At 35.1% G+C, this 61,828-nt stretch overlaps 3 protein-coding genes, 1 non-coding gene and 1 pseudogene across 4 annotated transcripts; 3 read left to right on the top strand and 2 right to left on the bottom strand.

The window, feature by feature from the left end:
• Positions 1-1,331: 1,331 nt before the first annotated feature.
• On the top strand, positions 1,332-3,421 carry LOC127812801 (geraniol 8-hydroxylase-like). The gene is made up of 3 exons (XM_052353331.1): positions 1,332-1,818; positions 2,193-2,590; positions 2,807-3,421. The coding sequence occupies exons 1-3, from the start codon at positions 1,332-1,334 to the stop codon at positions 3,419-3,421; spliced, it is 1,500 nt and encodes a 499-aa protein (XP_052209291.1).
• Positions 3,422-15,920: 12,499 nt separating this feature from the next.
• LOC127813718 (geraniol 8-hydroxylase-like) lies at positions 15,921-18,415 on the top strand. The gene is made up of 2 exons (XM_052354839.1): positions 15,921-16,980; positions 17,749-18,415. The coding sequence occupies exons 1-2, from the start codon at positions 16,090-16,092 to the stop codon at positions 18,361-18,363; spliced, it is 1,506 nt and encodes a 501-aa protein (XP_052210799.1). The 5' UTR covers positions 15,921-16,089; the 3' UTR covers positions 18,364-18,415.
• Positions 18,416-29,424: 11,009 nt separating this feature from the next.
• LOC127813790 (small nucleolar RNA R71) lies at positions 29,425-29,531 on the bottom strand. Its single transcript, XR_008026196.1, has one exon. It is a non-coding gene; the product is annotated as a small nucleolar RNA R71 (small nucleolar RNA).
• Positions 29,532-37,802: 8,271 nt separating this feature from the next.
• Positions 37,803-41,758, bottom strand: LOC127813719 (geraniol 8-hydroxylase-like). Its single transcript, XM_052354840.1, has 2 exons — positions 40,833-41,758; positions 37,803-38,685 (listed from the first exon to the last, which is right to left on the bottom strand). The coding sequence occupies exons 1-2, from the start codon at positions 41,712-41,714 to the stop codon at positions 38,071-38,073; spliced, it is 1,497 nt and encodes a 498-aa protein (XP_052210800.1). The 5' UTR covers positions 41,715-41,758; the 3' UTR covers positions 37,803-38,070.
• Positions 41,759-55,348: 13,590 nt separating this feature from the next.
• On the top strand, positions 55,349-57,948 carry LOC127812800 (geraniol 8-hydroxylase-like; annotated as a pseudogene).
• Positions 57,949-61,828: the final 3,880 nt, after the last annotated feature.

The raw sequence follows: 61,828 nt of genomic DNA, 5'->3' as shown, positions 1-61,828 counted from the left end.
AGACGATTTTGCTCCTGTCCTGTTGTCTCTTCTCCCCTCCCATGGAAACCCCCCGCCCTTACTTCTCTCCTCTCTCTCCCATGGCCACTGCCTTAGCCTCGCCGTCGCCCTTGCCTCGCCTCACCGCTGCGTCTCCGTCGTCTCGCTATAGGGACAAGGGGTTTCCATGAAAGGGGAAGGGGTAATTTTGTCTTTTTGCCCTCTTTTTTTGTAAGTCTTTTTGTGACTCTCTGACTCTGTAATGGAGCTCCTCATAATATACATGGTGAGTTATCTATTCATTATTCTTCACATTTTTACTAAATTAATAGCAGTGGTTATGATAAATCAAAAAAGAGAATCCAACATATTAGGTTAAAGAAGTAAGATGATGCAAATAATTAAAATCTTTATAGAAAAATAAATCAGATAATATAGTTTTTCAATTAAAAGTTTAATTATTATAATCATATCATCCACATGCAATTGACAATTGTCAAAAATAATTTTCATTGTCATAATTTAATTTACAAGATAATGTCACTTCTGTTGAGAATCTAAGTTACCAACGTCCTCTTGCACTGGCATTGGGTCTGTTCCCAAAATGAACCTTATTGATTGGTTCATGTTCAAAGTTGATTCGATACTCAAAATGGCATATTATTAGTTAATGGTCGATTCACTACCCACCATATATTCGAAATTCATTTATTGGTCCAATAAAAAGGTGAAATCATTCACCCTGAGTGCCCCACACCCGGCCCAACAGAATGTGGGAGGAGATTAATCATAGTGATTCAGTCGGACGTAGTGACTAGATCCGGACTCACCGCGCACAAGGAGCTTCTTCTCACTTTGAAGAGAGGTACCCCTACACTGTCGCTTGCGAGACTCGATCCTTGGTCTTGGTCCAAAATTCACCACAAAAAGCACTTTGTGCCCCCTTCTTGACCAACTGGACTGCCCACGTGGGCATTCGAAATTCATTTATTGTTTAGGAGATGTGATGTCCTAAATAGTTACTATATCTTGTAAAAGTATTTTAATAAGTTGTTTAACCATTTTTTTAAAGGAAACCATTTTCAAGATTTAATTAAAGTTTTGAAAGATTACAACGTTTTAATATTTCACTGTTAAAATTAATTTATTTTGAACTAACTTAAATTTGTGACCCTTTTTATATACACTGTTTCCCACATGGGCAAATTGAAGGGGTGGGGGACCGGGGGTGGGACCCATACACCTAATCCACGCAGGCAAACCGAGTGCGATTTTGTTCACCCCCTTTAACGGGGGCCCGTTCTTTATTTATAAATATGATATAATTTTGAGAGAGCTGGCAGCGATCTGCAATGGATCTCTACGTTCTCCTCCTCTCCATCTTCCTATTCGGGTTCTTCTTCAGGCTATTACTCCGCCGCTCGCCGGCCAAGACGCTGCCGCCGGGCCCCGCTGGCTTGCCCATCATAGGCTCGCTCCACCTCCTCGGCGAGCGCCCGAACCAGTCCCTGGCCAAGCTGGCCAAAGTACACGGCCCGCTCTTCACTCTCCGGCTGGGTTCCATCACCACCGTGGTGGCTTCCTCCGCCGAAGTGGCCAAGGAAATCCTCCAGAAGCACGATCAGACCTTCTCGAACCGCCCCATGCCGGACACCGTCTCGTCGCAGCCCAACCCGGAATCCACCTTGGCCTGGTCTCCCGGGGACCACCGGTGGCGCAACCGCCGGCGAGTTTGCAACACGCAGATGTTTAACGGCCAGAAACTCGATCAGCTTCAGCACCTTCGCCACAAGAAGGCTCAGGAACTCGTCCACCTCATAAAAAAGCGTGCACTCTCAGGTCAAATTTGACGTAGTTCATAAAATATTTTTCTATAAAGATTAAAAACTTGACCCTTAACAGGTTCAAATAATCTGGATCTTAAGTAAACATCTATTAAATTAAGAATGATTTGAGTAAATTTCTACACAATATTACACTAAACGTAATGAAAGTGAATTTCTTGACAAAAAAACCTAACTAGTTCACATAATTATCTCGTTAATTAAATTAAAAAAGGTGGTCCATATTATGTATCTGTAAGTAAAAAATTAAAATATTCAAAAAATGGCTTATTTTGGAACACCAAATCTTCTAATACAATAAATATAATCTTCCTTAATAATTAAATGTTTAAAATACTAAAATCGTATACGTTTGGTTTTGGGAGGCAGGCAACGTGGTTGAAATTGGGCGAGTGGCCTTTGCCACCACTCTAAACTTGATCTCCAACACCGTCTTCTCCAAGGACATGGTGGACCCAGAATCCGAGTCAACTCATGAGTTCAAGAACCTTGTCTGGATTCTCATGGAGGGTGCCGGCAAGCCCAACTTCTCCGACTTCTTTCCGGCGCTTCGGCGGTTTGACTTGCAGGGCTTGAGGCGCCATGTCAAGCCTGCATATTCAAGGCTCCACGAGATATTCGACGAAATTATTGACCTGCGCTTGAAAGCCAAAGCCTCCGATGTAGCCAACAGTACTAGGACTGGCGACTTCTTAGATGTTCTTCTTGATCAATGTGAGCAAGATGGGTCTGATTTTAATCGTCAAACTATCAGGCCTTTGATTCTGGTATGTATATTCTTCCTCAATCCATTTATGTTCATAATCTAACAAAAAAATATAATAAATCTATATATATATTTACGTATAATTTTATACAAATTAAAAAATAAAAAATCTGTTCAAAATAATTCTTTACACGGATAAAATAGAAAATCATCTCTCCCCACTAAATTTTTTTCTTTACTATTGTTATGAATACTCAAAATATGTGATAAATTATAGGAATTATTCATCGCTGGAACTGATACATCTGCAATAACAACTGAGTGGGCAATGGCGGAGCTTCTTCACAATCCAGAAATTCTGAAGAAAGCGCGAAAAGAAATCATCGAAACAATCCCAAGCCATCAACTTGTGCAGGAATCAGACATTGATCGCCTTCCATATCTCCAAGCAATAGTGAATGAGACCTTGAGGCTCCACCCCGCCGGCCCTCTTCTCTTGCCTTACATTGCAACAGACGACGTCGAATTGCTGGGTTTCGTTGTGCCGAAGAACACTCAACTGTTGGTAAACGCATGGGCCATCGGAAGAGATCCTAAGCACTGGGACCAGCCCTTGTTGTTCTTACCGGAGAGGTTTCTGAACTCTGGGCTGGACTATAAAGGGCGGAACTTTGAGTACATTCCGTTTGGAGCTGGCCGGAGGATTTGCCCCGGAATGCCACTGGCCGTTCGGATGGTGCATTTGATGTTAGCTTCTGTTCTTCAAGCCTTCGACTGGAAGCTGCCTGAGGGAACGACGCCGGAGAATATGGATATGGAGGAGCAGTTCGGGATCACATTGAAGAAGGCTGTTCCTCTTCGTGCCATCCCTGTTCTTGAATCATTGGTTTAATTGGATTTGTGGACTATAATAGCTTTTAATTTTATGTATGCAATGGTTGCAATATCATCATTATTATTTAACAATAAAAACATCTGTATGCTGTAAAATTTGAATTTAAAATCCAAAGATAATTAGTGTTTCAAACTTAATAACCAACCAAGAGTTCATTAACACCATTTGAAATTTCGTGGAGAGTAATTGGGGTTACAACTTCGATAGTTGTCAAGATTTATTATTAGTCCTAAACAAAAAGAATCAAAAATTTAACAAATTTAGCGTTGCGACGTCTTGTATCTATCTTCTAACTTATATGAAATTTATCTAGGGTAATATTTGTTAATCAAGATATGGACTGAAAAAAGTAGGATATGGAAAATATTTTAGATAAAAGTATTTTTCATTGTATTTGTTAAATTTATTTAACAATCCAATGAAAAAAATGCCACGTGACTTTTTATTTGGAATTAAAATAAATTTATCTCTTCTCTCTTCCAGATAAATTTATCTGGCACCTTAAAGGTAAGAAAAAATGACTCATATATCCCTTAATTATACATTTTAAAAAATTTAACAAAGTCTAAAAGAAAATTTGAAATGTTTCACAATCTTGTCTTGATCATTCTTTATTCTGGTCCAGAAAATATTCTAATAATCTTGATATAATTTTATCTTGTTTATTTTAATAGATGCTACCTAAATAAAGTAGTAATGAAGTTGGGGTAAAATGTCCTAGATAAGTCTTCCAACCATAATTAGATAAGCATATTGCGTTAAATGCACCCCGTTCCAATTGATGAATTCATATGGGTTTGAACAAATAGGCATCTTAAGAACTCCACGATTCTTGAAAAGATTGAAATTGTATTCACCTTTAACATCACAACATGCTTTTTAGAGAGATGCATCGTCAAATCCTATTGTCGAAATTAAATAAATATAATTAGTTAAACATCTTATGAGTAATCTCTAATTCATAATAGGTGGTGATGAAGGGGATACTAACCAATATATGAGGTCTTCATGGAAAGCTATTCAAAAGATTTGTAGTAATCTCCGTATACAATAACAATATTAGAAAATTCATGTTTTAACTCTTGAATGGCTTCAATCTTCATTGTCATTGTTTTTTCTTTCTCACTTTGATCCTTTTTGACTTTAAATGACAAGTTTTTTTTCCTCTTTGATTCTTCCACTTCATCACACTTTATCATGATTTCATGGATCATCAAGGAGCCTAGCAACTCATCAAATGATAGTGTATTTAAATCCTTTGACAGTTTGACTCTTGAATTACCATCACCTTGGGATCCCATATCATTGGCAAGCTCCTAAGGATCTTTCTCACTCTTTCTCCATTTGAATACACTTTTCCAAGAGCTTCTAGACGGTGGTGATGTCGTTGAATCTTGTAAATATCTTCTTGATAGTCTCATTTTCCTTTATAGAGAAGAGCTCATAGTCATGGTTAAGAAAGTTGATCTTAGGCTCATTCACTCACTACATGAAAAACACTTTTTAGCGACATAATTATTTTGTCGTTAATTAGCGATACGTTAGTGACGGAATAGCCATCGCTAAATTTTTGCGATGGATTAGGGACTGTTTATTTTGTCGCTAAATAATTTTAATATTTTTAAAATTAGCAACGGATACACCCGTCACTAAATAATTTTTGTGATTTTAATTTTAAAATATAATTTTTAATTTGAAATTTTTATTAAATTTGTTAATTTAGAGACGGAATAATTGTGTCGCTAAAAGAAAATAAAATTAAAACTTAATTAAAAATAATTTAGCGATGAAATATTTTCGTCGCTAAATGGGAAAAAATTTAAATTAAAATTAAAATCTTTAGCGATGGAATAATTCTATCACTAAAAGAAAATAAAATTAAAATTTAATTTAAGATAATTTAGAAATGGAATAATTTCTTTACTAAATGGAAAAAAAATTAAATTTAAATTAAAATATTTTAGCGACGGAATAATTCCATCACTAAAAGAAAATAAAATTAAAACTTAATTTAAGATAATTTAGTGATGGAATAAATCCGTCGCTAAATGGAAAAAAGTTTAAATTAAAATTAAAATCTTTTAGCAACAGAATAATTCTGTCGCTAAAATAAAATAAAATAAAAATTTAATTTAAAATAATTTAGCTACAGAATAATTTCATTGCTAAATGGGAAAAAATTTAAATCCTTTAAATTAAAGTTTAATTTAAAATAATTTAGCGATGAAACAAATTCGTTGCTAAATGGGAAAAAATTTAAATCTTTTAGCTACCCGATTTGTTAAACTATGTTAAAGCAACTTGGCTCAACAAAATTATGTTGATTATGTTTTGTTAAACATCAAAATACACAATATGTTGATTAGAGCAACTTGGCTCAACAATAACAATCCTTGATATATTAGGATTAAGATTGGTGTACATAATCCTTATCCATTGTAGATTTTTTAAAGAAAATTCGAAGAAAACTAGTTGCGCTTTGGTTCTGGGAATACCCAGCGAGAAGGGTCTCTGGGAGTCTGCCTGATACACATCAAGGCTATTCGCCTATTCTATACCGGAAGTGGATGGATCATGACAAGTAATATAGTGATAAATAGAGTGTCGTACCCAGAAGCATTGACTAATGATTTCTACTTTAACCACACTTAACCTTAATAAGACACATACAACTAGATGCTATTAACAGTTGGTTTTATAATAACTATAACTAAATCACTAATGGAAAAATGCAAAAACAACTCTTTTGGTTTTGAAACTCAGAAGTCTAAGGCATTAGGGCTCATGAATCAACCATCGCTGTTGATATGGTTTAATCTTGCAGTACGATTGAGTTTGCTAATTCTTACACTGAGTTGAAAATCGATGATCCTATAACAATCAAAATCCTTTCTCGATGGTTAATCGATTCTATGCATATATATGAGATTAATTATCTCTAATCAACCAACGAATACATAAACATGCACTTACCCTCAATGATCATCTCCATACAATTTCACAAGGCATAATAGCATCTCTACCTATTATCGGATCTTATGTTGTTTATTACAATGTGCTAATTCGTATTAAATCTCTCGAAAATAATATGAATCACAAACACATTTTAATGGTGATCAAGTATCAAATAGAATAAGAGTATAATAAACAATCAACCCAAGAGACAAGATTACAGCAAAATCAAATACTTTGAATTAAACTGACAATGAACGAGGATTCATCATTCACCCTAGTTACAAAGCACTTAGCCCAACATGATTTCAATTAATGTTAGAATAATAAAAATCGGAAGTCATGATGATCTGGAATAGAAGAAGGAACAGAAAAATACAACCAAATAGTTGAGTTCTTCAAAGTCTCATTCTTTCTTCTTCGACTTTTTTTTTTCTCCATCCAAAAATGCCTCCCAAGTCCTCCAAGAATCAGTCTTTAAATAGTGCCTTTTAAGTATTCAAAGTCGTGCACCTTGAAGGAGTCCATCCCTATTTGATTTGGAAGGAAACAGGCTCGGAATGGCCTTTCCGCAAAGCTTTTAACCCTATCACAGAATGCATTTTGCGGTAGGATCGTGAGCTTCAGCAAGGATGTCTAATCATGGTCCTACCACAGAATGCATTATGCGTTAGGATTGTGTGCTCCAACTATATTCAAATGAGTTTATCACCTACATAACCACATATAGAACCAAATTAAGTACAAATCATGTCCATTAAATGAATAAATACTAAGTTTATAGGCTAAAATAAGTATATAAAAGACACTTATCAAAGGCTCAATAACTCGAACCATCTCCAAAATTGTTCGCCCAAAATCTGACCCTATGCAAAAACGGGCCCAAAGACTTTCTTGTCATGTTGTCGCCAGCCCAAGGCTTGTTGAAATGTCTCCTGCCATCAGCATGGAAGCCGTCAAATAGATGCTAGCTCGCCAGCACTAAAAAAAGAATTCAAAGAAGCAGTTGGCTTTAAAAGCCTATCATTAAAAGTTCTCACCTTTCCCATGCCACTAATAATAACTATCCTACATTTCCTAGAACACTAGACATTTAAAATTATTCAAGGTTCCAAGATGACTGTTGTAATTCCCATACACAATCAATGTAAGTCATGGGCTTTTCTCCTATATAAATAAGGTAAGACATGACTGATCATTAGGATTCTTGAACTTTTGGCTTGAATTTTGATAGCCTATCAACTTCAGTTCTTTCTTATCACTTGTTGTTCAAGTGGTGAAATTCCTAGCTCTTATCTAAGAGTGGTTACCTTGCATTATCACTTAATGGCGAGTTGTCCCGTTCTTGTCATTCCTTAATTAGTTAACTATCTTAGTCTTATTAATCAATTATTTTTTTTTCCTTTTAACTCAAATACTTTGCTTTGTTACTCAACTGCCCCAGTTCAAAGCTATTTGAATCACCTATAAACTTGCTCCATCTCTGTATGACAACCCCCCCGAAAGGTTCACCCTATCCTTGATTAAATTTCTATCAATTTGCGGTATCAGAGCTTGAGGTTGTGAATCACTGTCTAGCAATGGAAGGCAAAAGGATACTAAGAAATCTAATCGTGGAGTGGGCTCAAATTCAAGGCCTCAAACAAGGACTTGATGAACTCAAGGAGTAGATGGCACAACTTACATCTGTTATGTAATAGCAAGTGCCATGATTGTGAAGGAAAACACCACGAACACCTCATCCAGTTAGCTCAAGCTTTGAAGGAGAAATGGATTCAGCATATGACCTAGAATTAGAGGAAGAATGTGCACCACGGACCAAACTATGCCAGCATTATCCAAAGGATGATTACAGGGTGGACATTCTAGAATTTAGGGGAAGATCTTCCTAGACTAATTCCTTGAATGGCTACAATGAGTTGATAGGATTTTTTACTACAAAGACTACAAGGATGAAAAGAGATGTGACATTGCTATTTTAAGACTAAAGGAATAAACCAGTCTATGGTGGCAAAACATGATGGCCCAAAGACGACGAGAAGGAAAAAGTACTGTAAGGAGCTACAGTAAGATGAAAATGTTAATGATAAAAAGGTTTGTACTCGATAACTACAAAAATGAGTTATATATTCAGTTATAGGGACTATGACAACAAAACCTAACTATTGAAGATTATTCTAAAATGCAATTTGCACGAATGAAAGAATAGATCATGGCAAGAATATTTCTCACAAGATTAAACAAAGAAATTGCTCACATAGTGGAACTACAACATTACTACTCTTAGAAGATGTTGTCAAATTTGCTGTCAAGGTGGAGAAGTAGCTCAAGACCCCCAAAAGATACAACTTTAAAAGTAGCAACAAGTAAACTATTCCTAACATGAATAATTCCTCCAAGAATAGTGCTTCCAAGGATGAACCAGAATCAAAATTAAAGAAAGGAAAGGAACCCAAAGACACTCCCAAGACCCCAAAGAAATCCAGCAATGTCAAATGCTTTAAATGCCTTGGCCATGGGCACATAGCTGCAGAATGTCCTAACAACAAGGTGATGATTGTCTAAGAGTCCCTAGATAAAGATTCTGGATAAGAGAAAGAAATCTCATGTAATACCACAAGTGAAACCTGTGTTGAATACGTAGATGAGGGAGAAATGCTTATGATTAGAAGGATTCTAAATGTTCAGGTGTAAGTCCATGACGAACAAAGACACACAATCTTCCAAACTCGATGTATTGTGCAAAGGAAAGTGTGTGACCTTATCATCGAAAGTGGCAGCTGCATCAACATTGGTCTCAACCACACTTGTTGAAAAACTACAGCTATCCATTATTTCGTATGCCCATGTTTACAACCTCTAATGGCTAAGTAGGGATAACTGGGTAAAACTAACAAACCAAGTTCTTGTGCCCTTCTCTATTGGCCAGTCCTATCAAGTTGAAGTCTTATGCGATGTAGTTCCTACGAATGCTAGCCACATTTTCCTTAGGCGACCTTGGTGGTTTGATAGGAGAACTCTGCACGATAGGTGCACAAACACCTATTCCTTCTTAAAGGATGGAAAGAACATTGTTTTCGCTCCTCTTAGTCCTTCCCAAACTCACAAGGACCAACTTAGGCTAGAAAATATGGAAATCCTCAAAACTTGTCCAGAGAAAGTAGTTCAATAAACAACCTACCATAACAAAATCCTAGGATCGGTGTTAAACAAGGTGGGAAAGTTGTGTGAAGAAAGTTTTGCTATAGTTCTGAAGTTGCGATTAAACATCAGATTTATAATTGAGCAAATAATATTCGGTGAAAGAGATACTTTGGTGAGGTTAGTTTTGGTCTTGGTCCCTTTGTAGTTTCTTTGGTAGGTAAAGGTGGCATAAGCCAACAGGATCAAGGAAAATCACATGATTTCGGAAAATTAAACTCAAGCATAAAGGCTATTGCTCTAGATTTGATTTCACGAGTATAATGCATAAGGAAAAGGATGGCAAACTTTGATTGGTAGCATTTTGAAAACCCGAATTTAAGGCTAAATCCTTTCCAAACAAGAGAGGGTTTGATACATACCAAGGCCCAATAATCCGAACCATCTCCAAAATTGTCTGCCCAAAATCCGGCCCTAAGAAAAAACAGGCCTAAGGACTTTCTTGCCATGTTGTCCCCAGCCCAAGGCCCATTGGAATGTTTCCTGCCATCAACAAATAGGAGCCTTCCAATGGATGTTAGCTCATCAACATCAAAAGAAGAATTCAAAGAAGCAGTTGGTTTCTAGAAGCCTATCATTAAATGCTCTCAATTTCCTATGCCACTAATAATAACTATCTTACATTTCTCATAATTTCCCATAACACTAGACATTTAAAATTATTCAAGATTCCAAGATGACCGCTATAATTCCCATGCACAATCAATGTAAGTCATGGGCTTTCTTATATAAAGGAAGAAATGACTAGTCATTAGGATTATTTGTAACATCCCGCATTGAGCAATAAGAAGGACCGGAACAACTTACCCTGATGGGCTTACACGAACTTTCCAAGGGACCCATCCTTGGATTACCCCAAGTCAAGCATGCTTAACTTGGGAGTTCTTTGCCAACATTCAGCCGAAAATGTATCCAACTGGTGTTGTTTCCTTTATTACCTATCCTCGATATATACTATTCTCTTTTGAGCTCCCGGGGTATTACATTCTCCCCCCTTGAGCACATGATGTCTTCGTCATGCGACCTTACAACTGGTCCCATATCTTCTCCCCTTGGGAGCTGTCATCCTAGAAGCCTGCCAGAAACCACTCCTTGTACAGGCCCATGAGCCCCAGCGCCACTCCCCGCCCTAATCGGACCGCCTTCACCAAGGGTCAGTTCTGATACCACCTGTAACATTCCGCATCGAGCGATAAGAAGGATCGGAACAACTTACCCTGATGGGCCTACACAAACTTCCCAAGAGGGTCACCCATCCTTGGATTACCCTAGGTCAAGCACGCTTAAGTTGGGAGTTCTTTGCCAACATTCAGCCCAAAAGGTATCCAGCTGGTGTTGTTTCCTTTCTTACCTATCCTTGATATATACTATTCTCCTCTGGGCTCCCGGGGTATTACATTATTGAACTTTTGGCTTCAATTCTGATAGTCTATTGACTTCAATTCTTTCTTATCACTTTTTATTCAAGTGTGGCGAAATTCCTAACTTTTATCTAGTTGTAGTTGCCTTGCATTATCACTCAGTGGTAAGTTGTCCCGTTCTTGTCTTTCCTTAATTAGTCAACTATCTCGTTCTTGTTAATCGATTATTTTTTTCCTTTTTAACTTGAATACTTTGCTTTCTTACTTAATTGCCCTAGTTCCAAGCTACTCAAGTCACTATAAACCTATTCCATCCCTGTCGGACAACCCCCCATGATAGATTCACCCAATCCTTAATTGAATTTCTATCAGTAACTGGTTTTCTAAAGGATGGGGCTTGCAGAATTTGCCTAATAGGTTAGGAGACCTTTCTTTCGATAGGATCTCGCAAGCCTTTTTGTGGCTCTTTTCTCTACTTTTATCTGTTATTTTCTTAGATTTGTCTTTGATAGACTTTTTAATCTAAATTTATTACTCATGAGAAACAATTGTACTTACATTAGCCCCACACTACAGACAACACGCCTTTCCCTAACTTCTAACTTCAATCAAAATCTATTACTCACAAGAAACAATTGTACTTACATTAATTAGCCCCATACTACATACAATATGCCTCTCCCTAACTTCAATCAAAATCCATTACTCATAAGAAACAATTGTACTTAAATTAGCCCCATACTCTAGACAACACGTCTCTCCCTAACTTCTAACTTCAATCAAAATCTATTACTCATAAGAAACAATTGTACTTACATTAGCCCCACACTATATAGATAGTATGCCTTTCCCTAACTTCAATCAAAATCTATTACTTATAAGAAACAATTGTACTTACATTAGCCCAACACTAAATGTAATACCCCATGTTGGCATTAGGTTACCACGTAATTTAAGTAAGTTTGAAATACCAAAAATTGATTTGATGATAAAACAAGTGATCGGTTCAGCGACAGGGAGTGCCCTAAAACTTAGATACCTGAGGAAAAAGGTATGTTATTAACAAGCGTCTCGAGGTGAGATTTATGATGTTGAAAGAAATTAAATCAGAGACGATTTTTGGTATAGTTGTGAGTTGGCTTGAAAGATCGAATGATGGTAAGGGGCTTCCGAGAAATCCACTAAACCCTATAGAGGCTCTAATTTTGTGATTAGAACAACCCTTAAGTGGTTTCAGGATGAAACAAAAGGGTTTACGATCGAAACATGCATTTGGGGGCTAAGTGTAATTTTTAATTCTAGTTAAAAAGAGGGTGAAAATGATTTGTTTTTTCTAAATTTGACGGGCCAATTGAGAAGCATGAAACTTATGGGTTCATGTGGTAAAATATCAAAGTCTAATGACTTGAGGAAGAAGGTCAAAATGCAAAAAGAATTTGTAAGGGGGCAAAAACATAATTTTTGGAAATGTTGGAGTAGGTGGCCGTCGACTTGCCACCGCACATGGGCCGAATCCGACGATGGGATGGTCGTATTCTATCAGGGCATGGCCAAGCATGGGCCTAAGAGGTGTGTGGGTTAAGGTATGGCCGGTGATTAGCCATGGGATGGCTAGTTTTGCCTATAAATAGACGAGGGTTTCAGAAGATTTTGGAGCACCATATTGCTCGCATTTTGGTGTGTTTTTGAGAGATTTGATAGAGTGTTTTTTCTCTAGAGGTCTTGGGGATCATTTCTAAAAGTTTTGGAGGGTTTTCGAGATGTTTGAGGGTGATTTAGGGCATGGTCTGAAAATCATGAGGTCGTTGAAGCTAGATCTTTAAACGCCCAATCGAGGCATCTCCGGCCACTATTTTGAGCATTCAAGGGTGTATTCGTGATCGGAGTAAGGAGAAGGATTAAAAGGTGGAAGAAAAACCACTATTACAAGAATTTTGGTTATCGACCGACGAGAGGCTCGCCGGAGAAGAAGATGCACGTGCATCACAAACAGGGAACCCACGCGCAGTACACGCGCCAGCGCTTGAGGGTGCATGAGGTCCAGGTAATTTTTAGAATTTTTATATATTTTGAGAAAAATGAATTATGATTTATAATGGAGAAAAATTTGAGAAAAACTTTAAGGAGGTATTTATTTTGAAACTTTTAAGGGAAAAAATAGGGAGAAAATAAGGAGAAATTATGAGAAAAATTATGAAAAAATAAATGTTGATATTCTTTTGAATAAATATGATGTCTAGGGATCGTTGAAACTTGAGGTTGATCATTAGTAAGATTATTCGAGGACTAACATGAAAATCAAGGTTGGCATAAGAATTGAGGTGTTCTGAGATACGTTCAAGGTAAGAGTTCTTACCCCAAACTTAGTTTATTGTGAGTGTTTGCCTTATAAATCAGTTTATTGCGAGTAGTTCTATTTGAAACTTGATTTATTTTGGGTGGTTCGACCATATACTTGACTTGTTTATGCAAACGATTTGACCTATAATAAGTTGATTTTATGAGGGAGGTTCATCCCAAATTGTTTTATACATGTGCATTGAATTTTATGCGTTATAAATTCTTCCATAGAAATGTTGATTTTAAATGATGCATGGTATGTGATATTGGCATTGGTATGTTAGTGTGTTATCCATATGGGATATGGGTTGTCAACCTGTGATTTGGCACTTGAGTGATAGCACTCGGGATGCATGCTAAGGATTAATGCTATGTGACCTACTTGGGACGGGACTGAGACAGACATCACCTTATAGTACTCAAGTGGCAGGGCTAAGAGTGGACACCATCCCAGATATTGGCTCAAGTGGCGAGGTTGAGAGTGAACACCACCTCAGATTCCTTTGAGAAATAGCATTATTGTTGAGGTGAACGTTAATTCTAAAGATAGTGCTGATGTGATCCTCTTGTGGCCAGGGTGTGCTGAGATTCAAAATGCTTTTGAGTGGTAGCGTAATGCCTGACATGATAGAGGGGTGATACCTGGGTTCATGCGTTGAGATTGTCCCTCTTAAGTATGATTAATTGTGTTATACCAATGTGTTGATGTGGTTGTATTGCCTTTAGAGAGATTGTATTTTTTTCAGTTAAGGTTAAGCGCTGTGTGGGTTTCTCTTGGGCTGGGATGTGTTGGGATATGTTGGTTTGTTTCATGGACTTTGTGATGGATGCCCTAGTTCCCAGAATATTGATTTCTACCTAACTATTACAGGATAGAAGAGAGAAATCGAAAGTGTGAAGAACACTTTGGCAAATTCATTTTTCTGAATTGATCAAAAGTCCTCAAATGAAGGCAGATCAAAGCCTTTTATAATAGGCTGTACCTGACCCTTTGGATGCTCAGTACATGAATGTAGAATTGTAACTTAGTATCTATATGAATGTTAGCAATTATGTATCTAATAAAGAAAGACAAATCAAGTGAATTGAATTAGCTCTTGGTCTCCATTTGATGGGCTGGACGAATTTGGGCTGATGGGCCTGCTAGACTAGGTCTGTGATGAGCCTGGTCTGCTAGGCTTCATCCTGTTGGGTTGGGCTGGCCCTAAGTGGCTGCACTGTGGGCTAAACCTTCATGCTGATGATAGGCTGAGGCCTCAAGTGGCTCCTGTTGGTCTATTGTATGGTATGGTGGAGCCTCATTTTGGTTAGCCTGCTTCTTACTGTTATTGGGTTGCCGAGAACTTTTGCCTGTTGCGCCAACTCCCGGGCTGCTGTCCAAGCCGGGTGTGTCTCGAACCTCTAGGGCAGAGACTTGAGATCCTAACATTTTGTTCTTGAAATATTCAAATGTTTCAAGTGAAAGCAGCAGTGTCAAAGGAATGAGGTTTTCGAGATATAGTCGATGTTTCGTTGGAAATCTTTAGTATATATTTTGTCTATGATCGAGGTGTTAGTAATTGTTGTTGAGAGATGAGTCTCTATGTATTTTGTTTTGAAATGTTATATCAAACAATGGTATGAATTTTATGTTTTGAATAAAGAAATTTCGATTATATATCATTAATGTTTCGATCTTACTTTTACTGATGTGATGATATTACCTGTCTTAACTCATACCTTTAAGTTGACACACTGAGAATGTAGATTGAGATTGTTGAGATTTAATTTATGTTGAGTGTATATTAAAAAAAAATATCCCTAAAATCTTGAGTTAACACACATTTTGGAGGAACGGGCGTTACACTACACACAACATAACTCTCCCTAACTTCTATCTTCAATCAAAATCCATTACTTATAATAAACATTTGTATTTACATTAGCCCCACACTAAAGACAGCAGGCCTCTCCCTAACTTCTAACTTTTATCAAAATCTGTTACTCATAAGAAACAATTATACTTTCATTAGCCCCACACTACAAACAACATGCCTCTCCCTAACTTGAATCAAAATCCATTACTCACAAGAAATAATTGTACTTACATTAGCCCCACACTAAGCATGCCTCTCCCTAACTTCAATCAAATATCATGTGCTCTATCCAAACTAAGTACTCGTGTCTCAACGTCCACCTTTGGAAATATTATAATATTATTACTTACCAAAAAAAATAATAAATATCAATTTATGATGACCTGGTGGGTAGCAGTCCAACCATAAGTGGTATACATTCTTTGTTATAGTGATATATATGATCGTTTTATGGGGCAAGTGGGTTAATTGCGTTGTTGCGTAAATTTAGTCATGAACTATATATCTTTAGATTCGTAGATAATATTTGAATATATAAATTTAAAATATAATTATTACCCATATCATATTTAACTTCATTGATAAGATAATGAGTTAGATAAAATATAACAAGACAAGACACGTGATGTTTATGAGCTATAAATGAGGAATTTTTGAGTCTCGATCTCACGAACTTTCTTAGCGAAAAATAAAGAAAATAAAAATAAACAAGGGAAGATCGCTCCCCACCCAAACATTAGGTACTCATCCTTCTCACCTCCCAAACATTAGGGACTCATCCTTCTCACGGTGGACCTTCGCCAGCCTTTGCTTCCCTTCCCAAGCGGACATCCCGCGGATCCTCGATGCACCTTCCTTCTTTGAAATCCTGTATATATAGATAGCTATACGTAATTGAGCAGAGTAGTGTGGTCTCAACTCAGAGGACTCTCGTCCATCAAACTCGGAGAGAGAGATGGAACTGTACATTTTGCTCATCTGCATCTCAATTTCCTGGTTCTTCTTCTTCTTCTTCAACCCATTGCACCGCCGCTCCTCCGCCAAGAAGCTGCCGCCGGGTCCAGCTGGACTTCCCCTGATAGGCTCCCTCCACAGCCTGGGCCCCCGCCCAAACCAATCCCTCGCCGAACTCTCCAAAATCTACGGGCCCATCATGACCCTCAAACTCGGCTCCGTCACCACCGTCGTCGCGTCCTCCGCCGACGCCGCCAAAGCCATCCTCCAAACGCACGACCACAGCTTCTCCGGCCGCCCAGTCCCGGCCTCCGTTGCCACCCAGCCCAACCCCGACGCCACCATAGCCTGGGTCCCCCCCGACAACTCCTGGCGCACCCGCCGCCGCATCTGCGCCACCCGGATGTTGAACGCCCAGAAGCTCGACCAGCTCCAGCACCTCCGCCAACGGAAGGCCCAGGAACTCGTCTCCCACATAAAGCGCCACGCCGTTTCGGAGGCTCCAGTGGACATCGGGCGGGCGGCTTTTGCAACGACTCTGAACTTGATGTCCAACACCATTTTCTCGATCGACATGGTCGGCCCGGACTTCGATTCGGCACAGGAGTTCAAGGACCTTGTCTGGACCATCATGGAGAACGCCGGGAAGCCTAACTTGTCTGATTATTTTCCGGTGCTCCGGCGGCTTGACTTGCAGGGACTGAAACGGCGTATAAGACCTGCGTATAGGAGGCTTCATGAAATATTTGACGAAATTATTGAGAAGCGCTTGAGAGAGAGAGATTTTGATCCGGTGAACGGTAAAAAAGGAGACTTCTTGGACGCTCTTCTGGATCAATGTGAAGAAGATGGCTCGAATTTTAACTCCATCACAATCAAGCCCGTGATACTGGTAATTCTTTAGAACTAATATTATAAGTGATGGACAAAAAATATTTAGTACATCATTATTGTTCTAAGCTTTAATTTTTCTTGCTTGATGGCACATTCTTTAACATCCTATATGTCTCCCATCATGCTTCGTATTTTGTACATGTCAATGCATTCGTACCACATAGTTTGTCCTATGCAACAAAATCAGTCCATATATGTTCTCATAAAATATTATTTCTAATTTTACCAAATCTTAGTATCACATAATACGGTCTAGAACCATTTTTTATTTTATTTTAACATCCTCATCAATTTAGATGATTGGTCTAATATATGTAATTAGGTACTTTTTCTATATGATTATATCTTCTAATTTTATCATAAAATCATCTACATTTATATTTATTAAGGGTAAAATAAATGATTGTACCTTTAAACTCGAGCTAATTTAATTATTGTAATAATATTAGTTTTTTTTCTATATTAATATTAATTATTATAGTAGATAATTGTTTAGCATCAAAGTTTTAGCTCATTTTAACAATCCCAATTTTTTCTCTCATTAGAATAACTGCCTAGTGCCAAGAATCCCACAAAATATATTACCAATTTGACCCACCTCCTAAAAGTTATTTATTTGACATTTTTTAATTACAATGAGCAAAAGTATAATAAATTATTTGATATTTCATTTTTGTTAATTTTTTATTGAAAAGTATGTAAAGAGGCTTAATCAGCTATATTAAATCTTCTTCATGGCGATTTCAAGCAATTGATTAAATTGTAGGACTTGTTTATTGCTGGAACCGATACATCTGCGATAACAACGGAATGGGCAATGGCGGAGCTTCTTCGAAACCCAAATATTCTGGAAAGAGCAAGAAACGAGATCATCAGAACCATCGGAGCCGACCGGCAAATGCAAGAATCTGACATAGACCGTCTTCCATATCTCCGGGCTGTCGTGAAAGAGACGATGAGGCTCCACCCACCCAGCCCCCTTCTCTTGCCCCACAAAGCAAGAAGCGATGTTGAATTGCTGGGCTTCATCGTGTCGAAGAACACTCGGGTAGTGGTGAACGCGTGGGCCATTGGAAGAGATCCCAAGCACTGGGAGGACCCTTCCTCGTTTTCGCCGCAAAGGTTCTTAAACTCTAGTTTGGACTATAAAGGCCGGGACTTTGAGTATATTCCTTTTGGAGCTGGCCGGAGGATATGCCCTGGCATGCCGCTGGCCATTCGGATGGTCCATTTGATGTTGGCTTCGATTCTTCAGTCCTTCAACTGGAAGCTACCTCCGGGAACTATGCCGGAGAAGATGGATATGGAGGAGCGGTTTGGAGTTACATTGAAGAAAGCTGTTCCCCTCCTTGCCATTCCTGTGATGGAAACAAAACTTTGATTATTATATGTATAGAAAATTCTAATTTGAGTGTGTTTGATTGCATTATCTAAAATTTAATTCATTCTAGGTAATGATTGCCTAAAAAATAAAAATCACCTCATTCCCTTAGAAAATGAATTGTATGGAAAGAATTTTTAAATGCTTGTACTATACATATTTTTTCATAGAAAAATTAAGAGTGTTTGATTGTTTCTATAAAAAAATATGTATAATAATTACATATTTTTTATAGTAAATGTGTAGAATCAAACACACTGTTAAATAAATGTTCAAAAATGCTCTCTTTAATCATTATGCCGATGAGTTTTTTTTTACAGTTTTAGTATATAATTATTTATTATTATTAGATAGTAGAATATATTTAAAATACAAATGAAAAATAAAATTAAAATTAACACCAATTAAAATTTCACAAAGAGTATACGAGGCTACAACTTTAATAGTTCTCAACATCTATTAACAACAATAAAAATTTAATGCCCCCAGGGCTCAGCACAAGTGGCTCTGGTGCTCTCGCGGAGGTACCGCAAGTGTGGATGCTCTCAGGTTCGAAATCAAGGGAGATCGGGTCCTGATTTATCCCCCTCCCGTGGTGTGGGGCTGCCAGGGTAGGGGCGCCTGTTCTAAGCGTTACCATAACAATAAAAATTTAATGAATTGAGCATTGCCACGTCTTGTATCCATCATATTTTAACTATTTTAAAATTTATCTAAATAAAGTACCAATGAGGTTGGGGTAAGGTCTGAGCCTTTAAGCCATAATTAAATAAGTATATTGTGTTAAATGCAGATGTCCCAACTAGGGATGGCAATTGCAACCAAAACCGTGGGGAACCGAACCGAAACCGAACCAGTCAACGCGGTTAAAAATCGTTTGACTGGGTAATGGTTTGGTTCGGGAAAAAACCGAATACTGTTTCAATGGGTATGGTTTGGTTATGGTTTTCACTAAAATCAAATCAAAACCTGAACCGAAACCGAACCGAATGGTGGGTAACCGAACTGAACCGAATATATATATATAATATATATTATATACAACCCCGCCCACCTGAGGCTAGCCGATCCCAGCTCAATTGTCTTGCTTGCAAACCCTTCTCCCCTTCTCTTCTCCTTCCTCTCTCAACCTCACTCTCACCCTCGCTGCCTCTCGCTCGTTCGCCCGCCCTCGCCCTTGCTCTCTGCATGTCTCTTGCTCTCGCTCGCCCTTGCTGGATCTCTCTTGCTCTTGCTAGGGCTCGGCCCCTGCTCTCGCTTGCCCTCAATCTCTCTAACCTTTTCTGCCTTATTTCTCTTGCTCCTCCGCGCGAGCTCGCCAATCGCCCTCGCTCTCTGCATCTCTCTTGCTCTCACTCGCCCTCGCTAGATCTCTCTTGCTCTCGCTAGGGCTCGACCCCTCTTGCTCTCACTCGCCCTCGATCTCTCTCACCCTCGCTGCCTCTCGCTCTCTACCTCATCTCTCTTCATATTAATTTATTTTTTATATTTATAATTTTGTTAGATAGAGTTGGCTCATTCATTTCAGATGGATATGCATCAATTTACGAAAAATATATTAATATTGTTGATGAAGATATTAACTTTCGTAACTAATTTTTTTTAGCTTAAATTACAATTTAATTATGCACATATTAATTTATTGATCTTAACAATTGTAGGTTTGGAAATGTTATTTTTTTTATCCAATAAGTTTTGTAACTTTATGCAAGAATAAGGTAACTTTATTAGAATTTATCTTTGTTTGTTGTGAAATTATCAAAAAAATTTATGAATGCTATTTGTCTTTGTTTGTTGATATGGATTAAACTAAAAAAACCATGGTTAAATCGAAACCGAACCGAAACCGAATGGTTTGGTTATGGTTTTAAATTTTTAAAACCAAATGGGTAATGGTTTGGTTTTGGTTTTAGTAATTTAAGTTTGGTTTGGTTATGGTTTTGGCAAAAACCGAAACCAAATCGAACCATTGCCAACCCTAGTCCCAACTAATGAATTTAGGTGAGTTTGAACAAATAAGTACTTTAGGAGCTCTACGATTTTTGAATAGATTAAAATTATATTTACCTCCAATGTCACAACATAATTTTTAGAGAGATGTGTCATCATCAAATCCTATTATCAAAATGAAATAAATATAATTAGGTAGTCATCTTATGAGTAATCTCTAATTCACAATGTTAGTGAAAGGTTACTAACCAATACATGGGGCCTCCTTGAAAATCCATTCAAAAATATTATAGTAATCTCCATATATATATATATATTGACAATATTAGAAAGTTATTGTTTTAACTTTTCAATGGTTTTCTTTAAGTGATGGTTTTCTTTAAGTGATGATAGTGCTCATCATAGGCTATCGTGTCATTTGTCTTAAAAACAGTAAGATAGACTAGAAAATAACTTATTGAAAAATTATTAAGAACCACCACTCAACCAACTTCATATTGAATGATAGTCTACACACACACACACAAAAAGACAATTATATTTGAAGAGATTAAGTAAAAAATTATTTGGATAAGTTTAAAAAAAAATAAAAAAGTAATAAGTTTTAGAAAAACTTCTTACTTTAATAGCGTCAATAATGATTTATACGATATCAGATACAATATCCTTTATCTCTTATTTATAGTTTTACCTCCCAATAAAGCATAATTATAATCATTATCTCCGATCTTTCTAACCATGAAAAGGGAATTCTTAAGTATTTCCAAATAATCTATTAATCAAGACCACCAATGTGTAAATAAAATTCTTTTGCTATCATTACAAGAAATAAGATTTTTAGTGGAGGTCAAGGCTGTCACTAAAAGCATAAAAACTCATCACTAAAAGTTTTAGTGGCCGCCGAATTGGTTGCCACAAGATGTCACTAAAAAGTCTGTCACAAATAGTATTAGTAGCGATTATTGGCTGACTGTCACTAAAAATACTCTTTAGTGGCGGCCGGATGTGACGGTCACAAAAACTTTTTTAGTGACAACCACAGTCCTCCGCCACTAATGTCTTTTTTTGTGATGGTCATGACCGTTACAAATAATGATAAGATTTTAGTGATAGTGTTGGTCGTCACAAAATGAACGTTTTTTAGTGACCACATTATATTGGTTGTCACAAAAAGTGTTTGACAAATACTTTTAGTGAGAGTCATGGCTGCCACAAAAGAAGACATTTTTAGTGACCACTCTTTAGTGACCATTTTTTGTTGGCCGTCACAAAAAGTGATTTTTATAAAATTTTCCCACAACCACTGCTTATTTTTCTATATTTTAAACCCTATTAATTTAATACATTGCATCCAAAATAAATATCATTCTAATCATCAAGAAACTTCACAAAACAACTCTAGTCAATTAATAATTGACTAGCACTTTACATTTACATTGTCATAAAAAAAAGATATCTAGCAATTTACATTCACATTGTCATTAAAAAAAGACATCTAGCACTTTACATAAAAAAAAAACATCAAACAATTAAGTCTAGTCAATTATTATTTATAATCATTCCTGCCCTAACATCTTCCATAAAAACCTCAAAAATTGATTGCCTTTCTTTGACTTGGTCCAATTCTGTCGACAACGCTTCATTTTTCTCTTTCAAAAGTTGCATTTCATTTTTCAAACCATTATTATGTCATCGCATTTGTTCTAGTTCTATAACAAGCTCATGACGAGATGGAATCTTTCCAAGGATAGAAGAAGGAGTTGGTTCGAATCCATACCCACGAACACGTCCATGTCTTTCTCTTCCCATTACTTTAGAAAAAATTTCATTTTCATCAATAGCTTGAGAAGCAGGGGCGGATCCAGGAATTTAGGTTAGGGGGGGCTGAAATTTAAAAAAATAATGTAATAAAATTTTTATGTAATCAAAAAGTCAGTACAATATTAAACTTGTGCTCGACAAGGTTTTAAAACAAAAAAATTCATTAACCTTTTTAAAATTGATTTTGCTCACTATGAATTGAAATATTTTTACTAGTGTGATCATCTCTCTTTCTGAAAAAAGATAATAATATTTTTTCTTTCTTATTGTTTCATTCTAAATTCTAAGGATACACAAACAAAAAATAACACAATTTAATAATCCAATAATTAAAATATTTAATTCAAAATTTGAGGCAAATGAAAGTCTAATACAACAACTATATTTCTAGAGTTTAAACAAGAGAAGAAAAAAGTATGGTTGATTCAAATATTCAATAACAGATTCACAATAACAAATTTTAGGCTTCCAATAACAAATTTCAGATTTCCAACCAAGCCAATTTCTAAGTTCCTAACTAAATGCAGTAGTCAAATAGGTAAGAAGACACAAAATTAGCAGAAAATTACTTACTTAAAACTTGAAAAAGGCAGCGATTTCAACAACAAATCAAGCATAAACAAGAAAAAAAATGGGCGAAAAATAAAAAAACTATCTACATTTAGCTATCAATCGAGAGAATCAAACAACTGAAAGAATAGAAAACATACCTGGGCAGTTGGGCTCGAATGAAGCAAATCTAGAAGCTTAGGGGGGTAAAACGAAGACCTGAATCAGAGGCAGGGCAACGAGCAAGAGGGCGAAACCGACTGGCCGAGCGAGCATGGGGGCGAGGGCGAGCGAAAGCAAGAGAGAGGTAATAATCAGGCAGAGAGCGAGGGCGAGAAGCAGTGAGGGCAAGTGAGGGCGAGAGGCAGTGAGGGCGAGCGAGAGCGAGAGAAAGGCAGTGAGAGTTGAAGGGCGAGCGAGAGCGAGAGAAAGGCAGTGAGAGTTGAAGGGCGAGCGAGAGCAAAAGAGGCAGAGAGCGAGGGCGAGCGACAGCAAGAGAGGCGGAGATTGAGGGTGAGCGAGAGCAAGAGAAAGGCAGCGAGAGCCGAAGGGTGAGCGAGAGCAAAAGAGGCAAAGAGCGAGGGCGAGAGGCAGTGAAGGCGAGCGACAGCAAGAGAGGCGGAGAGCGAGGGCGAGCGAGAGCAAGAGAGAGGCAGAGAGTGAGGGCAAGCACGAGCGGACGAACAAGAGAAGAGGAGGCAGAGAGCGAGAGGCAGCGAGGGTGAGCCGTGAGCGAGAGTGAGGTTGAGAGAGGAATGAGAAGAGAGGTCGAGCAAGGCCGTGGCTTGCATTCAAGTGGGTGGGCTGGGCTGATTTTGGGCTGGGCTAATACTAAATAATTAAAAAATTTACTCTACAAATTTTATTTTGGTTGTGGGCTGCCCTGGGCTTCAGCCCAAGGTAGCTCACACATAGATCCGCCCCTGTTGAGAAGATTCTTCCTCAGCTCTTTGGATTACTAAAGATTGAATTTTGTCCTGAAATTTGATAATAAATAAAATAGATATGTTATAACATGATACTAAAATATATATCACAATAACAACATAAACTGTTTAAAATAAAATTTACTACTATTTCTTTTGATGTGGAATCAACCATTGATCCGTCTTTTTTCTTGTGTGTCACCTTGAACATTTCCCGTGCAGACGGTTTGTGTCCTAATATTTCAGCCTGTATTAAATAGACAAGTTAATCAACAAAAAAAAAAAAAAATTGTTAATGAGAAAGATGTATAAATGACTTAAATTATACTTGTTCAGCTCTAACTCAAGCAAAACTTCTAGTGCCTGTAGTTTTAGTCATTGCTTGCTTCGACCGATTAGATTTATTTCGAGCATAAGAAACCTATATGTAAGACCAAATACAATAATCATATTTTAAATAATTAAAATGACTTGTGCATAAAAAAATGTAAAGGGTATAGAATACCTGAAACTCATGTGAGCTCAACCAAGTGACAAATTATCTCCATTGTCCTTGGTCGACTGTTGTTGGAGTAAACTTAATTCGATCATCATCATTGTCATATGCATCATAATAGTCAACCTTCAACTTATATCTATGGTTTGCAAAAGCTCTTCCCATCTTTCTAAAGATCCAATTTTTTCTTATTTCATTTTTTTCAAATTCAAATTTCTCCTACACAAGTTAAAAGAATGATTTAATACAATATCATATAAGTATAATATAGAATAATTATTAATCTTACCAGTACATAAGAATACATTTTATTCTTATTGTCCTGTGGAACATCTTCCCAACGCTTGCAAGAAATTGGTGCATCTTCACATACTTTAACAATCTTGCCAATATGACTTGCAAACACATTAGCATTTGATCCAATGGCTTGACCATAACTATTGAATTCCAATGGCAATTTTTGACCAGGAGCCAAAGATGTCAGTATTTTATTCTTTATTTTCCCTCAACCTTTTTTTCTTGCATTAGATGATGATGATCCTATATAATAAATATATGATAAATAAAAACTAATAATTATTTTATCATTTTACAGATGAGAAAACCAAACTATTAAAACATAGCTAATTATTTCTTACCAGTGCAACTTTGTCTTGTAAATGGATCAAAATTAGGTGGTGTGACGAGAGTTTGTTCGTTGGTTTCAGTTATACCCTCCATTGGCTACAACATTATAAGAATTTGTTATTTTGAGTAAGGTGTTGCTTTCACTAATAGTCTTAGATTGTCCTCAATAGACTTTGGCAGAAATTCGCCTGGCCACATATGAAGCATTATAATTAATTAATTAAGCATTATTCCTTATCCTCTCCACTCCCACAGTCCCACCAATACCAATACAGATTCATTTATCTTTTCCCCCATTTTTCATAAAGCCACTCATTCTCCCTTTTCAAGTGTATGAGGTTTTTTGCTTTCAAAAATAGACCAAAGAAAGGTCATATTTATAAATAGTTGTCCCTTAGCTTCTTAAGATGTCTTAATAGAAGGCAGCATTGTTGTACTAATTGTGCAAACAAATATTCTATTAGATGCCATGAAGCTTAATTGAAAAAGAAACTGATTGAATATGGGAGCATGCGAGGGCAACAGTTTGAAGGAAAAGACATGTTTCTTTACAAGAAATGCCATCGATGGTAATCACATGCATTTGTACCTTATAAAGAACAAATTCACTCAATATCATAGATTTTTTCTACAGAAAATACCATTAAATGCAAGTTCTAACCAAAGCTGGTAACTGTTGACATGCCTCAAATCCAAGAAAAAGATCTCTGTAACAAAACATCGGGTCTTGCACCAGAAAATTCCAATAATAAGATGACTGATAGCTTCAAACTCAAAAGAGAAAGCATTCATATTAAACATCATCTCTAACTTGAGGTTCAGAATCATGACAATTTATTTAGATCCCTTTACACATTAACTTTCATTTTTTGAACAAGATCCATAGAACATAGCCAAATTATACACAAGATCTTCCCTGTTCTCAGATGCTCCCTCAAATTTGCTTCAGGAAGATAGAAGCCTAGAACCAACAAAAAGAGGCACATGATTCATTCCCACATCATTCCAACACAGTGACACCACTTTCCAATGAATGATAAAGGTAGTCAGGCCAATTAGAAAGGACTTTTCAAATCTATGGTTATAAAAAGAATGAAAACTATGGCACCAAATTTTTACCAATCATGTCAACAAAATCGCTTCTCGTTGGTCAAATTAAACTAAATAAATTCTAATTCATAAATCATTTTCATATAACAATCCAATACCAATAATGTTAACAAATAACTATTAGGTAAAATAATGCTGGACAAATAAAAAACAAAATTTGTTCAACTAACACACTGTAACAAAATACAAAATCTATTTTCTACTGTAACAAAATCAGAGATAGACCTACTGGAGCTGGAGGCCGCAATGGAGACGGCAACGGTGTTGAGGTAGCGGATGCGACGACGGCGTTGAGGTAGCGGATGTGGTGGAAGCACTGACAGCGTTAAGGTAACAAGGAGGTTGTGACGGAGACGAAGCTGGAGCCAGAGACAGAGAAGGAGATGGAGGCAAGATGTTCTAGAGAAGGAGACGGAGGCGATGGGGAATGAATGAGGCGAGAGAGAAGGAGACAGAGAGGGAGATGGAGATGGAGGGAAATAGAGGCCGGAGAGATGAGGGTAACAAAAAGATATTTTGTTTATTTTTAAAGTTTTATAAATAATTTTAAATTTTAAAAGTTATTTTTTAACTTTTGTTTATATTTTGAAAGAAAAAAAATAAAAAAAAAATATTTTTTTCTGTTTTTGTAAATTTTAGATATTTTTTAAACTTTTGTTTATATTTTAAAGAAAAGGAAAAATAAACAAAATATCTTTTTATTTTTTTTGTAAATTTTTTAGTAGAAAAAAATATACTTTTTAAGAATATTGAAAGAATAATGAAATAAAAACATACTTTGTTTTTAATTATTAATTATATTTTATATTTTAAGAATATAAAAATATACTTTTTCAGAATAAGTATATTATTAATAATTAATTATAAAAGTATATTAAAATAAAAATATACTTTTTAAGAATATCAAAGGAAGAATGTTATTAAAAATGAAAATATTTTTTATTAATTATATTTTATATTATTGTACTTTTTTGTATTAATAATTTACTTTTAGTGACTGTCAAACCTAGTCGTCACAAATAAATATATTAAAGTTATACCAAAAGCTTTTAGTGGCCGCTATGTTTGGTTGCCATAAATAATCCACTTTTAGTGGCTACCACATTATGCCGTCATAAATAGTCATTTTTTAGTGGCCACAAGCCCCGTCTCTCACAAATAAGCATAATGACTCAAACCCTTTCCGAAACTTTTAGTAGCGGCCACTTCTAGTGATCACAGATAATATGCTTTTAGTGGCGGCCACTTCTAGTGATCACAGATATTATACTTTTAGTGACCATCAATTTTGGCCATCACAAATAATGAATCTTTAGTGGCCGTTTTTGGTGGCTGTCACAAATAAGCTTGTTGAGTGGTGATGTGGGAATTTATTTACACATTTATTGGTCATAATTGAGTAGTGTTTTAAGTATTTTATATGTGTTTTATCTATAATTATCTAGTATTTTAAGTTTCTTTTATATATATATATATTTAATTTTTAGTATTTTTTTGTTATTTTACATAAATGTTACTTTGTGTTTGGGTTGAAAAAAATAATAAATAAAAATAAAAATAAAAAATAAAAAAAAGATATTATAAAGTTAATATTATAATATAAATAAAAAATATTATAAATAATTAATATTATTAAAGTTAATATAAATAATAGTATATTAAATACTATATTTTATATTATATATTATATTACTTATATGTATTATATATTATATATTATGTATTTAGATTATATATTATTTTATTAATTTAAGTGATGTGGGCGTGAATGTGCTAGGGCTGTGCATGTGAAGCCTTGCATACATATATATATATATATATATAATATTAATAAAGGAATTGAATGTGTGGACTTGGATTGGGACTTTGGCAGAGAGCTTGGGGAGGCGGCGGAAACAGAAGGAACAAAAGGCAAAGGGATATTGGAGAATTGGGGAGCAGCGAAAGTGAAGGCAAGGAAGATTGAAGCAGCGCGCAGCATCAGCAGCTCAGTGACGCAGGCGACGCGACGCAGATCCAACACCCAGATCTGGAATAGATCTAGGCTAGGGAATTCTTTCTTTTTCTTCTTTGTTTAATTAATTCTCCTATACTTCTAATGTCACTTTGGATTTTAATTAATTCTGTTATGAACTAATTTGTTGAATTAAGACCATGTATTAGCCGAAACTATGATGATGTATTTTTTATAATTTTATGTGATTGAATAAATTGGGTTATGTTGAGTTGTATGGTATTGAATTTAATGCTTGTAAATAATTAACCACTATTTACATGATTTGATGCCTAATCTTGAGATCGAAAGGAGATAGTTTGGGAATTGCATCGTAGGTACCATACACCATAAAGTAAAATCGACTAGAAATAGAATTCGATTTTTTTGTGCGGCTTTTAGCAATAAGCTAGGAATTTCACAATTTTTAATGTGTATTCATTTAATTAAATTTTCATAGAAATATAGGAAGTTATTAAATAAAAATAGACTCGTTATAGCCTAGAAATAGGATAACGAATGCATTAGGAGATTTCGCCGTCACATACTCAATTGACCAATTCATTCCCATAAAAATCTATTATTTGCATTGCATAGCTAGGTTCATACATGTGCCTTAGTTATTAAAATCCACTGATTTCTTGATTCAAGTTTCCTTCCAAATCAATTTTATTTTATTAATCTAATTAATTAATTTTTTTTATTAAATCTAATTTTTTTTATTATCTAAATAATAAAGAAAGTTTATAAATTTGGTATTTGAAATCTTTCCTCGTGGGAACGATATTCTTACTTACTATTATATTACGTGTTCGACCCGTACACTTGCGGTATATTTTAGAGTGATCAAGTTTTTGGCGCCATTGCCGGGAAAAGTAATCTTCAATATCAAATTAAAACTTTTTCTTTATTAATTTAGATTGTGTACATTTTTTTTGTGTGTCTTTGTCTTGTGTGATTGTTTTTTTATTTTTTTTTAATTTTGTTATTATTATTTTTTTTTATTTTTTTTATTTAATTTTTTTTTCAATTTTTGCCTATCTTATGTTGTCTTGTTTTACATTGTAGGCTGAGTTGTGCATGCCAAGAAAGCGTGAAGAAATTCAACCATTTGATCCCGAGATAGAAAGAACTTGCCGAGCAATAAAGAAAAGGACGAGATTAGCACGACAAGAAACAGTCATGGCAGAAAATCACAACCAGAACCAGAACCATGAGCAAAATCAGAGATTGTTACGTGATTATGCCATGCCAAACCCAGTTGGAGCTCAGCCAGCATATTGAGACTAGCTGTCAATGCTAATAACTTTGAGATCAAACCAGGATTCATTCAGATGGTTCAGCAGGGGCAATTTGGTGGAAATCCAACTGAATATCCTAATGCGCATCTAGCAAACTTTTTAGAGATATGCGATGCCATCAAAATGAATGGCGTCAGTGAGGATGCAATCAGATTGAGATTGTTTCCTTTTTCATTGAGAGATAAAGCTAAGGCATGGTTAAATTCCAAAGCTCCAAATTCATTTACCACATGGGCAGCCGTATCACAAGCATTCTTGAGTAAGTATTTTCCACCAGATAAGACTGCTAAACTCAGGAATGATATTACTAGTTTTGTTCAATTTGATGGTGAATCTTTGTATGAGGCATGGGAAAGGTTTAAGGAATTGCAAAGACGGTGTCCACACCATGGTCTGCCTGACTGGTTGATTGTGCAGACATTCTATAATGGTCTATCCCATTCAGTTAGAATCACTATAGATGTTGTCGCAGGGGGTGCGCTAATGGGTAAGTCTACAGAGGATGCATATGAGCTACTTGAAGAAATGGCTTCCAACAATTATCAATGGTCTACTGAAAGAGGTATGCCTAAGAAAGCCTCAGGTATGTATGAAGTTGATGGCATTAATATGTTAAACGCCAAGGTGGACAATCTTGGAAAAATGTTTGCTAAGTTGGGGAATGTCAATGCTGTTTATTCTAATTTCAATTCTGCCAGTAATTGTGATTGGTATGAGAATTCTCACTTGGGTTCTGATTCTATGCAGGTTGAGCAAGCTCAGTATATTTCGAATTATAACATGCAGAACCAACAAAATAACCCAAGGAGTGATGCAACAGCAACCAGAAAGCAAGCCATCTTGGGAGTTGGCAATTGAAAAGTTAGCAAATGCCACTGCGGATAGATTTGAAAAGCTGGAGGCAAAAGTAGACCAGATGGCCAGTTTCAACAGAAATTTGGAGGTTTAATTGGGGCAAATATCAAATGCCATAAATTCGAGAGATCAAGGTAAGTTGCCCAGCAAAACTGAGGTGAATCCAAGAGAGGAAGTCAAGGCAATGACATTGAGAAGTGGTAAGCAACTTGGTGAGGTAAGTAGCGAACATGTTACAGGTGATGTTGATAAAAAAAAGTAATGTTGAGATTAGTGATGAGAATGAGCAGAATGAGATACCATCCCTAACACCACCTGTTAAACCTTATGTTCCTCCTGTCCCTTTTCCTCAAAGGCTTAAACAGAATAAGGTTGACAAACAGTTTGAAAAATTTCTTGAAATTTTTAAGCAATTGAGCATTAACATTCCATTTGCAGATGCTTTAGCACAGATTCCTGCTTATGCAAAATTTTTGAAAGAAATTATGTCAAAAAAGAAGAAGCTAGAGGATTATAAGACCATTGCCTTGACTGAAGAATGCAGTGCTATGATTCAGAACAAATTGCCTCCAAAGCTCAAGGATCTAGGGAGCTTTTCTATTCCTTGCACTATTGGTGAAATTAATTTTGATAAAGTTTTATGTGACCTTGGTGCAAGTATTAATTTGATGCCATTTTCTATTTTCAGGAAGCTTGGACTAAAAGAACCAACACCTACCACTATTTCTCTTCAATTGACTGATAGAAGTATTAGATATCCAAGGGGAGTAGTGGAAGATGTTTTGGTAAAAGTAGATAAGTTTATTTTTCCTGTTGACTTCATTGTTTTGGACATAGAAGAAGATTATGATATGCCCTTAATTTTAGGGAGACTTTTTCTTGCCACAGGGAGAGCTTTAATTGATGTCCAGCAAGGAACACTTAGCCTTAGAACTTATGATGAGACAGTTACTTTTAATGTGTTTAAGGCTACGAAACATTTTAATGATAATGAAAGAGAAGTCTTAAGGATAGATGGAATTGGTGATTTAGTAAAGAGATTAGATGATCCTATAGAAAATCGCATTGCTAACTCTTTTGATGAGCAGAAAACAATTTTAGATGCCAAGAACAAGGTCGTGGCTAAGGGCTATTTGGGAGAAAAACAGAAATGTTATCCATCCAAAAGAGACAAATTGTTACCTTTGGATGCTTCTTCTTCTTCTTCAAAAGCCAAACCACCAAGTCATGAAAATGAAAAATTAATAAGGGTGCTTAGAGAGCAAAAGAAGGGGATTGGATGGAAAGTTGTTAACATTCAAGGGATAAGTCCATCAACTGGCATGCACAAAATTTTAACAGAAGAAGGATTCAAGCCTCCCTGAAGATGGAAACCTAGTCAAGCTAATGACTATAAACAAGCGCTTCTTGGGAGGCAACCCAAGCTCTTTTTCCTTTTTGTTTTTATTATTTCATTTTAATTTGTTGAATAAATATGGCCAATAACCCATACTTGTGATGTTGTGCAGGTTCAAAAGAAAGGAAAATAAAGCTGATTCAATTTGGACTGGCATGGGTATTCGTAATGCTCAATTATGTGGCCAGGGAAGTATTTATTTTTCATTTTTCATTCTAGTTCTTTTTTGTCTTTCACATTGAGGACAATGTGTTAAATAAGCTTTTTTGGGGGGGGGGGGGGGGGAGGGGTGGAATTATTAATTGTTAATATATGCTAGTTGTTTTGCTTGGGTATTTTTTTATATTAAAATTTTTTGCAAAACTTATATCAGGTGTATATTTGGCCAACCCCTAGACTAAAATTTTTTTTTGAAAGATAAAATAAGCAGAACTTGTTATTTGAAATCATGATTTGCATTTGGGTTCTTTATTGTGTTTAACATTGAGTCTTTGATTTGGAATGAGCAATATTTTATAAAGCAAGATTAAGTATACTTGGGTTCTAAGATCATTGAAGTACATGTTCTTTGCGAAGTTGTGTGACTATGCATGAAAGATAAATGCAATATTTTTCTTGTGATTATTCCTTCTGAGCTAGGCCTAAACAGGGTTTAAGTAAATAGGGTGAATAATGTTGAGCGAGATGGAGTATAAAATGCACTCGTTCAGTTAAAAATAAAAAGAAAAGAAAAGAAAAAAATGAGATGGAGCATAAAATGCACTCGTTCAATTAAAAAAAAAAAGAAAAAAAAGAAAGAAAGAAAGAGGATGTTGAAAAAAAAAAAAAAGAGAAAAAGAAACCTTACTTTGCTACCTTTGTTTGTAGTAGTGAGAAGGGATGGTTGCAAGAATGGTTGTTGCACTATTCGATTGTGCGAGTTACATGATAAAACATGATTGAGTTTAGAATTTTGTATGGATTCTTGAACTTGAGAATGTAAGTATGCTTAGTTTTTTTATTTGCTATTGTTGCATTTTGGATTGAGAATTTAAATGTCGGCATAACAAATGATTTGAATGTGATGAATGATTTCAACCATAAGTTTTGTGTTTGAGTATAGAATTTATTTTCTTTGCTTGAGGATAAGCAATAATTCAAGTTTGGGGGAATTTGATGTGATAATTTATTTACACATTTATTGGTCATAATTGAGTAGTGTTTTAAGTATTTTATATGTGTTTTATCTATAATTATCTAGTATTTTAAGTTTCTTTTATATATATTTAATTTTTAGTATTTTTTTGTTATTTTACATAAATGTTATTTTGTGTTTGGGTTGAAAAAATAATAAATAAAAATAAAAATAAAAAAATAAAAAAGATATTATAAATTAATATTATAATATAAATAAAAAATATTATAAATTATTAATATTATTAAAGTTAATATAAATAATAGTATATTAAATACTATATTTTATATTATATATTATATTACTTATATGTATTATATATCATATATTATATATTATATATTATGTATTTAGATTATATATTATTTTATTAATTTAAGTGATGTGGGCGTGAATGTGCTAGGGCTGTGCATGTGAAGCCTTCCATACATATATATATATATATAATATTAATAAAGAAATTGAATGTGTGGACTTGGATTGGGACTTTGGCAGAGAACTTGGGGAGGCGGCGGAAACGGAAAGAACAAAAGGCAGAGGGATATTGGAGAATTGGGGAGCAGCGAAAGTGAAGGCAAGGAAGATTGAAGCAGCGCGCAGCATCAGCAGCTCAGTGACGCAGGCGACGCGACGCAGATCCAACACCCAGATCTGGAATAGATCTGGGCTAGGGAATTCTTTCTTTTTCTTTCTTGTTTAATTAATTCTCCGATACTTTCAATGTCACTTTAGATTTTAATTAATTCTGTCATTAACTAATTTGTTGAACTAAGGCCATGTATTAGCTGAAACTATGATGATATATTTTTTATAATTTTATGTGATTAAATAAATTGAGTTATGTTATGTTGTATGGTATTGAATTTAATGCTTGTAAATAATTGACCACTATTTACATGATTTGATGTCTAATCTAGAGACCGAAAGGAGATAGTTTGGGAATTGCATCGTAGGTACCATATACCATAAATTAAAATCGACTAGAAATAGAATTCGATTTCTTTGTGCGGCTTTTAGCAATAAGATAGGAATTTCACAATTTTTAATGCGTTTTCATTTAATTAAACTTTCATAGAAATATAGAAAATTATTAAATGAAAATAAACTCGTTATAGTCTAGAAATAGGATAACGAATGCATTAGGAGATTTCGCCGTCACATACTCAATGCCGTCACATACTCAATTGACCAATTCATTCCCATAAAAATCTATTATTTGCATTGCATAACTAGGTTCATACATGTGCCTTAGTTATTAAAATCTACTGATTTCTTGATTCAAGTTTTCTTTCAAATCAATTTTATTTTATTAATCTAATTAATTTATTTTTTTCTTTATTAAATTTAAAATTTTTATTATCTAAATAATAAAGAAAGTTTATAAATTTGGTATTTAAAATCTTTCCTCGTGGGAACGATATTTTACTTACTATTATATTACTTGTTCGACCCATACACTTGCGGTATATTTTAGGGTGATCAAGTGGGTTCCACATCCCTAAGCTTTTAGTGGTCGCCGTGTTCGACTGTCACAAATACTCCACCTTTAGTGGCCGCCCATTCTGACCCTCACAAATAATCTTGTTTTTGTTAGAAGTAATCCACTTTTAGTGGCCGCCATACATGGCCGTCACAAATAATGAACCTTTAGTGGCCATTTTTGGCGGCCGTCACAAATAAATAAGCTTGTTAGAATGGGTTCCGCATCCCCAAACTTTTAGTGGCCGCCATGTTCAGCTATCACAAATACTCTACCTTTAGTGGCCGCCATCCGTGGCCGTCACTAATAATCACTACAAAAAAATTGAGTTTTAGCGGTAGTTTTTTTGTCATTTAGCGACGGTTTTTGACCGCCGCTAAGTGTTTTAGCGGCGATTTTGAAAACCGTCGCTATATGAAGGGTTGCGGCGATTTTAGTGACGATTTTTAGCAATCGCTGGAATAACCGCCGCAAAATGAAATTTTTTGCGGCGGTTTTAAAACCGCCGCTAAATGCATAATTTTGCGGCGATTTTGTTAAACTTAGCGGCGGTTTTAAATTTTAATATTTTTTATTTTTTTTATAAAATATTTTGATTTTAGCGGCGGTTTTAAAACCACCGCTAAATCATATTTTAATTAAATAAAAAATAAAAATATTTTAGCGGCGGTTTTAAAACCGCCGCTATTTTAAAACTAGAAAAAAAAATTTAATTTTGGCTGACCCCACCAGCGCGCGGGCGCGGCCGTGCGCGCTGCTACAACTGCGCGCGGCCCCCTGTGAGCGCGTGCGCGCGCGCTGGCACCCACTGGGTGCGCGAATTAATTCTGAACTCTATTGCTCCCGAGTTTCGAACCCGAGTGGCCAGGATGCTCCTGCGCGCGCGTAACCACTCGATCCAACAAGCTCCTTCAACATATACTCGCGCAAATAATATTTATAGTAAACAAGCCATATATATTTATATTATATTATACAATATAATTATAATATACATTATATATATATGTTTATATGTAATAAATAAATATATGATATATGATAAATAATAAATATTATATTTATATATTACATAAAAATAATATAAATATATCATAATATATAATTATTTTAATTAAAAAAAAACATATACGTTTTTTGTACTATTTTAATTAAAAAATTATTGTAATAAAATAAGAAATAGAATTAATAAAGTTAAAAAAATAATACAAATAAATAAATTCTTTTTGAATATAATATATTCAGATTTATTTTTTATTTTTTAATTAATGTATAATATATATTCAGATTATTTTAACTTTTTAATTATTAATTTTTTAATTATTATTAATTTAATTTTATGAATTCAGTTGGAGTCATTTTAATTTTTTATTTTTATTTTAATTATTTAATTTTTAATTTTTTTTATATTTTAACGTGTTGGAGTCGTTTTTCATTTTTTTTGTATTTTTAATTATTTAATTTAATTTTTATTTAATTTATGCATAATATATGTTCAGATTTAATTTTTTAATTTATAATTTTTTTACTTTTTATTTATTTAATTTTTTTATTAATAATATAATTTTTTTGTATTTTTTATTTAATGAATTTAGCGGCGGTTTCAAACCGTCGCAAAAATTAATTAATTTTTTTATTTTTTAATTATTAATTTTTTTTTGTATTTTAGCAGCGATTTTCGAAAAATCGCCGTTAAATTTAAATTTAATTTTTTTATTTAATGAATTTAGCAGCGGTTTTGAACTGCCGCAAAAATTAATTTTTTTATTTTTTAATTCTAATTTTTTTTTTGTATTTTAGCGGCGATTTTTTGAAAACCGTCGCTAAATTTAATTTTAATTTTTTTATTTAATGAATTTAGTGGTGGTTTTGAACCGCTGCAAAAATTAATTTTTTTATTTTTTAATTATTATTATTTTTTTTGTATTTTAGCAACGATTTTTTGAAAATTGCCGCTAAATGCGAAGAAAACCGCTGCTAAATTTGGCGTTTAGCGGCGGTTTTGAAAATCGCCGCTAAAAAACCGTCGCAAAAAAACCTATTTTTTGTAGTGAATGTACTTTTGATGGCCACCCGACCCTCACAAATAATCTTGTTTTTGTTAGAAATAATATACTTTTAGTGACCACCAATTTTGGTCGTCACAAATAATGAACTTTTAGTGGCCGCCTTTGGCGGCCGTCACAAATAAGCTTGTTAGGGTGGTTCCACATCCCCAAACTTTTAATGGCTGCTATGTTCGGCTGTCATAAATACTCCACCTTTAGTGGCCGCCATCCATGGCCGTCAGTAATAACGTACTTTTGGTGGCCGCCCATACCAACCCTCACAAATAATCTTGTTTTTGTTAGAAATAATCCATTTTTAGTGATCACCACACATAGCCATCACAAATAATCTTCTTTTAGTGACTGTAAATTCTACCCCTCACAAAATAAACATGGTTGGACCCAAAACTTTTAGTGGCTGTCTCGACCGATTGTCACAATAGTGCATTTTTAGTAGCCACAAGTCGTGGCCGTCACAAATAATGAGCTTTTTAGTGGCCAATTTTTTCGACCGCCACTAAATATGTCTTTTTAGTGATAAACAGTTTTTGACCGTCACTAATAGTTGTATTTGTGACAAATATATTTTGGGCGTCACTAAAAGTGGCCACTAAAAACTATTTTTCTTGTAGTGTATAACATTTCAATAATTTTTATATTAATAATAAGGTATAATTTAGTGAAGCTATTAACCTCTTTTGTTATGACAAGTAGAATTAAAAGGTGCAGACATCTAGTCAAGTTATACATCAAGTGAACTACGTGTAACCATTGTTGAAATATTTTTCGTGATGTATATATCAAGTTATACATGAATTATTTTTTTAAAATTGAAATAAATTTTAAAAATTTATATTTAAAAGATATAAATATAAGACATGTTTTAAATATTTACTTGTTGTGGCATTACTTCCAAGGGAGAGTCCTCCCGAAACAACTAGTAGGTCGATGATCCCGAAATGAGCTATCTTTTCAAGAAGGCTTTCTCAGGGTCGGAGCAATTCCCCCAGGAGGTCGCCATTTCTTTGGGACTAGCTTCCCGAACCTGCATGTCTAGGTCTTTGCTTGATTGAGCCAAGCTCCTAAAAGGATTTTAGGGGGCACACGTCTCCCACCAGCACTACCTTGAGTTGTTCCATAAAAACGCGCCTCGCTTGTTTTAGGCCCTCTTCTTTTTGGAGGACCTTTTGATAGAATTGTTTAGTAATGACACCACACGCACAAGATGGGGGTAAATTGGATAATTAAAAATTTTGGTTTAACTTGAAAACTTTTTGTCTAAGGTGAGAATTTAATTAGGGCAAAAGATGATGATTGATAAAAATGCTTGACAAGATAAATGCAATAAAAATAAATGCAAATAAGACACAATCAATTTTTAAGATAGGATGACTTGGGTTTGGAACTTGAAGTGGAGAGGACCGCTAACAAAGTGAGAATTGTAGTTTTTGGATATATAAGCTTACCGAGCTAATTTTAAATGGGTGTATCAAGAAGGCAATCCTCCTGGACATGATTATTTGGAAATTTAACATTTTGAACATATATTCTGTTAATTTTTTATGTCTTCAAATGGAACTATTAGAAATTGGTGCTTGGAAGGTAACATGTCTCTTTTTAATTACAAGTGCTTAGCTACTCCTAAAGTTGAAACTTTTACAAAATTAATTGTGATGTCTCATAGAAAAAAGCTCATTAAAAAAATAGAAAAAAGCCCAAATTCACTTTTTAATTAAAATAATAAACAAGTTGTATATGGGAGACATAATTTCCCAAACGTCTCAGGGAGACAGTCTCCTGGAACTTGCACGAAGCAAGCAAGGACACGACAGCCGCAACAGTAGGCGGTAGTGAAGCAGGCGTGTGGCAACACTCAGTTCATCAAAATTTTCATTCTTCTTTTTAAGTACTGTTAATAGATGTTGAGAACTGTCAAAATATTATAGAAACGAAAAAAATACTTCACTACCGAATATAATAATCAAAGTTTTGTTTCTATCACAGGGATGGCAAGGAGGGGAACGGCTTTCCTCAATGTAAATCCAAACTGCTCCTCCATATCCATCTTCTCCGGCGTAGTTCCTGGAGGTAGCCTCCAGTTGAAGGACTGAAGAATCGAAGCCAACATCAAATGGATCATCCGAATGGCCAGCGGCATGCCGGGGCACATTCTTCGGCCAGATCCAAATGGAATATACTCAAAGTCCCGGCCCTTATAGTCCAAGCTAGAGTTTAAGAACCTCTCCGGCGAAAACGAAGAAGGGTCCTCCCAGTGCTTGGGATCTCTTCCGATGGCCCAAACGTTCACTAGCACCTGAGTGTTCTTCGGCACAACGAAGCCCTGCAATTCGACGTCGTTTCTTGCTTTGTGGGGCAGGAGAAGGGGGGCGGGTGGGTGGAGCCTTATCGTCTCTTTCACCACTGCCTGGAGATATGGAAGGCAGTCCACGTCAGATTCCTGCATTTGTCGGTCGGCTCCGATGGTTCCGATGATCTCGTTTCTTGCTCTTTCCAGAACATCTGGCTTTCGGAGAAGCTCCGCCATTGCCCATTCCGTTGTTATAGAAGATGTATCGCTTGCAGCAATAAACAAATCCTGATATTTAATTGTGAAAAAAAGTTAGTGGCGCCCTTTGCTTATAATTGAAGAGTTGAGTATATGATTCCCATGATGTAAGTTAATTGACAAAGAAAGAATTATTAGACCGTTGTTTTTTGGGTTTTTAGGATCTGTATTCAAACTTTATTTAAGAGATAGTTCAATAAATAAGGAGCGACTATGAAAATAAAAAATACTTATCGCCCTCACGTTTACGGTTGTATTAGAGATAGAAATCTGTCTGTTAGATTCTTTAATTTATATTTCTTGTTGAAATCGTTGGGTCAAACAACGAGGAAAACTCGTAATAATGCGTTAAAAAAAAAAAATTTGAGTATATGATAATTGATCACACCTAAATTTAGTGTCTATTCAATCATAAAACAAAATCAAGTGTCTATTATTCTTTTTTTCTATCTATCATTTAACCAAGATATTTGGCTTATGATCACTTCAATGAATTCATCTTTAATGTGGCTTGTACTACTATTTTAACGATAAGCCTTGATCCCATTTAATTGGTTATCCAAAATAAAATAAAATTTATAAATAATTATTATAAAAATTATTTAGAATGATAAATAACGACAATGATAATTTTTAGAGGATTGATAGGACCAGGTGTCTGTCACTATATATTACTATTTATAGATGCACTTCTAATTCTCCTCCCAAGAAAAAGACAATCACCTTTTGACATGTGTTCCATTCCATCAATCAAAGAGTGTCAAGTGACTAATTTCCTTCTTTTGTTGCTTGAAAAAGTCTATCGTACCTAAAATATCTTATTTTACAATATTAAAATCCGGAAAGATAAAGTCCAACAATCCCAAAGGTTGATTATGTTGAAGACCTCGCTTGACCATTGAGGGTTTGACCTATATAACTGATAAAGTCCCAATAGATACCTCTCTACAGAGTCTCTAACCTATATGAAGACTAGTATTTGTCTTAACCTTAGTATAATTTAGTGTCGAAGGTTGTTGTAGGGGAAATAAACCCCACCTTTGAAAGAGTACGCCTTGTGTAGTTTGTGCTCCTTCTTAACAACGAATTTATTCCATCCTTAAATAATTTTAAATTAAGTTTGAATTTTATTTTTTTTGTCACTAAATTAAAAAATTAATAAAAAATTTAAATAAAAAATTAAAATCACAAAAAATTATTTAGTGACGGGGTATTCGTCGTTAAATTTTAAAATTATTAAAGATTATTTAGTGACGGATCTTTCTGTCACTAATTAGTAACAAAAAAATTTAGTCGCTAAATTCTTTGGCTAAAAAGTGTTTTTCTTGTAGTGAACAATGACAACTTCCTCTTCTCATGAGAACTCCTTGACCATTCATCTCTCTATCTTTTTCGTCGATCTTTACATCTTTTCTTCTCTATGATGTATTCTGTCATTTTTTAAAGTCTAATACTAGTTTTATATTTAATAGAAATAAACATGTTTTTTATTTTTTTTCTAATTTTATGTAGAAATAGAAAAATGGAAACAAAATTGAAAATTAGAGATAATAAACAAAAAAGCATTCTCCACATATAAATAGGCTTTTAGCTTCCTCGTGGTCTTTACCCAAGGCCCTTTCAAGAGTCTATAGGTTAAATTCTCAATTGGTAGCTCTCTATACACACACATCCTCTAACCACACAAGTATTTTAGTGCTCGCCTTTTAACTCTTCTAAATACTAACTTGATCTTAGATGTTATTTGAGAGGACAAAAAACCAACCTCTACAAAAATTTGACATTTAGAGTGTGTTTGATTTTATATATTTATTATAAAAAATATATAATTATTACACATTTTTTATGTAAAACAATTAAACTCTTAAATTTTCTATAAAAAAATATGTATGGTACAAGAATTTAAAACTTATTTTCATGGAATTTAAATTTTTTTTGTTTTCTAGACAATATTACCTAGAATTTAATTTTAGGTAATACAATTAAACACACCTTTAATATACTTAGTGCTCCTCCAATAACGCCAAGGATCTATATTAACTGGTCAATTATTTAATAGTATTATTATATGTAAAATTGAATTTGCTAATAACTATAAATTAACTAAAGAAATTAACGATAAGCCCACAAAAATAAATCATATAATTAATTTTCCTGCGAAAAGTAGCATATCTTACCATTATCACGGGTTTGATAGTTATAGGGTTAAAATCTGAGCCATCTTCTTCACACTGATCCAGAAGAGCATCCAAGAAATCTCCTTTTCTGTCGTTCACCGAATCAGAACCTCTATCTCTCAAACGCTTCTCAATGACTTCGTCAAATATCTCATGAAGCCTCCTATACGCAGGCCTTACTCGCCGCTTCAGTCCCTGCAAGTCAAGCCGCCAGAGCAATGGAAAATAGTCGGAGAGGTTGAGCTTCCCGGCGTTCCGCGTGATCGTCCATACCAGGTCCTTGAACTCATTCGCCGAGTCAAAGTCTCGGTCGACCATGTCGATCGAGAAAATGGTGTTGGAGATCAAATTTAGAGTCATCCCAAAAGCCGCCCGGCCGATATCCACTGGATCCGCCGAAACGGCGTGGCGCTTTATGTGGGAGACGAGTTCCTGGGCCTTTCGTTGGCGGAGGTGCTGGAGCTGGCTGAGCTTCTGGGCGCTGAACATCTGGGTGGCGCAGATGCGGCGGCGGCTGCGCCAGGAGTTGTCGGGGGGGACCCAGGCTATGGTGGCGTCGGGGTTGGGCTGGGTGGCGACGGAGGCTGGGACTGGGCGGCTGGAGAAGCTGTGGTCGTGGGTTTGGAGGATGGCTTTGGCGGCGTCGGCGGAGGACGCGACGATCGTGGTGACGGAGCCAAGTTTGAGGGTCATGATGGGGCCGTAGATTTTGGATAGCTCGGCGAGGGATTGGTTTGGGCGAGGGCCCAGGCGGTGGAGGGAGCCTATCAGGGGAACACCGGCGGGACCCGGCGGCAGCTTCTTGGAGGAGCGGCGGAGCAATGGGTTGAAGAAGAAGAACCAGAGAATTGAGATGCAGATGAACAGAATGTGCAGTTCCATCTCTCTCTCTCTTTCTCTCTGAGAATCTGAGATGACGCTACAATGTTGAGGAGTTTGCCATTGCAAGAGCAGTCTATAATCTATATATACTTCTCCTCCTGTGAAGTTACCCATAGGCAGGAGACTGTGAGTCAAGCTCTCTCTTTTAAAAGTATAATAATAATTTTAGTTTAGTTCTTTATTTTATGTAAATTTAATTTGATTTATTTATATGAAATAATAAAAGGTAAAGCGAAATAGACTGAGAAGTCAGCGATAATATATGAAACAAGTCAATCAAGCCCAAATTTAATTTCTCGAAGTTTGAAAATTGGACAACCAATCCAATTAAACCGCTAATAATAAACTAATCATCCTTCCTTTTAGCATATTTTAAACTGTTAAAGAGTTCCTTTTACGTTGAAGTTTGAAAATTTGCAACAGATCAATTCAAATGGAGAATTAAACTGTTAAGAGTCCTGTTACGATTACAGATCCATCACGCCATTGACGATTTGAGCCCCCCAACTCCACAAGTCTATTGATTATTTTTTAATATTAAGTAATAAATAATAATATATTATTTAAATAAAAAAATTTCTTGATTATTTAAATTTATAGATTATTTTTTAATATTAAATAATAAATAATGAGAGTTTATTTAGATGAAGAAATCTCCTACTCTCTGTATTCACAAATTATTTTTTAATATTAAACAATAAATAATGAGGTGTAAACTAATCAAGTAATAAAAAAAAAAGACAAAAAATGACATTACTTTGAGAGGACAATTTGATAAAATGATGTGAAAATTTCTTGAGAGTAATCCGTGTGATTTGAGCATTAAAGAAAAGTAAAAATAAATTAGTACCTTTTTATTTTGCAGGACCTAATTGTTGACTTCATATTTTTTGTTTATTCAACTTTTATATATTTAGATATTTTTTTCTTATCTATATTGTCAATTAAAAAATATTTATTTTCTAAAGTTGAAAACAAAATTTAATTAGTGATTTTGTAACTCAAAAAAATAAGTAAAGTAAATTTTAAATAATTTTTAATATTTATTTATATTATTAAAATTTCGCCATATCACAACTCACCAGTTGGACCAGTTCTAACCTAATTCCACTGGTTGTTTGCATATATTTATTTATATTAATGCTCATATTTTTTGAGATAATTGTTTTGTGTGATTTTTAATATTTATACTCTCGATTATGTTAAGGGAGGTAAATCACAGATTAGGTATTTGACTCTTGCGCAGGACAAAAATTAAATTCATAACTCATTAAATTAATACTAACATATTACTCATCCGACCAATCAAGAGTTTAATGCTTATACTTCTTAAAGTAAGCATTGACAGGTGAATTTAAAATGAAGGAATACTGCTCTCAAGCAACCATCAATTGGTGGCTTGGATTACAATTCGGGACTCTTCTTTAGGAGTAATTTTTTCAAGTTTTTTTTTATTGATTAAATAGTAAAAATAGTTAATGAATTTGTATTAAAATATAAAAAAATTATTAAAATTTAATTTATAATTAAAAAATTATTAAATTTTAATTTAATATATAATTTCATAATTAACATCTTCTTCAATTCAGGACTCTTCTTCAATTTGTTTTTTGGGTCTGTCTCCAAGACTTTAAAAGCAACAAATATTGTATTAAAATGTAGAATTAAGTAAGTTGTATATGGCATGTGGCATTATTTAATTTATTTTGGAGTCCAATTCCTTTAGCGTGTGTGGCACTCAGTTGAATTGAAATGTAAGAGGCTGACTGTCATTTGGTCTATGCGCGATGCATGGTGCTTGTTACTAATTTATTAAAGTGGAATAATTTATGTAAATTGCGTAATGTTGCTTCCTCGCCAAAGGATTGACGAATGTGGGTGAGTTTGGTAATGCCGGAGCTGGTCTTGCTGATCGGAGTGGGGGTGATGGTACCTGCAAAGATTTTGATGATAAAGTGAGTAAAAAAGAAAAATAGTTGGCAGAATGTTAATGGGTTAAAAAAATTATATATATCTCAAAAAATGAAATTTCTTATCTTAAGATCCGTAACTCAACTTCAAAATTTTTGCATAAAGGGTTAATCATGAAATCTAATGGTCAGAATTGAATCAGGAACCTTTCACCGACTATATAGCGGCTATAGTCCACACTCCTCAAGTGCGTGCTCGTTCTCAACCGTTGAGCGAAGAGCAAAAAAATATACCTTAACGTATAAACAGATTGAGAAAAAAAGATTTTTTTCACATGCAGAGACTAAAGAAAGTGAAGTTTTAACGGGATTTTTATTAAATATTATATTAAATGTCAACAAAATCTGCAGTTGGCGTGAGAATATAATAGGTACAAAGATGACGGTGATTGGCAGGTACGTACGAAATTGGACTGGAAGGCTGATGGAGGTCTTGGGCCTCCATCGTTTAGCGTGTGTGGCAGCCAGTTATTTGGTCTATGCGTGGCGATGCACGATCTTTGTTTGTTACTAATTTATTAAAGTGGAATAATTTATGTAAGTTGCCTAATAAATTGATTATTACACCTTTTTAATATGGCGGGACCCGGCGGCAGCTTCTTGGCGGAGCAGCGGCGGAGCAATGGGTTGAACTTGAAGAAGAAGAAGAACCAGAATCTGTCTCTCTGAGAATCTGATATGACGCTGCAATGGAGGTTGCCATTGCAAGAGCAGTCAGGAAATTATGTATATATATATATATATATGTGTATGTGTGCAGTGTCGGACCTGAGTTTTTTGGGCCTCGAGACGAGAGCGAGGGCATGGGCAAGGTGCGATGGAGCCAGAGAGGTAGGGCTAGGGTAGACTGGGTAGCAAGCGAAAGAGAGGGAGGGAGAAGGGTCCCGACTCGTGAGAAGAGCGTGAGCAGGCAAAAAAAGTATGAGGCCCTAAGTTGTGAAATTTTCATAGCCCCTAAGTTGTTAAATTTGCATGAGCCACTTTCAATTTATGAGCCCCTAAATTATGAAATTTTCATGGGTCCTGAGACAATTGCCTCTTGAGCCTCATGGAAGGTCCGGCTCTGTGTGTGTATGTATGTATAAATTATCATTTTATCAACATATAGATAATTTATGTTTAGTTTAGAGATTGTGAGTTACTGTTAGAGTCTAGAGATTGTGAGTCAAGCATTTTTAAGTATAATTTTAGTTTAGTTTTTTATTTTATGTAAATTCAATTTTATTTAAATTATTTAATGCAATATATTTAATTAATTCTTAATTTTAAAATCTAACATTTATGTATCCCTTGCATAATAGAAATATATGTACATATTTTTTCCTTAATTACATTAGAAAAAGATAGTATAAAAATAGTTGGAGAAGTGTCCAATTTGGCTGCTGAATTACTTTTAATAGTTCTCAAGGCCTATTAACAGTACTAAAAAGAAGAATTACAAATTTAATGAATTAACCGTTGCACCGTCTTATATCTATTGTATTCTAACTAACTCAAAATTCTTTTAAATAAAATAGCAATTAAGTTGGGTAACATGTCTTAGATGAGACTTCCGATCACAATTTGATAAGTATATTGCATTAATTGCACCTCGCCTCAATTAATGAATTCATATGAGTTTGAACAAATAGTATCTCAAGAGTTCTATAGTTCTTAAGCAAATTAAAATTGTATTCGCCTCTAATACCACAACATATTTTCTGAAGAGATGTGTCGTTAAATCCTATTATCAAAATGAAATAAATATAATTACCTAGCCATCTTTTGAATAATCTCAAATTCGTAATGCTATTGAAGGAGATACTAACTAATGGAGCCTTTATGAAAAGCCATTCGAAAGAATTATACTAATCTTCATACACAATGATAGTATTAAATTTTTTTTGTTTTAACTATTCAGTCACTTTCTTCAAATGATCATTGAGGTAGATTGACAAGCCATTTAATTGTTAATTGTTTCAAACAATGATATCATAGACACTATAACAAAAATAATTTTAATGAGGCACGATAATGAAATGCCCTAATAGACAAATATAAGTGTCTTAATAGATAAATCTAATAGAGCAAAATTTTTGAAATGCCCCATTAAAATAATTCTAACAAGACACTTTAATGAAATGTCATAATAGACAAATCTTAAGTGCTCTAATAAAATAATTCTAATGAAACTTAGATATATTATAAAATAAACATATGCACGTATATTAATAAGATGATGTGTAGATTAGGTGGTCACGCGTGTGCAAGAAGAAGGAAAGGTTTAGGGTTCAAGCTGAGGGAGAAATAAGTTAGAGTTAATAGAAAGTTTTGTAAGGGATATGGAAAATAAATTTATAGTGATTTTTGAAACATTTTTAAGTGTCGCAACAAATTTAAATTTATAGTTGTTTTTTAGGCATTTGTAAGTGCCTCAATACATTTTTGGGGCACAATTACATGCGGCATTTTTATTAATGCCCCAATAGTTAAAATGCCCCAATAAACTATCTATTAAGACATTTTTAAATGCCTCTTAATCTAAAATTTATTATAATGAGACTATTATGTCATTGGTCTCAAAAACAATAAGGTAGACCGGTATTAGGAACCATCACTCGAAAGAATTGTGGTACATTAAAGTCAAGGTGATAAATTTGATAATATTTAACAGTTTTGTTCTACTACCCAATCTAAAAATTTAATTTAATTATGCTTAGTTTTTTTTTTTTTATAAAATATCTGTAATTGTGATCGTTTTTTACACAAACATCTATAATTAAGATTTGTTTTCTATACTCGTTTAAATATATTAATATATATACTTAAATATGATTATAAACATTTAAATATATAAATTAATATTTTGAAAAAAAAATCATTTAGCAAAAAAGAAAAAAATTAACCGAGTCCGGCCTAGTTTGGGTCCTTGGGCTTTGCTGGAATTATTCATTTAGAACACACCTTTGTGCCTAATCCAACACATAAAATGTGGGGCTAGTTTTCCATTTGACAACTTTTGTTTAGAGAATTAAATAAACTCATATTAAGTAAAATTTTATAGATATTTACCATGAAATTCTTAAAAAGTATTACAAATATGAATTATTTAAGCGTGTGTGTATATATATATTATTCTTTTTAAACTTGAAGCTTCTCCAAATCCAATTACAATTAGGAAAACAAGCTCCATAGTATACCCATGCCTACTTGGATTATAATTTAAAATAACTAAAATTAAAAATATACACAATTCTAGTGAAATTTGGATTCTAATTTAAAATAATTAAAATTAAAAAATATATATATATAATTCTACTAGAATTTGGATTTCAACTAATCCTCTATAAATAAACCCTACAGTGGAGTCTTTAACCACATTATTCCAACAACAAAAACTTCTCTGTTGTTATGATAAAACAAACAAAAAAAGAAAAAAGAAAGAGAATCCAACATGAACTAAACAGAATTGTGAAATAACATCATCTTCAAGAAAGTTTTCATGGAAAAATATTAGGTTAAAGAAATAAGATCATGCAAATAATTAAAATCTTCATAGAAAAATAAATCAGATAATATAGTTTTTCAATTAAAAGTGTAACTATATATTATAATCATATAATCCACATGCAGTTGTTAAAAATAATTTCCATTGTCATAATAATTTCAATTAAAAGTGTAACTGTTTGTTTAGGACATCTGATGTCCTAAATAGTTATTATATCTTGTAAAAGTATTTTAAACAGTTTAATTAATTTCTTAGAACATATATATCCTTCATAAAAACACTACATGCAGTACTGTTTTTACTTCAAATGATACAACAACAATCATAAATAAGAAAATTTTGCGATGAAGATGGCTTTCCTAAAGGGGAAATTTACCTTTTTTCCACTTTGAATTTGTTCTAAGGATTTATCAAATTTTGAAAAGCCCTTTTTAATTCTCCCACTCAACAAAAAGTGAAGAAACAAAGTTTTAATTTTCAGAATTAAAAACAATTAGGGCCTGTTTGATTACAACCATGGAATTTACATAGAAAGAAAATAAGTTCTAGGCAATTCAGTTGCCTAGAACTTATTTACATGGAAATTATGAAGTAGAAGTGTTTGATTGAATTTTGTTTTCTGTGTAATTTTCTCCCCAAACCCACCCCTGTCTTCTCCCCTCATTCTCCTATCTCTCTCTCTCTCTCCCCTGCCTCCCAAACCCAGTTCTTCGCTGGAGAATGGAGAGATCCAGCAGCACCAAACCATGCTGCCATGTCTTCTCTCATCGCCGCCATCGCTGCCTTCTCCCATGGCCGCCATCGCTGGAGCAAGCATCGCCGCCATCCCTATCGCCAGCATCGCTGCCTTCTCCCATGGCCACCATCACTGGAGCAAGCATCACCGCCATCGCTGCCTTCTCCCATGGCCGCCATCGCTGCCTTCTCCCATGGCCGCCATCGCTGGAGCAAGCATCACCGCCATCGCTGCCTTCTCCCATGGCCGCCATCGCTGGAGCAAGCATCGCCGCCATCGCTGCCTTCTCCCATGGCCGCCATCGCTGGAGCAAGCATCGCCGCCATCACTACCTTCTCCCATCGTCGTCATTGCTGGAGCCTTCTCTCTCTCTCCCTCCCAAACCCAGTTCTTCTCCCTGCCTCCCCCCATCGCCACCAGCGCCGGTTGCAGCGGCCATCCTCACCGCTGCCATCTTCGTTGCCCATTGTCGATGGCCGATCTTTACTGGACATGGCTGCCATCGCCGATTGCCTTTCCCCTCCTCCTTGCGACTGCGCTTCCTCTCTTCTTTTCCTTTGTGCTTCAGCTTTTCTTCTTCTTCTTCTTCCCTGGAATTTCTTTTCCCAGGCACCCCCTAAGAATTGATTTTCCAGTAAAACTAGGAATTGGGGGTCACGTGATCAAAAATGAGAATTGAAACTACCTAGAAAATATTGCTAATCAAACACTACCAAAACTAGAATTTACATGGAAAATAGCTATTTTCCATGGAAAATATGGCCAATCAAACAGGCCCTTAGGGTGTGTTTGATTGCAAGGGTAGAATTTAGGTAGAAAGAAAATGAATTCTAGGGAATTAAATTACCTAGAATTAAATTCTAGGGAAAATATCAATTTACAGCGTTTGATTGACTTAATTTTCTACCTAGAAATTGTTTTATTTTTCCAACTTTTGGTGTTTGATTGCTATTATTTTTCATGGAAATAATTATTTTTTTCTAACTTATGGTTTTTGATTGCCATTATTTTCCTTAGAAAATGAACATTTTCCATAGAAAAAATACCTTTTTTACCTTGAAATTCAAAACAAATTCAAAATCACCATTATGAATATGAAAGCTAATTCAAAGTCAAAATTCAATTTTGCAATTCCTATTAAAATGAACCGACCAATTTTATAAATTTCTTTTTCTGAAAAAAAGGCAACGAATGTGAAAGCTACTCAATTAAACATGGATCGAAGACCATCATTGCTATAATTCTCGACATTTAACAAAAAATCAATAAAAACCAACATAATACACCTGTAATGTAAATAACAACAATAATACACCTGTAACGCAAACAAAAACAAAAAATATGCCCCCACAATTGTAACTCAAACAACAACATTGCCAACAACATAAAGCCATAAACATAATACACTTGTAATTCTAACAAAACCATACATAATAAAATTACAAAGCCTAATATATGTGTATAATAATGCACTCTATCTTCTAATTTGACTTGATCCATCCGTGAAGAATACATGCATGAAGATCTCTCTTAAGAACTTTAACACCTTTCTTGGACAATCATAATCCCCCGCTGTCACTTGGTTCACCACATACCTATATAGAGAGAGGGAGATAAATTCCTTCCATCTTCATCTACACATGCATTGCAAATGCAACTGATCTAGACATTTCAACTATTCATCTATTTCAAATTTAAAAAAAAAAAAGCCAAAAAGATGACTTCTTTCTTATTAAAAGAAAATAATAATAATAATAATAAAAGTCAAAACATCCTTTGCCACCGGAGAACCTACTTAATTGAGTTAACTATATCCTTATTATCCATCCATACCAAACCAGTTCCAGAAAGAAACTACAAATAGAGTATTTATTTTTTGGCTGCAAATGTTCCAATTAACAAACGTATGATTGCTTGCTACTAACCATACGGGGCTACGGATGGATAATCCACCCATGGCCATGGGGATGCCCACAGATTCCACATTCATTAATCATTGCTGGAGTAATAATAATTATAATAATTACTCTTGAAAAGGCAATTTAGCTGATTACTAAAATTTAAAAATGGACTGTCCAGTTGTCCAAGCATGACCATAAACCTTGAAGCCACTCAGCAATTTCATGGAAAAAAAAAAAAAAGCCATGGATGTGGATAGCTGTCAAGCAAATCTTATTAAAGCAACATTGTTTTCCAAAGGCTCTTCCACTTGCTGAAGCCACTCAGCAATTTCAATACGTAAAACCATCAACCAATAATGCTTTTGCAAATATAAATTTTATGTACACTATTCATATTTAAAAAAAAAAAAAACTCTTATCAGAAATCTTGTGCTGATAAGAGTTTCATGCTCTATGTTTTCATTGAGGACAAAAAGACTGAACAAAATCCTATAATTCTGGCCACCCCACATTGCCTAAATCTGCTATACCATCATCATCAAAAAATATGTCCCCACAACTACCATCATCAGGTAGCCAACAGAAAAAACAAATAATAGAACTACTAAATCAAAACACTGAACAGATAATTTATATTTGACATAAAGGGGCAATGAAAACATAGAGCATGCAAGATCAAAAGTTTAATATTTCATAATAATTTATATAGCAATCTTACGCAAACAGCAATTCCAGCAAGACCATACATACCCACTGGTCTCATTCAAACAAACCATGCAAACAATGTATCTATTACAAAATATATAAAAATATGCAGTTTCGTTCTGCCTTACAAATTAAACAGTGTTTGTCACAAACATACCAAACATTATCTACTAATTAATCGGAGGTGGATCACAGCCAAGTTTCTCAAAAACCCAATCCCGCATAAATGTTTCATCAGTCAAACTCATAAAGATTCTCACAAAACTTTCATCCGATTGAAATATCTTCATGATTTGCATTATATCATGCCTATCTATCTTCATGCCTTGTAATTTTTCTAAAACTAATTGCCAATTTATATGTTTTTTGGTATCTAATGTCGCTTGAATCTCCATAGCATTGGCAATTCTTTTTGATGATTCGGCAATACTCGATAGGGCAATAATACTGTCATCGGGTTGGGTACGTCTACGCCGGCTTCTGTTAGATCCTCCTTTGGTGCTACGCTTGGAATCACTTCTTTTGCTTGAATTTGTAGCTTCACTTTGACTATCAATCTCATTTACACTTTCATCTACTACTAAAAAAAAGACAACTTATTAAAATCTATTACATAAGGCATATTATAAATAATATATATTTATTATTTACTTGTATAAATACCATGGATGGGAGAGATATCGTCATTGCCGGCTATTGAGCGCTCTCCTGTAGCAACATCATTTCCAAAGATAACCTCCAACTCATCATACCGAGGACAAAGTTTGTTCTTCCACTTTCCAAATTCTGGTTTCCCCTAAAAATAATTTTAGAAACAAAGGCAAATATTTTCATGACTTGTCAATGCCCAAAAGAAACTATACTACTAATGTGTAATGACAAAAAAGTTGAATGGTTGATAAAGCATTATACCTTAAGAAACTTCTCCCAAGCCAATGCATCGGCTGTGACACGTCCAGTGTTAGGTTCCAACCCAAAACCACTCATACTTAATAATTGACGAAGTTCAACATATTCTTTCTTAATAGTCTTCAAATGCCCCCTTACATTTTTTTCTAACACAACAACTCCACACACATTATTTACACTCTCAATTACCTTTGACACTTGAGATGATGTAACACCATTGTCACTTCTTTTGTGACCGGTCAACGCTTGATGATATAATGCGCTAATCATACAGTTATCCATTACATCATTCCAACGTATGTGACGATTCTTAGATGTAGGATCCATTTGGCTTGAGCTCTTTTCCTCTTCCATAGGGTTTTTTTGATTATGTGCCATAAAATTTGTCTTTCAAAATTAAAAAAGTTATGGTCAACCATTACATAATACCATGTACAAAAAATAATAACCGAAATCAACCATTACATAATACCATGGTCAACAATGTTATATAAGCAAGTTTATGTCAACCATTACATAAGGACATAAATGATAATTAAAAATTCAAATTTAATCAAAATCAACTCCTGCATCATGGTTGGGACGATAATCAGCCCACATTAAATCAGCAATTGTATTCCTATTATTAGACCATGCTGCATCAGCTGTGAAAGATATGTGAGCATTTGGAGTCTCGTCTTCAAATACATCGACAACATGTGTGGGGTTTTCCTCATCATCGCTAGTATCTATGTCCTCATCATAAACATCTTCTATATCATCATTCCTTAAGAAGTTGTGGACGACACAACAAGCAAAGACTATCTTTGCTTGTGTTTCAATGTCGTGGTAGGGTTGATGTCTCAAATATGCAAATCTTCTCTTAAGCAAACCAATTGTCCTCTCAACAACATTACGTAGAGATGAATGACGAAAATTGAACAACTCCTTACTACTTTCAGGACGTTGACCCTCAATGTCTCTACGATGATAACGAGTCATGCGGTATGGTGCAAGAAATCCCAGAACCAATGGGAAGCCAGCATCACATAGATAATATTTACCTATCAAAGAATTGTTTGTTACATTATCATTATTAAATAATTGGTAACCTTGTGAAAAAAAATGATATCAAACTAGTGGTACAACTTACCCAAAGGAACTGTCAGCTTATGTCCTTGTCGTAATATTACACTCCTTAACAATCGACCGTCATGTGTCGATCCCTCCCAACCGACAAGCACATATGTAAATTTCATATCAAATGTGCAAGCTACTAAAACATTTTGAGAAATCTCTTGCTTTCTATTGCGATACCTAGCTTGTTCTTCTAAGGGGACATTCGCAGGAATATGTGTACCATCTATTGCCCCTACAGCATCCTTTAACAAAAAAAAAGAACTTTTAATAAGAAAATTACTTTAGAATATTGAACCTTTACAAAATATATAATGAAATAATTTCGACTCCTAACCTGAAAATATGTGAACCAAGGCTTGACATTTTCTTTCTCGTATGGTGAGTTGTGAACAGTGGCGTTACTGACAACATCTCTATATAGTCTGAGACAAGCGTGCAAGACCCTATGGAAGTAATGACTCATTGTTTGTCCAGATCTAAAGAAAGTAAAACTTCCAGCTCGATTACGTTCGTCATGCCCGACCGTATTTAGGAAAATAGCCACTTGTTCCTCAACAAGGACATATCTACTATCAACCAATCCATAAGTTCGTAACCGAGCACAAAATCTATGAAACAACTCTATTTTCATCCTAAGTAGGTTATGACAAATTCTATCACTCATTCCAAACATTCGTGTAAGGGTCATTTGTCTTTTAGAATCCCAATTTATATGAGGAGCCATTGGGAGATGTCGGTTGCGACGCCTAATATAATTATATATCACAATCGCTTGCATGACCATCGTCCAAAATAAACCCAAATGTTGTTGTTGCCGTCGACGTTGATTCCTTGTTGAAGGCATGTTACTCACAACCACGTATAAAATAAAAATTCAATAAAATCAACATATAAAAAAAGATGACAAATTAAACTACAATAGTATGCATTAAAATGGATAAAATAAAGTTCTTTAGAGTATGCAATATAATATTATTATAGTATTAAGTTAATAAGAGGTAATTACACAGTCCTAGCTAAGGTTCATAGCAAAGTATTTGATTTTCATTAAATTTACTATTATCTTAGATTCTTAATTATATAAATCTATTTGGATCGTTCTTTTATAGAGATTAATTACATAAGGTTTAAACCCTTATTCTTTTTTATCAACCTTTCGAGTAATTCTAAAATAACATTTAAAACTTGCATATTTAAATATTTTACAATTTTACATATTTTCCCGGCCCTAAACCTCAAGGCCACCTTTTGATTTATCTAAACCTGTCAAAAAAAATTATTAAGAAAGCCAAAGCCAAAGTAAATGAAGTATACAAATTAAGAAAGCTAAGCACCAATGATTCCTTGCACTCCAGTCCAATCCAATCCAATAATATGCACCTTTTTCATTTCCTTTTATGTCTATCTATTTATCTATCCACACGCATGGAAATAGAATCCTTGAGCCAAAGCCAAAGTAATGGACCACCTTGCTTCTTCCCCACCCCACACCTCCAGAATCTCTCTTAATTTCTAATTAAATTATTATTAATTAGTTGTTAAAGGTTATGGTAAATTAATTAATTATTAGAATACTAATAATTAAACCCTGAAATAACTTTAGGAGCCTGAGAAATCTGCGGCACCAAACAAATTAAATTAGGGAGTTCTAATTAAGCTTAAGAACTCCTTCCTACACACACGAAGTTGATATATATATATATTAGAAGCAGGCTAGCTAACTTCCTAACCATTAATTATAAATTTTTGTATTATAAATTTTTAGAACAAAAAATGCCCAAGATGGGGAAGATGGCGAACACGAAAGCTAACCGTGGACGAAGATGGCGACAAGGATGAACTGCGGTCTGCAAGTCGGAATCCGAGGTCGACTTCGGCGGAGATGGCGAACACGAAGATCGCTCGCTGAAACAGAGGCCAAGATCACTCGCTGAAACAGAGAACAAGATCTCTTCCGGTGGACGAAGACTCCAGATCGATGGTCGAAGACCAAGATCGTTCACTGAAACATAGAGAAAAACCAAGATCGATGGACAAATACCAAGATCGCTCGCCGGATCTACAGAAATAAGAACAGAATGAGAACGGAAACCTTACCGTGGAAGAAGATGAAGATGCGCTGGTGGTGTGAAACTCGAAATCGAAGATGGTCTTCTGCGGAGATGGTGACGAAAACGAAGTCAGAGCTGGTCTTTTGTGGAGATGGCGACGAAGCCCAAGTCGAAGATGGATGGCGAGTCACAGGAAGTCGGAGATGGTCTTCTTCGGCGGTGGATGGTGACTCACAGGAAGTCGAAGATGGCGACGAAGCCCAAGTAGGGGCTCGACTTCGGCGGTGGATGGCGACGAAGAGGAAGGGAACGAAGTCGGCTCGAAGGCTCAAATAGGATAGGAAACCCTAGAGAAATCGAGGAGTCGGCTTTGCGCAGGAATTCTCTGGAAATGTAAAACAACCCCCCCTGGAAAACTATTTCCATCAAAAGTTAGAAAATAGGGTCACGTGACCGAAAATGAGAACTTAAGTTCTCTGGAAAAAAAAATGCAATCAAACACTACAAAAGATGGAATTTAGGTGGAAAATACTCATTTTCCAAGGAAAAGAAGTGCAATCAAACAGGCCCTTAGAAAGATCGAAAATAATCTTTTTTTAAAAGGAAATAACGTAATTAGAATTTTGAAATGATATAACGTTTCAATATTTGACTGTTTAATTTATTTTGAACTATTTTAAATTTCTAACCCTTTTTATATACACTGACTTCTTTATAAATATGATATAATTTTGAGAAAGCTGGCAGCGATCTGCAATGGATCTCTACGTTCTCCTCTTCTCCATCTTCCTATTCGGGTTCTTCTTCAGGCCATTGCTCCGCCGCTCGCAGGCCAAGACGCTGCCGCCGGGCCCCGCTGGCTTGCCCATCATAGGCTCGCTCCACCTCCTCGGCGAGCGGCCGAACCAGTCCCTGGCCAAGCTGGCCAAAGTACACGGCCCGCTCTTCACTCTCCGGCTGGGTTCCATCACCACCGTGGTGGCTTCCTCCGTCGAAGTGGCCAAGGAGATCCTCCGGAAGCACGAACAGACCTTCTCGAACCGCCCCATGCCGGACACCGTCTCGTCGCAGCCCAACCCAGAAGCCACCTTGGCCTGGTCGCCCGGGGACCACCAGTGGCGCAACCGCCGGCGAGTTTACAACAGGCAGATGTTTAATAGCCAGAAACTCGATCAGCTTCAGCACCTCCGCCACAAGAAGGCTGACGTAGCGGAAGCCTTCTAATAATCTGTTGATTCATTCACGAATACCGGATTATAGGACTCAATCAATAATTCGTTGATTCTTAAAAAATACCGAATAAATTAAAGAGAATTAAGCAAAAATCTCAACAGAAATTTTATTTAAAATCAATCAATTGATTCAAAACCTCCTATAACAAAGAATTTATAGGCTATAATTTGAAAAACATTCAAAAAAAACCCTAAATCTTGAATCTTAGCAAAAAAACTAAGATTGAGATTTTATTACAGAATTAAAAATCAGCAAGAAATAAGAAAAATCTCTCAAAACGGCATATAAAAATTCACTCCCTAATGAAAGTTATTAGGGAATCCATTATTTTTAAAAATAGAAAAATTGCTAATTTCAAGTCTTAGAAGGAATTTGCCCGAAAAAGCATAGGCCTCGTCAGCGAAGCTGATGACTCGAAATCATTAACCCGATTTTCTTAAAATTAGTCTTTAAAATTGCCCAAATCACATTTATAGTAAAATGTTAAGGCCATCTCATCCATATCAAAGGCCCCGGAAATCGTCCACCTCATCAAAAAGCATGCACTCTCAGGTCAAATTCTCAACTAGTTCATAAAATATTTTTCTATAAAGATTAAAAATTTGAACCATAAAAGGTTCAAATAATCTGGATCTTAAGTACACCTCTATTAAATTAAAAATGATCCGAAGGTGAGTTTCTTGACAAAAAAAACCTAACTAGTTCACATAATTATCTCCTTAATTAAATTAAAAGGAGGTGTTCCATATTATGTCTATAAGTAAAAAATTAAAATATTCAAAATATTGCCTGCTTTGGGTACACCAAATCTTCTAATACAATAAAATAATCTTCCTTAATAATTAAATGTTTAAAATACTAAAGTCGTCTAGGTTTGGTTTTGGGAGGCAGGTAGTAAGGTTTAAATTGGGCGAGTGGCCTTCGCCACCACTCTAAAACTTGATCTCCAACACCGTCTTCTCCAAGGACATGGTGGACCCAGAATCCGAGTCAACTCAGGAGTTCAAGAACCTTGTCTGGACTATCATGGAGGGTGCCGGCAAGCCCAACTTCTCCGACTTCCTTCCTGCGCTCCGGCTGCTTGACTTGCAGGGCTTGAGGCGCCATGTCAAGCCAGAATATTCAAGACTTCATGAGATATTCGACGAAATTATTGACCTGCGCTTGAAAGCCAAAGCCTCCGATGTAGCCAACAGTATTAGGAATGGCGACTTCTTAGATGTTCTTCTTGATCAATGTGAGCAAGATGGGTCTGATTTTAATCGTCAAACTATCAGGCCTTCATTGTGGTATGTATATTCTTCCTCAATCCATTTATGTTCATAATCTAACAAAAAAATATAATAAATATATCTAGATATATATTTACGGATAATTTTATACAAAAATTAAAAAAATCTGTTCAAAATAATTCTTTACACGGATAAAATAGAAAATCATCTCACCCCACTAAATTTTTTTCTTTACCATTGTTATGAATACTCAAAATATGTGATAAATTATAGGAATTATTCATCGCTGGAACTGATACATCTGCAATAACAACTGAGTGGGCAATGGCGGAGCTTCTTTACAATCCAGAAATTCTGAAGAAAGCGCGAAAAGAAATCATCGAAACTATCCCAAGCCATCAACTAGTGCACGAATCAGACATTGATCGCCTTCCATATCTCCAAGCAATAGTGAAAGAGACCTTGAGGCTCCACCCCGCCGGCCCTCTTCTCTTGCCGTACATTGCAACAGACGACGTCGAATTGCTGGGTTTCGTTGTGCCGAAGAACACTCAACTGTTGGTAAACGCATGGGCCATCGGAAGAGATCCTATGCACTGGGACCAACCCTTGTTGTTCTTACCGGAGAGGTTTCTGAACTCTGGGCTGGACTATAAAGGGCGGAACTTTGAGTACATTCCGTTCGGAGCTGGCCAGAGGATTTGCCCCGGAATGCCGCTGGCCGTTCGGATGGTGCATTTGATGTTTGCTTCTGTTCTTCAAGCCTTCGACTGGAAGCTCCCTGAGGGAACGACGCCGGAGAATATGGATATGGAGGAGCAGTTCGGGATCACATTAATGAAGAAGGCTGTTCCTCTTGGTGCCATCCCCGTTCTTGAATCTTTGGTTTAATTGGATTTGTGGACTATAATAGCTTTTAATTTTATGCATACAATGGTTGCATTATCATCATTATTATTTAACGATAAATTTAATTAATGTGCATGTCTAGTAAGAGAAGTTAATTTAGTGAAAAAAAATAAATTGAAAAACTTTTGTATGTAGTAAAATTTGAATTTAAAATCCAAAGATAATAACCAACCAAGAGTTCATTTAACACCATTTGAAATTTAGTGGAGAGTAATTGGGGTTACAATTTGATAGTTCTCAAGATTTATTAACAATACCAAATAAGAAGAATTAAAAATTTAATGAATTTAGCTTTGCGACATCTTGTATCCTATTCAATTTATTTGAAATTTAGTTAAGGTAATATTTGTTAATCAAGATATGGTCTAAAAAAAGTCAGATATGAAAAATATTTTAAATAAAAATATTTCTCATTATATTTGTTAAATTTATTTAGCAATCCATTGAAAAAAAAAAGTCATATGATTTCTTATCTGAAATTGTTCAGATAAATTTATCTCTTCCCCTTCTAAATAAATTTATCTGACACCTTACAAATAAGAAAAAAAATGACTCATATATCCTCTAATGCACTCTAAAAAATTTAACAAATAATCTGATAGAAATATTAAAATGTTTCCTAATCTTATCTTGACTATTCTATATATTGCTTTAGAAAATATTCCAACTTTATATTAATACAAACTTACCTTGCTTATTTTAACAAACGCTACCTAAATAAAGTAGGAATGAAGTTAGGGTAAGATGTCTCGAATGAGTCTTCCACCCATAATTAAATAAGGATATTGTATTAAATGCACCATGTTCCAAGTGATGAATTCATGTGGGTTTGAACAAATAGGCATCTTAGGAGCTTTGCAATTCTTGAAAAGATTGAAATTGTACTCATCTCTAACATCACAACATGCTTTTTAGAGAGATGCATCATCAAGTTCTATTGTCAGAATGAAATAAATATAATTAGTTAGCCATCTTATAAGTGATCTCTAATTCATAACAGATGGTGATGAAAGAGATACTAACCAATATATGGGGTCTTCATGAAAATCCATTCAAAAGTATTATAGTAATCTTTGTGCACAATAACATTATTAGAAAATTCATGTTTTAACTCTTGAATGACTTTAATCTTCAATATCATTGCTTTTTCTTTCTCACTTTGATCTTTTTTGACTTTAAATGACAAGTTTTTTTTTTTCTTCTTTGATTCTTCGACTTCATCCCTTTTTTTTACCATGATTTCATAGATCATCAAGGAGTGTAGCAACTCATCAAATGATAAAGTATGTAAATCCTTTGCCTCTTGAATTATTGTCACCTTGGGATCCCATATCCTTGGCAAGCTCCTAAGGATCTTTCTCACTCTTTCTCCATTTGAATATACTTTTCCAAGAGCTTCTAGAGCAGTGGTGATGTCGTTGAATCTTGTGAACATCTTCTTGATGGTCTCTTTTTCCTTTATAGAGAAGAGCTTGTAGTCATGGGTAAGCAAGTTTATCTCAGTCTCTTTCACTTGCTTTGTTTATTCACATGTGACTTCCATCTTATCCCAGATTTCCTTAGTTGTCTTGCATGTAGAGATTCGATTAAATTCTTTTTGTCTTAGTAAACAAAATAGGATGTTCATTTCTTCTGCATTTAGCTCACAAATCCTTTAGTCCTCTTCACTTCATTCATTTATATTTTCCATTGAGGGTACTTTCACTCCACTTAGTATGGCTTTCAAGATTTGGGCATCTTGCATCAAATAGCAAAAAATTATCTTCTTCCAATAGCTATAGTTTGTCAAAGTATGGTGGCCTAGTAGTGATTTGGCCATCAACTTGTTGAGCTCCAATGATGTGTGCCATTTGAAAGGATTCTCCGTAATCTGTTAAACTTGAAACTTGAAAAACAAGGAGATAGGCTTTGATACCTTTTGTTAGACAAATACAAATGCTAGTAATCCACACTAGCCTTCCAGCACACTCGATAGGGAACAAACAAAATACAAGATTAAAAGAATGAGAGATGTAACTCTTAACAACAAAACCCTCTCTCAAAATTTTAACAGTAAGAAGGCTGAAAATAGAATTTATAGAGAATAAATCAAGCCTTGTAAAGGAGAGAAAAATAATGTGAATAGTGTAAGCTCAATGAAACAATACGAATTCTTAAAACTAAAATCTTCAACACTATCTCTTATTCAATCTCTTGATCTCTATTATCTTTTTAATTCCAAACAGTTGAGTATATATAGCTTTTGACCTTTTTTCATTTAATATGACCATTAGATGTTAAACCTGTAAGTTTTCAAATTGCAAAAAAGTTGCCATTAATAAATTTTCTGATAGAAATGGTTGATAGTTCCAGAGAAGCAGTTCAACAAAGAACCTACCATAACAAAAGCCTAGGATCGGTGCGTGGAATACGCTAGGAAAGCCGTGTGAAGAAAAGTTATACTATAGTTCTAAATTGCGATTAAACATTAGATTTACAACTGAGCAAATAATATTTAGTGAAAGAGACACTTCGGTGAGGTTAGTTTTCGACCTGGTCCTTCTACAGTTTCTTTGGTAGGTAAAGGTGGCGTAAGCCAACAGGATTAAGGAAAATCACATGATTTCTGAAAATTAAACTCAAGCACAGATATTGCTGCTCTAGATTTAATTTCATGAGTACAAGGCATAAGGAAAAGAATGGCAAATGTTTTTGTTAACGTAAAAATTGAAAAAAAGGTCATAGTACATAAACCTTCGGCAAAGACCCTTACCTCATCCTCTATAACCTACAAGCACCAACCCAAACTGGGTAATTAGGCCAGACCAGGTAAAATCGGGTGAAAAACCCATACCCGTGACCCCTCGTGTAGTAAAGCAATACTTATTGCATTGCCCAAGATTTGAACACACAACCTTGGCATACCCAACACCCAGATCCCATGCCATCAACCACTTGAGCTACCCCAAGGGGTTAGGATGGAATACTTTGACTGGCAGCAATATAAAAAATCAAATTTGACGAAAAATCCTCTCCAAACAAGAAGGGTTTGATACATACCAAGGCCCAATAACCCGAGTAATCTCCAAAATTGTTCTTCTAAAATCTAGCCCTAAGAAAAAACTATTAGTGTTGTGTGCACTTGTGCTAGACTTTGATGACATTTAGAGGGTTTGTTTGTAGTGCATTAATTGTATTTTTGTATAATCTATAAAAGGCAAGGTTTTCTTTATTCATATTTTCTCCAATCAATTATATGAATGAGTACTTAGATTTTCTTTTTGAGAATCTTATTCTCAAGGTATTGAGACTGTGTGATAAGATTCTCTGATAACATAATATCTTAAACTATTTTTAGTCCTTAGATTCTTTGGATGGGGACTCCGATTAATTGAGTATGAACTAGCACAAAGGTTATTATCTCGTTCGGTATAGGGATATCGGTGGGAGGATGATGTGTCACGTGCCATATGAAATAAGATGTCATTACTAGACCTATGGGTGGTTGTTGGGGAACGATCAGCCGAATGTGATATCAATGACTGACCACATGATATGGTGGATAATGGTCAAGTCATCAGGTTGCGATAGTGTGTTGATCCTTAGACTTGAACCTGCATGGTTGTTTTGTGTATTGATGTGCAAGCGAAATTCACTAATGAGTCAAACCATCCAATTGAGAAATGGGAACGTTCATCTATGTGGTTTTACATTGCTGGTATATGGAGACAGGTGTTGGGAATAAGATCTGTCGCCCTCGTCAATATTGATGAGGTGAACATTCTATGTAATCTACTATTAATATGATAAGATAGTCCTTTACCAAGACAGATTGAAAGTTAGGAAATGTGTTTCCATAGGTGTCATATGGTCACATTAATGA

The sequence above is a fragment of the Diospyros lotus genome, chromosome 11 (assembly GCF_014633365.1).
Source record: "Diospyros lotus cultivar Yz01 chromosome 11, ASM1463336v1, whole genome shotgun sequence".
Classification (NCBI taxonomy): Eukaryota; Viridiplantae; Streptophyta; class Magnoliopsida; order Ericales; family Ebenaceae; genus Diospyros; species Diospyros lotus.
Note: the sequence above shows the minus strand (reverse complement) of the source record. Positions and strands in the feature narration are given on the sequence as shown.

What these genes read in the sequence shown, in the direction of transcription:
- LOC127812801 (XM_052353331.1), top strand. Translation starts at nt 1,332, where the DNA reads ATGGATCTCTACGTTCTCCTCCTCTCCATCTTCCTATTCGGGTTCTTC. An exon ending in AAAAAAGCGTGCACTCTCAG is followed by an intron (nt 1,819 to 2,192) that starts GTCAAATTTGAC and finishes TTTGGGAGGCAG; the next exon opens with GCAACGTGGTTGAAATTGGG. An exon ending in CTATCAGGCCTTTGATTCTG is followed by an intron (nt 2,591 to 2,806) that starts GTATGTATATTC and finishes GATAAATTATAG; the next exon opens with GAATTATTCATCGCTGGAAC.
- LOC127813718 (XM_052354839.1), top strand. Translation starts at nt 16,090, where the DNA reads ATGGAACTGTACATTTTGCTCATCTGCATCTCAATTTCCTGGTTCTTC. An exon ending in CAATCAAGCCCGTGATACTG is followed by an intron (nt 16,981 to 17,748) that starts GTAATTCTTTAG and finishes ATTAAATTGTAG; the next exon opens with GACTTGTTTATTGCTGGAAC.
- LOC127813719 (XM_052354840.1), bottom strand. Translation starts at nt 41,714, where the DNA reads ATGGAACTGCACATTCTGTTCATCTGCATCTCAATTCTCTGGTTCTTC. An exon ending in CTATCAAACCCGTGATAATG is followed by an intron (nt 38,686 to 40,832) that starts GTAAGATATGCT and finishes ATTAAATATCAG; the next exon opens with GATTTGTTTATTGCTGCAAG.